Source organism: Hyposmocoma kahamanoa, unplaced genomic scaffold (genome assembly GCF_003589595.1).
Source record: "Hyposmocoma kahamanoa isolate Upper Pololo Valley unplaced genomic scaffold, ASM358959v1 99879, whole genome shotgun sequence".
In the NCBI taxonomy this organism is placed as follows: domain Eukaryota; kingdom Metazoa; phylum Arthropoda; class Insecta; order Lepidoptera; family Cosmopterigidae; genus Hyposmocoma; species Hyposmocoma kahamanoa.
This window is the reverse complement of record NW_020656077.1, coordinates 3,382,051-3,454,139: the sequence shown is the minus strand read 5'-3', so window position 1 is coordinate 3,454,139 and position 72,089 is coordinate 3,382,051. Positions and strand designations below refer to the sequence as shown.

At 37.3% G+C, this 72,089-nt stretch overlaps 5 protein-coding genes across 8 annotated transcripts; 2 read left to right on the top strand and 3 right to left on the bottom strand.

Annotated features, from left to right (window-relative positions):
• The first annotated feature begins 413 nt into the window (after positions 1–413).
• On the top strand, positions 414–17,544 carry LOC113239389 (guanine deaminase-like). The gene is made up of 8 exons (XM_026476375.1): positions 414–673; positions 6,505–6,744; positions 9,429–9,647; positions 10,930–11,037; positions 11,119–11,226; positions 14,726–14,891; positions 15,700–15,846; positions 17,137–17,544. The coding sequence occupies exons 1-8, from the start codon at positions 575–577 to the stop codon at positions 17,415–17,417; spliced, it is 1,368 nt and encodes a 455-aa protein (XP_026332160.1). The 5' UTR covers positions 414–574; the 3' UTR covers positions 17,418–17,544.
• Positions 17,545–22,722: 5,178 nt separating this feature from the next.
• On the bottom strand, positions 22,723–51,223 carry LOC113239400 (SWI/SNF complex subunit SMARCC2). Of its 3 annotated transcripts, none has more exons than XM_026476393.1 (20): positions 50,972–51,223; positions 50,695–50,814; positions 39,848–39,961; positions 38,333–38,501; positions 37,139–37,293; positions 35,910–36,053; positions 34,569–34,696; positions 34,293–34,399; positions 33,594–33,608; positions 31,226–31,353; positions 29,859–30,040; positions 29,327–29,468; positions 28,833–28,953; positions 28,119–28,291; positions 27,731–27,920; positions 26,485–26,639; positions 25,353–25,470; positions 24,546–24,701; positions 24,229–24,438; positions 22,723–23,891 (listed from the first exon to the last, which is right to left on the bottom strand). In XM_026476393.1, exons 1-20 carry the CDS (start codon positions 51,086–51,088, stop codon positions 23,692–23,694), a joined length of 2,844 nt encoding a protein of 947 aa, XP_026332178.1. In that variant the 5' UTR covers positions 51,089–51,223; the 3' UTR covers positions 22,723–23,691. The 3 variants fall into 3 exon arrangements, with proteins under 3 accessions (XP_026332178.1, XP_026332179.1, XP_026332180.1); XM_026476394.1 differs by having other exon boundaries at positions 39,857–39,961; XM_026476395.1 differs by lacking the exon at positions 33,594–33,608.
• Positions 44,200–50,321, top strand: LOC113239401 (regucalcin-like). Its single transcript, XM_026476396.1, has 6 exons — positions 44,200–44,358; positions 45,917–46,052; positions 46,988–47,191; positions 47,460–47,678; positions 48,236–48,348; positions 50,053–50,321. Exons 1-6 carry the CDS (start codon positions 44,269–44,271, stop codon positions 50,299–50,301), a joined length of 1,011 nt encoding a protein of 336 aa, XP_026332181.1. The 5' UTR covers positions 44,200–44,268; the 3' UTR covers positions 50,302–50,321.
• A 2,389-nt stretch (positions 51,224–53,612) lies between the features above and the next one.
• LOC113239545 lies at positions 53,613–55,459 on the bottom strand. Its single transcript, XM_026476605.1, has 2 exons — positions 53,755–55,459; positions 53,613–53,665 (listed from the first exon to the last, which is right to left on the bottom strand). Exons 1-2 carry the CDS (start codon positions 55,457–55,459, stop codon positions 53,613–53,615), a joined length of 1,758 nt encoding a protein of 585 aa, XP_026332390.1.
• A 908-nt stretch (positions 55,460–56,367) lies between these two features.
• Positions 56,368–67,920, bottom strand: LOC113239426 (mitochondrial glutamate carrier 1-like). 2 transcript variants are annotated; one of them, XM_026476431.1, is made up of 8 exons: positions 67,764–67,920; positions 67,287–67,349; positions 64,909–65,043; positions 62,333–62,482; positions 61,628–61,761; positions 60,349–60,541; positions 59,169–59,309; positions 56,368–57,525 (listed from the first exon to the last, which is right to left on the bottom strand). In XM_026476431.1, exons 2-8 carry the CDS (start codon positions 67,319–67,321, stop codon positions 57,384–57,386), a joined length of 930 nt encoding a protein of 309 aa, XP_026332216.1. In that variant the 5' UTR covers positions 67,322–67,349; positions 67,764–67,920; the 3' UTR covers positions 56,368–57,383. The 2 variants fall into 2 exon arrangements, with proteins under 2 accessions (XP_026332216.1, XP_026332217.1); XM_026476432.1 differs by having other exon boundaries at positions 59,169–59,261.
• Between the last annotated feature and the right edge of the window lie 4,169 nt (positions 67,921–72,089).

Sequence of the window (72,089 nt, the reverse complement as noted above, 5' to 3'; positions counted from 1 at the left end):
TGGCAAACAATCAGAATGTGTAAGTATAGTATGTATGACAAAGTATTTGCCCTGTTTGCCTATTCGACATATTTTATGCAGCAAACTCCAAACACGCATTAAAGCGCGCCTGTTGGTTTCCCGACGCACATCAAAGGGATTAAATAGGCAAATTCACTAATAAACCCTAAGGTCATTTATTCATTATTTTAAATTGTTATCTGACTCCATGTGTAGGCGACCATATTTGTCAGTATCTGCATGTTTGTCTTACGACAATTTGTTATTTCTCCAAATAATAACAAACACCCACAACGAACAGCCATATTTAAGAGTAGGGCATTTATATTTTTTTTAATTGGATCTAGCAACACCGAGTCTAAGGCTGAAAAAAAAAGAAGGGTAGTCTGGAACAGTCTGAAAATAGCGGAGCGCGGTGAACTACCTGTTTCAACTATTTTCAATTTTGTTATATCTTCAGTTTCATTATTAAAAAGTGTATGAGTCAATGATTTATGCGTAAAGTATTATATAGTTAGCTCATTGGAAAGCAATTGGGAAGTAATAGTGCCATTTACAAATTACGCCCACAAAAATGGATCGCAAATTCATAATTATCGGAGCTTTAGCAACATCGACCAACTTAAACAAATTTCAAATAACTCGTGGTTTTGTGATTGTGCAGAAAGGCCAGGTAAGAAGCATTATTATACATTGTATTCGTGTTTTTGCATCTTTTTACAAATCCATTTAGCTCATATAATAGGGGTACCTAGGTATCTATAGGTCAGCGGAAAATCAATATTCTAGACTGCATTCGGCGCATGTGCATACATACACATCTATAGCAAAATGTATATACCTCAACAGAGTACCTGTCTGGCTAGCTCGGCCCGGCCAGGCTGTGCTATACTATAGACATAGGTGTAGTGTACCTATTGTTCTTTGTTTTTCGTGACTGTAAATAAAGAAATATAATATGATTTTTATTACTTTAGAAGATTTTAATTTCTTTTTACGCTGATGTGTACGAGTATATTGCTCGTAATATTGGGTAGTCTTGAGCTACACGTATATATCTTTTTAGTATGCAGGGGTGTCAAATCTATTAAATTCTCACTCCTCACTACAGGTGTCTGTGCCCTCACCGAGGGCGTAAGTGGAGTTACGTCAAAAACGTTTATTGCTCCATTAGATACAGAAAAGTATAACTCACATCCTCTCCAATTCTTGTAACTCTAGCAACTAATATTGTAGATAAGAGTTACAAGAGTTGGAGAGGATGTCGGTTATATTTTTTGTATTTATTGGAGCAATGAACATCTTTGACGTAACTTTACTTATGCCATTCTTCCATGAGTGATGCGAAGTGTTCCTTCGCGGTAACTTTAGCTAATACAAATAATAACAGTTTAGAAAAGTAGTCAGTGGTAAATATATTACGGTACTATTTACTAGTTTTTATTGCATGACTCCACTATAATCTCAAAGAAGATAAATAGATTCTATGCTATAGACACTACATAATATCTTGGAATATAGGTACCTACTAGCACTTGCGATAAATTTTTTTCCTGTTAACCTGCCAAATACATAGTCTATGTATAATGAATCACAACTTCATCATATATCGACGCACTTCGAACGGTGTAAATTACTCCGATTTAAAGCGATTGCTCACTGCGACTTTTGGCAGCGGCACAAACGCGCGTCTGTGAACACACTTGCGATTTAGAAGCGGTTGCACATGCAACTGCTTCGATGTAAACGCGCAACTACATTGAAGGAAACGCGCAACAGCATCGATGCAAGCGCGCAATTGTATCGATGCAGTCGGTTATGTTGAATTATTAAAAACTTGCATCGCGTTGGTATCGCTGTTTAAATCGCGCGTGTGTTTAAGTAAGGCTGCAAACTGGACGACAGTGACCGGCGCCTAAAACCGGACGAATCACTTAAAGGTGCCTACAAATTTGCTCGACATCGTCGATCGGGTTTCTACAGATTTGCTCGACATTGTCGATTGGATGCCTACAGATTTGCTCGATACTGTCGATCGATATGATGTGTTTTGAGACAGAAATTTTGCCACATGTTTCTTGTAAAGCTGGAAGTACATGCAGATATTATATTGTGTACAGTACAGTGCAGTGCATGTAATTGCAGCTTTGCAAGTAAAGATGCGGCAATATTACTGTCTCAAAATATTATATCGATCGATAACGTCTATAGGGTGCATTCAGATTAGCTCGATTTTGTCGTTCGATATGATGTTTTGAGACAGAAAGTTTGCCGCATCTTTACTTGTAAACACTATACATACATATATATGTATGTACTTGCATCTTTACAAGTAAACATGCGTGAAAATTTCTGTCCCAAGACACACCATATCGATCGACAGTATCGAGTAAATCAATGGCACCTCATCGACATTTTCGATCGACAATCTCGAGCAAATCTGTAGGCACATTAAAAGACTTCAGTAGACGTTTATGGATAGCATCCGTGTACCATTTGTATAATGAATTTAATTTACCATTACCGTTTTACCAAAATGACAATATAAAGATTTGGATCGCTAGCTTTTTCACTTTGAGTGGGTATTTGGTGTCAATTCCTTTACGAGATCAAAGTAGCATTAATGCCGAATGGTGTACTACCAGATGTGCCAGAAGTATTCACTGCTGTGAGTAACAACCGACCGAACACGGGGCTCCGGGGGCTACTGCTTCACCATATGATAACGAGTTACACCTGTTCAAACTTTGAGTGACCCTCCTTACAGCCTTGATTTGGCACGGTGTAACTTCCTATAGTGTATGTCCTAAAATAAAAAATCAACTCAAAAGGTTAAAGTTCTCATCGCAAAAAAGGTGCACTAGCAACGTTCTATTCTATACCCATAAAACATTTTTAGTGTCGCAAAACTTTTCTCATCGCAAGTGTGTTCACAAACGCGCGTTTGTGAACAAACTTACGATTTGGAAGCGGTTGCACGTGCAACTGCATCGATGCAAGCGCGCAATTGCATCGATGCAGTTGCTTATGTTGAATTATTAAAAACTTGCATCGTTTGTTATCGCTGTTTAAATCGCGCGTGTGTATAAGTAAGACTGCAACTGGACGACAGCGACCAGCGAGTGGCGGCGCGCGGCGCGTGAAACTGCCTTGTTCTCGACACCATCCAGCGCGATTCGATTGCTCGTTTTGCTGAGGTGAAGTAACGTGACAAGAATGTGTGCGCGATGTTGATACTACGACATGATCTTTTTTATAGTTCTTTTATTAAATAAGAGTTATTAAGGGCAAAAGAAGACATAACTCGTACTACAAATAAAGTAAACAAAAAGGAGAGTTTGACCGAAATTACAACGATCAAAGACAAAATTTGGATAAGTTTCATAATTACGCGAGAACTCTGACGACGTTTAACAAAAGTCTTGAAAATATCAAGCCAGAATTAGAATCCGACTTCAATTATGAACGAATATCTCCAGCAGAATAATTATACCTGACCTTGAGATACGTAAAATAACAAAATATATTTAAATATTAGGGAGATATTATATTTGCTGTTCCATAGACCACCAGGTCTTTCTAACCCTTTCTATCCGCGCTGGTGTCGTCGAAAATAGCGCGAACCTAGGCATTTTTATCTAGTCGCTGCCGCCGCGCCGCTGCGCCGCCTGTCACTGTCGTCCAGTTTGCAGCCTAAAGGTAGACGATTAGCGACTGAATTGCTATAGACGTGCAGCAAAAGCCACCGTGTGTAACCGCAACGAAGTCCAAGACTTTGTAAGTGGCTGAAACGCTAACCGCAAACTTTAAAAAAAGATTTTTTTCAGAAAGTACTCATTTAACATCTACCGTCTTGTCAATTTTTGCATCATTCGCTAGATGGCGTGAGTAAAGTCTTACGAAAGATAGTAGAGGTGGTAGTGCGATGAGAGGGGCCCGAATGCTTGAAACCCTTTAAACGAGTATAGTGGGTTAACCGCACCTACTATGTGAGAAAGTACAAGGTTTCGTATTAGATTTTGAACGTTCACTTACTTGAGTTCTTTTGAAAGGAACTTATGTAGTATACTATTTTGTTGATGTTGATATGCTAGTTATATAATGACAACGAACAATGATAAACGGGAAATTGACATAATGTAGAGTTGATTTAAAATTTGTGGGTTTAGGGATGAACGGGGGAAGGGCAATGCCATATAGCGAGACAAATTACTTGGGCCCCTAAAGCATACAACACGGAAGTTGCCATCGATAAGCTGCCTCCTCTGTCAAGAAAAATTTTTTTTTAACAACGCACACACAACATAGTCCCCGCACTAGCGAGACCCTGTGTCGCGGGTACCATAGACACACACATAGAGAACCACAAATTACACCCAAACTCACGAGGGAAATAAATATAGGCCGTACAAATATTTCTCCCGGCCCGGGAATCGAATCTGGGACTTCTGCGTGGCAGACCGGCATTATAACCGGTCGGCCAATGAGGCAGGTAATATACCACCATACAATAAAAATTATCACTATCGAATTCACCGCGTCAAGTGCTCCACGAAATAAGTCGCCATGCGCTTGTAAATAAAACTGTTCCATCCAGTCGGTAGTCAAGGATGGAATTTACACTACATGTATAAGTATGTTTTTTGTATTCATTGCTAGTTTTCTATTTTAGCATATTGTTTTCACGACGATCACATTGATTCAATTTGTCGATTGGATAGAAAATATTTCGAGCCATACGAACGTTTTGCGAATATTGAATTATCGATCTAAAAGGTCGTTAATATAACAATTATTCTTCGCTTAATCATGGACCTTCTTGCGATTCATATTTTAGTTCATAATTAAAAAACCGTGTTGTAATATGATAACCCCTTATGAGACACAGAGAATTAAAGGAATCCCCATGGGACCATATATATGTGCTGTGAAAGTTGTCAATAATGATATCGATAAAATTATTAAGTGGCATTTTTTTACTTGTACTCCTGTTTTTTTTTTGGCTTCTATGCTTTGAGCGTAGGGCAGTTGGAGAATATGTGAAATTATAATAGATTGTAAACATATTTCCGTTAAGGAAAAGTTAAAGGCTTAAAACCATACAGCTAAACCTTGGGGAATTTTTCTTTTCGTAGTTTTAGGCAGATATATTTATAAGTGTTTGTTGTTTAAATTGTTAAGGTTGGTTCATGCAAGAGTTTTGTGTTATTTGTTTTGTAAAAAAAAATACAACACATTAGACAGCTTTGTGTGCTCATTCAACTCAAATACAATATTGCAAAATTTAATTCATTATGTACCTACTTTCAATAACGCAACTATTTATAATGGAACATGAAATAATAAACACTTCAGTTGGACTATCAAACTATATAATGGACCTGAGAGCTTCCAAAGATTTGAGAGAGAGTGTTATTATTGTTTTTTGTTAATTTATCATTACCAATACGTGTGGGACACTCAGAAACTTTTGCGATACTAAAAATGTTTTATGGGTATAACTTTTTTATTAAATCTTTTAAAGAACACTCCAGCAGTTTTATTCATCGTCATAACTAATTTTCGCCAACACTTTTTCTTACCGCCTCGGACACTTTTTTACGGCCTCTTCGAACGCTTCTAGTGCATCTTTCTTGCGATGAGAACTTCATGCCTTTGAGTTGATTTTTTATTTTAGGATATAGAAATTACACGATGTACACATAAAAGTCACACGGTGCCAAATCAGGGGTGTAAGGTCACCCAAAATGTTAACAGATATACTGTCCAGGAAGATTTTGAGTGCCGTGTGCGCGGGCTCGTTTTCATATGGTGAAGCAGTAGCTCCCGGAGCCCCGTGTTCGGTCGCTTATTACTTACAACAGAAAACACTTCTGGCACATCTGGTAGTACACCATTCGGCATTAAAGCTACTTTGATCTCGTAAGGGAATTGACACTACATACCCTCTCAAAGTGAAAAAGCTTGCGATCAAAATCATGTTGGTAAAATGGAATTGGTAAATTAAATTCATTATACCAACGGTACTCGGATGCTATCCATAAACGTCGTCTTTTGAGGGGCTTACAGATTTGCTCAATATTGACTTGTAAATACAAATAAACATGCGGCAAAATTTCTTTCTCAAAACACATCATATCGATCGACAGTATCGAGCAAATCTGTAGGTACCCAATCGACATTAACGATTGATAATGTCGAGCAAATCTGTAAACACATTGTCGATTGACATTAACGATCGACGATGTCGAGCGAATTTGTAGGCACCTTTAAGCGATTCGTCCGATGAAATCATCGAAACTCATCGCGTGAAAACTTAGTGAAAATATTCCCGACGCAGACCATTTTTCAATGAGACAGTGTTAGCTCGTAAAAAAATTTGGGAGGAAATTTGAAACTTGAATATTCGATTCTGTTTTCGCTAAACTTTCTGAGCTTGTGTCCGTAATGTACCTATCTAATATAGTAGTATCATTTAAATAAAATATAATTTTGTAATTATAGATCACGCATAAAGGAGAATCAGATTGTACAATGTTAAAAGAACAGAGCGTTATTGCTGGCATTCGGAGAATAGAATTACTGGATCATCAATTCCTGATGCCAGGCTTTGTCGACTGCCACCCACACGGCTCACAGTACCCTAAACCTCCTTCATACCAAAACAAGAAGGTAAAAACATACCGCCCAAAAAGGCAATATGAGTATCCGTTTTATACCAGCAGCACTTACGCTAAAATGGTGGTAAGTACATTGGAAATTTGTAAGTATACAATCAACGCCTAGACTCAACAGAGTCATCAGTGGCGTCATACCGAAATCATTGATCTTCATCTGCCAAGTCTAGACGTGACGAGGTCATAGTCAATATATGTACCTACACATATAGTATCACTCTGTACTGATATGTGTACATACGGCATAGGTACAGCTTTTTTTTCCTGGGAAAATCCAAGGTCGGTGGCCTGCCCGGACACTCGAAATTAAAGGGATCGGATAATGCGCAACAGCACGTTCCCCTCTTTGCCGTGGCAGATGGTGGAGGGAGAGCCTGAGAGTGGTGAAAAAGGTCGCATCGTCATCCTACCTTTTTATCGCCCTTTTCTCTAGTTCCTGACCATTTATTTTCCAAATTTTGAATCATTCTTTTGCCTCGTCATGCTCACTTTTCTTCTTTCCGTCTCCCCACTGTCAACAAATTCTTGAAGAGTGAGGATGTGCTTATGGATCCATCACGTAAACTCAACCTAACTAACTGTTTTAAAACTTGTATGTATAAAGACCCTTTTGGGGTAAGTGTCTGGACTGTTTGTTAATGCGTAGTAAGAGTGCGCTTTATACTGCTGTAACTATTTTCATATTGTTTATTTTTGTTCCAGCCCTTTTAATTCCCTTTCCTTTCCTCTTGTTTACCTTTTCTTCTGAGTAATCTATTTTATTGCCGTGATACTGGCGACTACACAAGCCTAATATAACCTACCGCATAAATATAATAAATGGGTAAATTACAATAAAGTTTATTTATTTCTCTCACAAGAACTAAAGAGTTCATAATCAAAATTGTGAGAGTCAAAAGCCTAAACCAAGGTGCCCCTGTATCTAGGTCTCTTGAAACAATGGGTCACAATAGTTTAATAATTCAACCAGAAAAAATGCGTCTCTGTCGCCGACATTTTCCCGCTCCTCAGCCTCGGCGAAAAGTCAGCGTGGCGAAAATTGTTTAATTTTAATGAAGTACAATTAGTTTCTTTGTTATTTATTTACAATATTTCAATGCCATATTTCCGTGCACATAAAATGTATATTTTTATTATAAAATTTACAAACATTATGTATTTAAGTTGATTTTAGCAATGGTACCTAAAACCCTGACTATTAATTTACATTTAAACATTAAATAAAATACAAAAGTAATAGTACCATAGCCATTATTACTAATAATTTAACGCTTGTGCTAGAGCATAAAGAAGTAACGAGAAAGGTGAAACTCCGCCCCCCGCCCTAGCTTTACGGTACTACACCGCGCCCCTCATATTGACTGTCACATTGACGGAACGGCACCAAGACTGTCAGCGAGCCATTCGCCGTTTTGTATTTTTGGTTTATGTATTACAAAATTACAAACATACTTTACTGTTTATTCATCTATATAAATGGGATGAAGAGAGTTTCTTTCATTAAAAGAAATTTTTATTAGATGTCCAATTGTCAGTGTAATGCCATTTCTTAACCGATTATTCAAAGATAAGACATTTGAAAGAAAATATTTTATTGTAGATAATTTATAGCTAAATTAGACTTATATAACTTATACGTGAATAACACTATGGTTATTCAATTATTATTATGTTAAGTCTTTTGTTACTTATTTCACTTTATTTAACTTAACTGGTGTAAATTACGGTTATTTTTAGTATTAGTACATAAAATAACTAGTATACCTTATGATCATATTATTTACCTATACAATACATGCGTTTGCTCTTACAAAAAAACAAAATAGGCGCTTTGTCGCCGAGTTGCGGATACCAGCCCGTTGCACCAAGTACCAAGTTGCTCTTACAAAGTCACTTTGCTCGTTAGACCAGAAAATAAATAATAGTTCAAGGAAGTGTTGGGTAACCCTATCACTTGACGCACACATTTGCGGAAACGCTCTTGGCGGAATTATGCACTAAGCCGTGTTTTGTCACCAATCAGCAATTGCTTGGATATTCGCGTTTAATCTAGGTTCGGCAATATGTATTTCAATGGAGGTAGAGAGTAGGTATTTAAACAACGTTTTCCTGTTTTTTTCAACATTTAAAAATTATGCATGCTCCGCTGTACGTACTATGATCAAGTCGCTGCTGCCAGTCGTAAAATCATTAGTCGCCGCGCCACTGATCGAAAAATCATTAAACGCTACCGCGTTGGTTTGAAAAATCATTAGTTGCCGCCGCTACTGGTCGAAAAATCATTAGACGGCGCCGACGCTTGTCGAAAAACAATTAGACGCAACCACCGTTGGTCAAAAATCATTGTACGCCGCCGCCGCGCTAGTTTCAAAAATGATTAGACACCGCCACCGGCTTTAGTCGAAAAATCAATAAACGTCGCCGCCGCTGATAGACAAATCATTAGTCGCCGCAGCCGCTGGTCGCAAAATAATTAATCTTCGCCGCCGATTTTACGATCGGCGCACATGTACGATATTAGGCACACACTGTATTACTTTGTAAACATAAATAAGCATATCCACTAGGCGTCCACTGCTGACAGAGGCCTCCTCCTCCTAGTTAAGCTTTTATACGTTTGCAAAATTAAATTGTGCACAAATATGTTTACATACATACATATATAGTTTTTTTTCTATGACTAAAGTTGTGTGGTATTATCACAGTTGTACCACAAAATACGATTTCGCATCTTTTTACTTATTCTTTCAGCATAAATTGGTGCGCTACGGGACTACGACTGCCATATACTATGGTAGTCTTCATGTCGATAAAACTATGGAGCTAGTCAGGCTACTTGTTCAGTTAAGACAGCGTGCTTTTATTGGAAAAGTGAATGAGAATACAGAAAATCGTCACAATTACTTCAATGACATTCATAAAGAACTGGACGATACTAAAGACTTCATTGAGAAAGTTCTTGCTTTGGGCGTAAGTTATTTTTAAATGTTTAGAGATTAAACATTATATTTTGTTGTCTAATGAGGTTTAGGCTCTTATATATATTTACGTTTGAGTAGAGTTCTTTGTGAAAGAGTTTGTCCCGGAAAGGACTGCCATCCTTACTATTTCAACTACCAAGCATTAATGTGAACGCCACATGGGACTTGTCAACTTTATGTGTGACAGGCGCAATGGCAGTGCTAGTCGGATGTTTGCGATTTACAAAGCTCTGAGTGGCACTGCAACTTTTAATGTCACCTCAAATTGTCCAAAAAGGCGACGCTACGCTGCGATGCATTAAAACCAGCGATATGCATCGTAAACTTTATCTTCTACAATACAAGATTCAAATTTCTTTAAACACAAAAATAATTAGAAGATGCGTAGCACGTCATGGCGCGGCTTCACTCTAATCCATAGTTTCCCAAAGTGGTCCCTACCCCAGTGGGCGCTGAATGGTCCTAGGGGGAAACTTGGGGCCTCGGAAGCAGTTGGGGGTTTTGATATTGTCCAGGATGTACTACCGCATTTGAAAAAAAACCTGATTTTGAAATTATTTAAATAATTGGAAGTTGAACTAACAGGATGAATTTCGTCCAATAAGTTCAACTTTTTGAAAAGTTGTACCTAGTTGAACTTATTGGAATATTTGTGTCCGATTAATTCAACTAATTGAACTTATAGTTGAACGTAGTGGAACAGACCTCTTTTTTCCTTCTGATTTTTTAAGTTAAGTTAACTTATAAACTACGTGTTTTCAACAATTTGTATTGGTGGTGGTGGGTGGTGGGTGAATTTTTTTTTACTTACCTAAGTGGGCAGTAAGCCTAAAAGTTTAGGAACGTACGCTCTAGTCTTTTGTTATTTTGCATTTAAAGAAACGTATAGGTACTTTATTAAGTGAGCTGTCGACCTCATCGTCGCTTTCCTACAGGTGAGATGGAGGTCAATGTGCACTAATTTTCTTATAAAAAAAGGTACAGTAGACGTTCCATAGTTCTCTGATAATAGATTGCATTTTTCAAAAAGGGCGCACGTTGCCGTTTGCGTTTTTTAATTTTTTTGTTTAAAGAACAACATTTTGTCTCGTAGGAGATAAAGTTATATATAAATATAATGTAATATGATGCATTGCTCGTTTTTATGCATCACAGCGTCGCGTTGTCTGGTTACCGCAATTTAAAGCCACCTTTACTGGTAGGCGTGATGTTTACCACCAGGCGCATACGACTTGTTCGTGCCATCACTAGATAATCTAAATATATTTCAGAACGATCTGGTGCAGCCCTTCGTTGCCCCACGATTCGCCGTCAGTAGCGACAGTGAGTTGATGGCTGGCCTTGCAAACATTGCAAGCCAATATAATATCAACTTCCATGTAAGTTTTTGCACATCTACTTTCATATACGAGTCTAGGCTAACTTAATAGTTCCCGCACACTTAAATGAATTTGTTTCAGAGCTACATCTTGCAATATGCGTGCGAAGCTCGTGAAGTGCTTAGGTCACATCCAGACTGCCAGCACTACGCTGCATTTTTCGATAAGTTTGGTATTCTTACCAGTAAGGTATGTATACGTTTAACAAAAATTGTAATACCTATATTTTTCAATGTTATTGTTCTTACAATTGAGTGAGTCCTCTTTAGCGAAGCACCCTAAAATGGATTTTTTTTTTGTAGATTAACGACATTTTACCTTGTACTTTAATTTCTTTTATTTTCTTTTAAAAGTGTAATTATTGTATCCTAGGACAATATGGAGATTCTGACAAGCTGACAACTCCTCGGTCATCAAAGGCCTAGACTTTTAGGCTGGACTTAGGTTTAGGTACACGAAAATTAACTTACTTCCTTGCGGTTGGTTAATAAAAAGGTACAACGTTTGTTTAAAGCATTTTTAAAGTACTCCTTGCCTTGCATAATTTAGAATGACTTAGATATTCCATTTTAGATTATCAATTATTAATCACTGCCTAATCAAGTTTACAGTAACCTTTTAGTTGTTTTAAATAATAATCTATAGTTCATTTAACTAACTGGCTTGTACCATCATGCTATATAAACAGTAAATAGGTGAAAATGTTCCTAAAAACAACAAATTCAGCCGAATGAAAGGTAAGTTATGGAACATTTACACCAAGCCGTTATGCGAGCTTCGCTTGCCTGTCGATGGCGGCCAGCCACCCGGTGAAAATAATGAGTCGTCTGATGACGGTAGTTTGTAGCCGAATTAATCTGTCGAAGACGACCCGGTGTAAATGCGCCATTACATGACTCAACAGTGTACCTACATAGAACCCCGAAACAGTAACACTCATACCCTTTCTCTTTTTTACTAAGCTGGTGATCCTATTCGCAAATTAATCTTACTAACCACAAGCAAAACAACATACTAAAAAAATTAATTTATTCCCGATATAAATAATATTTCCTATTGTCTGCGCACGTTATGTATGCGAAATGCGTACATACCAAACCTTTTTGGCGTAAATACAATTATGGTTTTTTTTGTATCCTTATTACCATGAGTACCTACGTCACCAGCTGAAAATAATCACACGTCTGTTACATGGAACATAGATTTAATTGTGCCTAATAAATAAACAGGCAATGTTTGAACCTCATTTTTTTTTAATCGCTATTGCCTCTGCGTCTAATTACTACATTATATAGTCTACAAGACACGCCTAACTAAATACGATGGCTCGCTTGCTTGTATTGTATAATCTTAAAAATAATGACGTAAGTAAGAGAATTAGTTAATGCTTGGTATGAATTTAATATTTTACTAAACGAAATTGATATTTTAAAATTTAACATCACAGTCACAAAGTTACATACTTACAATTATGTACCTAAGTAGTCAATAATATATATTTTAAAGATTATGTGATGACCTATAATAGGTCAATGGTTATGTCCATCAATTTTGAAACATCAGACTTTTGTAGCAACCAAAAAAATATGCAAAATTTAAAATATAGGATTTTTTCCTTTTTGTGAGACAAACAAAATGTTGAAGATTACTTAGTGGTTGGATAATCGGATGCCTACTGCCAAGATAACCGCAGGTACAGTCAATAGCGCATCATGCTTGACACTTTTGAACTGTTCTTATTGCAAGCGGCATTGAGTTGTATTTATCTTGAAGTTCAAGATTAACGTGCTCTTGACTTCGTACCTTGTGTAATATAATAAGTTTAGTCTCTAGGTTGCATTGAATTTTAAGTTTTGGTACATCTGCCGTGTACAAACATCCGCAGTTGTGTTGCCATTGCACTCCCATTACATTTTACATTTTCCGATGATTGGTCGTGTGCATTTGATTCGCATAGGTGGAACGATAAGGTGAGGCAGGCGAGTCGTGGAAAAAGCAGTATTGGCTATTGTGTATTAGATTATGTTGTTACGAAACTCCTGTTCTGTGTTGAAATCGCGCATTAGAATTTGCTCATAAACGCATGTCTCTCCCACGATATGCACGGGTATTCAAAATAATATGTACTGTAATATCCATAATAATTTATTATGGATAGAACCGAAAACGATTGTCACGAATCCAATTCGCGATTCGATGGAGGTAGGGAGTTTCTTTACATTTATCAACGCGGAATCGGCTTGAGTAATCATGTTTTGTAACACTTGTGGCATTAAGGCTGTCTACACACCGAACCCGGCGATACAGCAACAAGCGCGCCATAACCAGAGTTTGACGTCGTTGGCTCTGTATCGTTCAAAATTCAGAAATCTTTGTTGGCGCCACGGCATTGACGAGTGTAATTCGTTTTACACTGTTATTGACGTTTAACCTTGGAACATCGACTATAACATTCAATTTAATAGGAGCAGGTTGTGGAGTCATTGTCACTGACTGGATCCCTACTGAGAATACAAAACTGTGGGATGTCGGAGGGCGAACGAGAGTACAGGGTCAGTACCGGGAATTCCCTATTCTTTTGCGATAATGAGAGAACCGGGAATTCAAAATTGTTTCCCGGTTATTTCGATATTTTTAGTAATCAGCGTCTAAAGTGTAATTTCGGTTTTAATATCGCGCCTAAGGCACGTTTGAAACTAAACTTTCCCGTGGTGGAAACTAAACGACGGTAGATGCAAGCGATCGATTCAGATTTATTAACGTAAGAGTTTCTTTATTATTCCACTCCATATTGCAAAATAAACTCTATGACGTCACACAGGCAACAAAGCGCGTATGCGCGCAGCCGCCCGCGCCGCGCCGGTGTGTAGAACGCTTAAGGCTCAATTTACATTGCGGCGGAACGGAATGGAATGGAAGGGTCAAATTCCGCCTCACTGCACGAGAAGGTGCGCGCAGTCGCTGGAATGCTCGAGGCTTGAGGCTGTAGTATTTCGTCCACGTTTGACATCACACTGCGCCTGCCTTCGCGCCACTTCACGCGGATTCGCCAACTGTCGCCGACTGCAGCTGCGGAAATCTTGAGCATGCGCGAGAATTCCGCGGAAGACGCGAGACGTAATTTTTAGCTCGTATCTAGTTTGTACGTTGCATAATTGACCTTAAAGTTCATTACTATTCATTGTTAAGTACAACATCGTTACTAAAATTCGCTTCCATTTCGTTCCGCCGCAATATTTCCTCGAACATGCAAGATGTGGATTGATCTTCCTCCTGAAGTATTTCCTTTGCGTTATGACATGGGGTTCTTCAAAAAGCAACTGCTTGCTGGCAACGCTTTGGCAGCTCATCTGATGTTGCAAACGTCCATGGGTGACCACCTCCCATTAAGTGGCTCGTCTGCTCGTTTGCCTCCTTCTTTACATAATATACATAAATTGAGCCTAAGCCTTCATTAACACGTCTGTTCGGGCGTCAGCGTCTCAATTCAGCCGTCTCGTCAGTTGAGTGCAATTGCGATCTGAAATTCGCAGTAAAAAAAACCGCATCGTACGAGCCGATGTCAAACGCTAAACATCTTTATCGTTTGTATTACAATTTTAATGCGATTCCGCGACGACAAGTATAGTGACTTAGCAGGGACTCTCTTAAGTGTACAAGTACCTATATATGTGTTTGTATATTGCAGTGTGTCCTGGCACACGCAGTACATTTGAAGGACCCTGATATTGAACTGCTAAAGCTACGTGAGGTGGGCATTGCCCATTGTCCCGCAGCCAACACTCGCTTGCACGCTGGACTCTGCCCCGTCCGCAAGTTGCTTGACCACAACCTTAAAGTTGGACTTGGCTCAGGTAACTTTGTCGCACACTATTCGCCCATTGTACTTCAAACTTTCATACTTCATTTTATGAACGTAAATCATACGTAAATATTTAAATTTAAGACATAATTTAATTTAATTGATAACTAGTTAATAAAAAAAACAGTAATCGGTTACCGGAAAGTGCGCGAAACCGGTCATCCCCTAGGTGCGGACTAGGTTTCTATGCGTTATTATTCTAAGCTTTCACATTTATTCTTGCCTCGTTTTTTTATTTTTTATTTTATATAATTTTAAGTAAGATGTATAATTACATTTAATGTATTTTATGAATAAAGAATCACTGTAACATAGCATTTCCACTTAAAAAAAATAATTGGGTATTTCACCAGAGAGAGATTTATGATTTTGCACATTTTTTTGTCTCTCAATTACGGGTAGTTAAATAAAAATGTATATGCGTTTAAAAGCGTCGTAATTCCCACTATGTATATCAAAAAATTGAAAGGTGTATCTCGAAAAACAAAAAAGTTACAGATTTTTGATCCGTAACTGACCTAAATTTCCCATAGTGCGGCGGTGAGCGCGGCCGAGGCCTCACTAATCAAAATTATTATTTTTTAACTTAAAATTCGAAAATAAATTCCCGAACCAACTTTTGTAATCGTGAAAATAGAGGAGGTAGCAAATTTAAGGTTGGCCCCGGGTGACAGAAATCGATGCTACGCCACAGTCTAAAAAATGCCTATTCACTCTCGCCTTGAAAAGTCCCAAGTTACAGCGTTAAGGGAATAAGTTGAACATGTGGATAAAGAAGATAATAGCCACTCAAATTTCAGATGGATGCGGGGGTAACAGTGTGTCTATCCTGGATGCCATACGTCGCGCCATGGATGTATCCACGCACTTGGAGTTACAAAATAGCGAGAACCGTGGCATTAGCTGGAAAGAGGCGTTCTATCTTGGCACTCTCGGAGGAGCGAGAGGTAAGGTCCATGAACAAACAGGCGAATGGTCTCTTTTTAATCGCAATAATGTTTAGTTTTTTAATTTTATTCTTTGAATCTCTAAATCGTACGTGAAACCAAATACTGTCGTAACTCAAAATTGTGGAATTCCTTTCCCGGAATTGTGGAAAAAAAACACGATTTGAAATTGTATTAACTTTTTTATTGAAAAAAAAAACCGAACTACATCTATTTCCCAAGTTTTATTGATATCGGTTACCGAAAAGTGTGCGAACCGTTTATTTCCCCATTCATCTCCTAGTTTACCACCCTTAGAGGTGGCATATTTCCTTCAAATGTAAATGGGACCAATGCTGAGGTACCGTCTTCCCAACAAACAAAAAACCATCAAAATCGATTCACAAATTTAATAAAAAAAGAGTTATCGCGTAACATACGAGTATCGAATTGAGAACCTCCTCCTTTTTTTGAAGACGGCTAAAAAAATGTTGAATGAAACCAATAATATATATTCTCGTTTATAAATGAATAACTAAATATTATGTATAAATAAAAATATTGTTATTTTCCACTCAGTTATTGGGTGAAATAGACTTCTCACAGCTACAGCGCAAAAAGTGTCGTTAAAAACATTGACTTACAAATAAAAAAAAAACAAAGATCAGCCAAGCACATAAAAAAATTAGTAATGTCCGCTGGTACGTTCCTTGGCTTAGTTGACATAGTGTCTAGCACGGTTTTCTGGAAGACGTTGGTTCAAATCAGGCCGGATCGAAGGAATTTTTTCTAAGTGTTAGATATTTATATTAATAATTATAACAAAACTAATGGAGTAATTTTACAAAAAAAAATGTAATATGGTGGTGTAACGTCCTGACCTTCAATGAAATTAATTAAAAATAATAACATACAGGTAAGTTAAAAAAGGCAATAAAAGCTTAAATACTAGAAAGTAAAATTAGGATTTTTAAATCATATGAATAAAATTGGGTCCGCGCGGCAAGGTGCCCAAGATGCTGGCAGCGTTCCCCCTTTGTATTGCTGTGCTAATGCGTTGGGCAAGGTAGCTGTCAGACTGTCGATTAATTTTTTAGATAAAATTTTGTGCAGATGAAGGGCACTGGAATCCCACGGGCCTAGGAAGGATTTCCACTCCAAAGGCTAAAAAAATAACATTATTCGCAATAATATCCATTCAGCAATTTTTCTTTGCATTTTCAAATCGTGTTTTCTCAATTCCACAATTTTGAGTTACGACAGTATTTAGTTTCGTTTGCGAAATATTAAGCCAATAAACTATGTTTTCAGTGCTCAATTTGGCCCATAAAGTAGGGAGCCTGGAAGTAGGAAAAGAATTTGACGCACTCGTAATCGATATATATGCGCCAGAAGGTCCAATCGACGTTTACAACAATAGCCTTGACCGAAACGCCGCAAATTATGACGAGAGCTTAGTGCAACGTTTTTTGTATTCTGGAAATGACTGCAACATCACGCAAGTCTACGTAAAAGGCCATCTCGTTAAGGATGATGCAAAAGTAATCATTACTGAATCTACCAGTGATGACAGATGTACACCCCGCCAGTAATAATATAATCTATGACTACAAAGAAAAATTAAATTAAAAAAATGGTTATGTTTAATTAATAATAATGCACTTAGCATTAAGCAATGTTTTGTACTCCCCTATTTATATTTTTAGTGTAAGCAATTGTTGGTGAATTAATAAAAAATAAAAAATAAATGTTTATTTTATTGATATTAATAATGTTAGTTATTAATTGTAAAAGTATTATAATGATAAGTACAGGAAATGAAACTATTTTTCCGGATTTAAATCGCGTATATTTGTTTTTCAAACAAACCGACGTTTCGGGCCCTTTACAGGTCCCATGGTCACGGTTGACTACGTGACTATTTAAATTATAAAAAAGTTTCATTTCCTATGTGTAACAAACGCGAAAACCTAAGAACTCGATATGATAAGTACTTATAATTTAATAACGATTAACCTCGACTTGCATAAAATATTTAGCTACATACCTAGGCATGTAAGTAAATGTTTACTAAATGAAAAAAGCATATAGGTACATTACCTATGGCATAGGTATGTACATTGGGTACATACATATTTGCATATGATTATACGTACATACGCATAATCATAATTTAATCACTTTTTAAATCTTGTATTCGACATTAATTAAGTATATGTTATAATTTTAGTTATAATTAAACATTTTGGATCTAATTGTTGTTTGCTGCGTGAAGCGTTCTATCTACGGTTTAAATCAGGGTTCGAAGTGGTTGATAATTATCGTGAAATTAATCAAATTAATTATATGTGTGTTTGTATCAGAGACGTATCCAATCGGGTCAAATGTCAATTTAAAAAAAGTCTAAAGAACAAATCGATGTCCCAAAGATTTCTCCGTGTTTATTTAATTTTATTACTGTTTGTCATTTTTCGTCAAACAAACATTGAGACAAAGCTGGAGTCGGCGTGGATAATTATCGGAAATATATAATTCTCAGATAATTATCACGATAGTTATCAGTGAAAATAAACATCTTGATAATTTCCATCCCTGTTCGAAACCCTATAATAGCAATAATACTTTGTTATGTACAAGTAAGTAATTTATATTAAATAAATCATTTTTTTGCCAATTTGCTCTTATATTTGTAAGTGCGTTGTGAAGTTGTATAATATAAATTAAATGCATTGCAAAAGCGAAAGTTGTTAATATTATTTTCTTTACACTATGCCACCCTGCAGCTGAACGAAATTCAATTTATATTTGATCTTGCTTGCTTTGATCCAAAGCGAGGTAATTCACGAACAAAAATATGGAACTATTAATTTCAATAATTAATTTCTTAGGTTGTGTGCATTGACCTACTAGGTCAATGGTTTTGTGCATCCAAAACTATGTTAACCCGAACCCGGCAACCCGTGTTACATGTAAATCTATATTTATAATATCAAATTACAGAGTCGAAGCGTCGCGTCGTGTCCTGTTTTTCAACTATAACGTCTGGCGACGTTCGAAGCCGCTCCACTGCAACCAAGCGCGTCTCCGTATTTGCATAACACAACCTTACTAATGGGAAAATAGTGATGACTATGCTATAGGCGAAAACCATTTCGCGTCACTTCGACTGAGTTTAGCCTTAGAAGCATCGCCACTGCTTCCGTCACCCCAAGACATAAGTTGACAAATCTCATATGCCCATCGACTTCAATATTACACAAGAACATTCACAGCAACTACATGTTCCAAATAAAACACTATCAATAGTGATAGTTTTTTGTTTTGTGTTGAATTTTGTCAAAGAGTATCGGAACCGTAGTACTTTGGACAGACGTGACAGTCTATTTATATAGGGAATGAGTGAAGATAATATTGAGTTTTTACCAATGATATTTATCCATAGTTGGGGCATTATCGTAAAGCAACCAAGTCTAGTCTGCATGAAATAAATGAATAAACGCAACAGACTGATCGAGAATCGAGAGCGAAAGGTCTATTTGAATTCCTTATTTTTATTTTCTTAACTTCTTATTTCGGTATGTATGTATGTAGGTTTCTTTCAACTTTGATACTTCTTGTAATACTAAGACGGATAGCCACAAATAACACAGAAACGAAAAATATAATTATTATGATTTCATTTTTAACCGACTTCAAAAAAGGAGGAGGTTATCAATTCGATTTTTTTTGTATGTACGTTACGCGATAACTGTATTTGTGAACCGATTTTCATGTATCTTTTTTCTTGGAAAGGGGGTACTTCCATAGTGGTCCCATGTCATTTTGAAGAAAATCATCCACCTCTAAGGGTGCCGCCTGTTCACGCACGAAGACTCATTTATATAAATTTTAATGGTTGATTTTGCTATTTCTCCGATTCAAGGCGTTTTTCTCTCTATATACTTTGAGTAGCGAGAACCGATTTTTATTACCTCCAGTGTCAAGTCCTGTATAGTGGCGAACTAGGAGATACTCGTATTTCAATAAAACTTAGCAAATAGACGTACTTCCACGTACTTTTCAGGTCGATTTTTTTAGTACTCTGTACTGAGATTATTTGAATTAGAATCGAGATCCTTATGTCCACTTGCACTAAACTTTAGTACGCCTTAAACCAATTCTTAGGAGTCAATACTTAATAAATTGGTTTCATTGCGCGGGTCGAGGGGCAGCGACACTCATTGCTATAGTTTTAGCATAAAAATAATTGTTTTAAATGTTTCTCGAAATTGTTAACAAAAATAATTTTAAGGCAAAATAAAAAAAATATAGACTACCATGACAACTTATTACAAAAGTTGGCGCAACGAATCACCTTCTTCTTCTTCCTGTCCGCTAGGTGGGGTCGACACAACACGTGAATACACGTCGTAAACGGATTTGGCATGGTGTTTTATGACCGGCCGCCTGGCTGACGTCAACCCTCCTTGGGAATATTGTTTAAAGTGCGGCCAGAGCCCCTTTCGCTATGTGCAGGGTGCAGGCTAGGTTGGTAACTGGAATACTTAGAATTTATAGTCTTATTTCACCCTAGATCAAGTTTGCTGGCCTGATCAGTCGCCATTCCAAAGTAGATATGACGTTGTGTTTTAAAGCCAGCTGCGACGCTCTTCAGTGACTGCACGCACCATATATTTTCACTTAAAAGCGATGCGTACAAAAATAATTCATAAAATACATTAAACAGTGCACGTTATTACCAAGATTATATCGTGCGATTTTTTATGAACTGTCACAGGGATCATCCTAGAGAACAATTGTAGTTAGTTCAGAACCAGTAACATTATTAATATTGACGGTGATTGTACTAAACCAATCAGTAGGTCGAATGCCCATACAATGTTGCCCGTAGTCCAACTAGTTGGACCAAGGACAAAGTTTTTTGCTCCTGGTCCAACTTGTTGGTCTACGCAGTTGAACCACGAGCAATAAACGAAGTTTTTTAATTTATTGCTTTCAATCCAGTCCTGGAATTTATCAGGATATCTTCTGAAGTTTTCGTAATCAGTATAAAACATGCCGTTAAATTTTCCTTGTAGATATAAATGGATGGATCCAAATTGTTCTTCTGCTTTTTACGACGACGAAGGAAGTAGCATCACAGCGGTGGCGTTCATTCTGTACTGTGACTGGTAATCAATGATCACGGATTCTATAATCTATGATCACGGCGCATGGGCTGCGGTAGCGCCGCTAGTGCTGCGGTGTGAGGCCGCGACTCCTGTGCGCCACCGGGGCAAAAAACGCCGCCGCCGCGTCACCTCATGTAATCAGCCTTACTATTTCTGTGTAATCGTTTTTGTCAACGCATTATCATACCATACTAACTTTAAAGGTTAAATAAATAAATAAAACAACGCCAGTCTTAATATTTTGCTTTATCTCGTTTTATTTTTAATAAACTGGCATCTACATATGTAGCTACAATTAAAAAGTACTTGTTACAATTCACCACAATCAGATCAGAATGAATGGTCACAACATAACGTACAAATAGTGCGGTACAAAACTATTTCATTATACTTGAATTACATAATTTGGTACTCAATTAGCCTAACTCTTGATTTTACATTCCGAGGGCAAAGTTTATATTAGTTCATACAATATGATCCTATTACCTAAGATAATCCTATTAACTACAGAAAGTAGTGGAATTCGTCAAATAGATAGGTCTGTCAAGAATCTTATGGAATTTCCTCTGGAAATTTCCACGCGATAAACCGCGCTTTGTTGCAAAATTTTGAGTAGAAAATTGTATTTGTCGACGTCGTGTCGATGTCGTACATAATTAGCCCACGTAAATACATTTAACTATAATCATATAAAGTACAAACTTAATTACTAAGAATCATTGACTTACAAATTAATGGACGACGGGTCTAATACAAAAACCACGAAAAAAATGGCCCAAGTCAACCTATTTAAACGTAGTGACATGTAAAGGAATATGAAAAAGCTAAAACGTTGAATTTAAATTGTAATGTCATCGCAGTACTGTCTAATTTTGCTTGCTTCGCTGTCAGTCGAACAAACGAAGACTAAAGCGTGAATGACGCTCTGTATACGATTTTAACGCCCTATAAGTTCGGACGCTTTTTAGCGCGGACCCGACGTCCATATAATTGTAAGTCAATGCTAAGAATAATTATAATAAAACACACGTACAAGCGACACTTCAGTTTAAAGAATTCTGATACTACATACCCAAATTCGTCGGCTACATTTTGAGAAACTCGTATCTCAGTTTTCGGACGAAATCTCTTTTTACTCTTCACGCCTAATATCCGGCAATTTAAGCTTAAAATATAATTTACAGACCTTCTCTTACTTATAAAATAAAGGTATAATCATAGATAGTCATATAATTATTTCTAAGTAACTCTGTTTTTGTGCTTAATCAAAAGTTTGCATTGATGGAGATTACGAGGTTTATGAATTTAGCAGACGAATTCATTTTTACTTAATAATTTAAAAAAATCATATGTCGTCACGAATTAAGAAAAAGCAATCATTTCATTTATTAACGATTTTGTAAAACGACTTAGGATATAATGACATTAATTATATAATTATATAAATTGTATGCTAGAAGTCTGCAGCGAAATTAAAAAAAGTGTTTTTTCACTTCTCATGCTCCTAAAGTTCGTATTTATGCTGGGTGTAGGCTGCATAAAATAGGATTTTATGCTCTAATGCATAAAATAGGATTTTATGCTCTAATGCATAAAATGGGATTTTATGCTCTAGTGCATAAAAAAAAACCATCACATTAAATCTGTCTAATTGGTGTAATTTTACATTCAATTTTAATTAAATAATCGTTTATTGCTGTTTAATTTCCTCGCAATCGAAGTGAAAAGCAGAGTGTATAACTGGTTCATAAAACCCATTTTACCCTCGACTTAAGTATCCAAGTATATACTCGTCTCGGGTAAAATGAAGCGCTTTATGCCCTTGTTGTACAATCTACTATTTTTTCTCCTTGGTATGCACAAGCACAACGGGGAACGCCAGAAAAGAGTTACAACTGTGATGGTGTTCTTTTCGCCTCAATTCCTTCTGCGACGCCTGTATACATTATTGCAGTAGTATTTTGTAATTGTTGGGAGAAAATAAATGATACTATTAATATTAATAGTATGCCTTATGGACAGTTTACCCTTATTGCCATGTAGCATTACACAATAACAGTGAGGGCTAAACGTTCACGACGTTGTGAGGTATATATACCTGTTGTAATACTGTAAATCAGGAATAAAAGAATACCGTAAGTATTCAACAATAGATATAGTATTCTAAAAATTCTGTTTTCTAATTAACAGAAAAATACATTTTAGGCATGACAAGTTCTAACAACGTTGACTGATGTCATTCACATTCACTTTTGCTTTAACGGACGTGTGTCGATTTGATGACGCGGATCTCTTTAATAGTTAATATATTTCTGAGATTTGTAAAATTTATCAATGCCTCTCGTACCGTTTTCAGCGTTTCTCGAAAGAATGTGCGTCAATATTGACAACGACTATGAATAGCCCGACACGCCATTTACAGCTGTGAGTGCTGCTTGTTATATGAAAATAAATTAGAATGATGTAACTACCGTTGATTTTATCTAAGTCTAAATTGTTAGTTACGTTACATAAATAATGTTGTTTTATTAATTCTACTTACATCATGATTGGCAGATATTACCTTAAACGTCGTCAACTAGAATAGAACATAATAGAAACATTTACTGTGTTAAAACTAAACAGTAGTATAAGCGTGTTGACGAATATAGTTCATCCCTAATATTAGCCTAGCTCATTGTCATTAGTTAAAGGTTTATGCGTGCTGCGGCGGCACGGGGGGTGCAGCTTCGGCAGGGGGTTGCTCGTTGGCGCCGACGGGCGGCGGCGGGGGGGCTCCCTCCACCTGCAGCCGCTGATGAGCCTGGTGCCGCGCACGGAACTCTGCCGCTTTTAGTTGCTCCAAGTGGAACTGTTGCCGCTCTTGGATCAATTGCTGCCGCTGATATTCTAAACCTGGTAAACAAAAATGTATAAAGTTTATTCGAGATTGTGGTGTGTCCGGAAATTATATTATACATAAAATTTTATTAGTGCATATTTCGTAATACATGTGGAATTCCTAGTATGACATTGCATAGATTCTAAACAGCAAACAAGTTTGTAACAATACTGGTATTTTTTATTTATATATTTAATTACCGCGTATTGGCTAAACGACTACTTACGTCCACACCTCTCACGCGTACTTATAAGCAATGTGAGCAAAACTATTGCTGTTCATAAGTAATGCTATGACTACGAGATGTTACTACCACTTAACCAGTCATCAAATATGTCCTGCACTTGTTACCTTCTCTCTCGCGTTCCATAGTAGCTTCGAGCTCCTCGAAGTGCCTGAGTTTTATCTCGAGCTTCTTCATCTGCGTCTCGACAAGCAGCGCGACGAGCGACTTGATTTTGCGTTCCTCCACACCAGCCAGATGCTTGGCCTTCACTGCAGCCGCTGCCAGCGCCGCCGCCGCGGCCGCCTGTAGCTTTGAGTCTACCGTCGTTGGCGCTTCTGTATGTCGAAAATTGCAAGTTAAGTAATATTTGTTCAGTTAGTACAGCATTTTCTAGATTCCTGCAGAATAAGTTTAGTTTTGCCCACAAATATTTAATATTTACCAGGTGTTGAAGCAGTCTCCTCCTTAGGAGTTTCTTTGGTGTCAGGTTCCGGCGTGGTCGTCTCCGCCGGCTCTTCTTTCATTTTCTGTGTGCCTTCACTTCCTTCATCCGTTTCCATAGCCTCGGGCTTCACTTCTGGGCCTTCTTTCTTTTCACCTGAGTAACGCATTGTTAAGAAAAACTCATAAGATCACACATTCACTGGATCTGTGTGTAGGTGCTTGAAGATATGACAAATTATTTCAGTCATATCATTGAACTGATAGAATTGTGTTCATAAAAAGTAAATCACATTTATACTTTAAATACTTGAAGGGGTACTAGTAGGAGTTCCAAAAAGGACTTAGATTTAATTACATTACTCTGATAATACAAGACGTTCCTTAGTTTTACCCTAAGGTCATTACTGTAATTGTGTGGTACATTATTTTATTAGAACTTAATTCTTAATGCATTTTAGTAGCAGCCTTGTGAAAGTGTTCGTCCAGGGAAGTACTGCCCTTACCTACTTCTGCCGCCAAGCAGTATTGTGAGCATTAGGACTGCGTTTCAGCTTTGAAGGGTAAAGGTGCTGGAGAAATTAACAGGCACGTGGGACTTATCAACTTATGTCTCATGGTGACGGGCGCAGTGGCAGTGCCCCTCAGATCTTTGCGATATAAAACTCTAAGTGGCATTGCAACTGTTATGGCCAGGCGTACAGCTTACCGTATTACCATCAGGCGCACGACTTGTTCGCCCCGTCACTTGACATTATTAAAAAATAAAGGCCACAACAACTACGAATGTCGAAGAAATGGTACTTACTGGTCGGCGAGGACTCTGGCGCGGTGCCGGCGATGCCGGTCGCGGCGAGTGCAGCCGCGGGACCGTGCGCGCCCGCCGCTTTCACATGCGCTTCCATCATCGCCGCTGGTACTTCGTCCTGCACAAAGCGTACAATTATTTTGTACCATTACCAGCAACGTAGGTTCCTTAATCAAACTATAAAACATAAGATGGTTAAAACGGACAAAACCATCATGCGATGAGTCATCGCCTATCATACACCTGACGATGTCAGCAACGGTCTTTTTTTCGCTTTAGTCTAAAAATATGGCTAATGCAGCGCTCTTTTTTAATTTATCAGAATTTTTTAAGTGTAAACGTTAATTTATTGTATGTACTATCTCTCTCTACTATTAGTTTATAATACAATTTAATAATTTGTTTATAAATTATGAATAAATGATTACGATTATAAACCAATGTTCTGTTCGTGTATGATTAAATAAAATATAGTGCCAGTGATACTGAACAAAAGGGACACATGATACATTTGTTCGTTCGTAACTATAATTTCCAACTTGAAACAATTGCGAAAACCTAAGGTCTCGATATTTATTTCATTCATATACAATTTTTGCAGAGTTGTTAAGCATAAAAATGTAAATGATAGGTGCATTATTAACAGTAGTGTTCGGTAGAGAGTTAATTTAGCTAAACTAAAGAATAATGTGGACATGTCCTTATAAAAGTTCCGGGACTTCTCGGGACAGATTATTTTTGAATATGGTTATTATTTATTGAAATTTCAGTACAATAGCGACAAATTATTATATCCTATTTGTAACAAATTATTGTCTCAAGAAATAATATTGTAGTGGTTTTCGAGAGGTACTTATTATGTACATATTGAGGTACATATTGAAATATTTCATCCATTTAAAAAATAAACTTGAAACAACGTATATTTTGGACGGTTTACAAAATAAACAATAAAAAATTAAATTTTATATGGGGGATTCACACATTAGGTAAATTAACTCCCTGAGAATTTCGATCTCTGATTATTACATATATACAGAGATTCTAAAACCAAGTATACGATATCAACACTGTGCCACCAATAATGAAGCGACACCAAGGGTGCTGTTGATTATACTGCCTTGATAGATACCTTGATCGCAGCGAATTCGTCCATCGCAGCGCGTGTGGCTTTGGATGCGATGCGCGGGTCGACCACAGAGGCGAGGAACGCCACTGTGCTCATCACAGGGTTGCCTGTCTTGCTGAACGGCACCGGTTGGTACGCCAGAGGACCCAGCACACCGCCTAATACAACAATTACAACTACAATCAGATTTGTATTGAATTGATATTCAATTATTTTTTGTAAAATTACTCTACTCGTTTGTTATAATTATTAATACAAAGATCGAACACTCAGAAAAAATTCCTTCGATCCGCCGGATTCGAACCGACTCTTCTAGCAAATCGTGTCAGGCGCTATGCCAACTAAGTTACGAAACCAACCAGCGCGCCTCACGAATTTCGAATTGCATTTGGTTTTCAACTACTTTTTAGCCATAGCATCATCTACGAGAAATCTATGAAAGTATTTCGTCGCCCAGTTAAGTAACTTGACAGCTACCAGCCCTGGCTAGAGATGTCGCCATTAACCGTAATTAAATTTGTATTAAATTGATATTCAATTATTTTTTGTGAAATTACTCCACTAGTTTGTTACAAATGTTAATAAATACAACTACAGTTACCACACCATCTCTATTACTATACTCTAAGGGCGCGTTTCCATTATGTCGTAACGTCTTTTTTATCGTTGGACTGTCGCGTCTAGCCTGTTCCCATTAGATCGTGACAATTTATCGGTTCACGGCAGCCGCCTTGTTGTTTGCACGACAGAATCGTTTGAAGCTGCGATTATCTCTGTTCTGACTTTGTCGTGGAAGTTTTATTTATCGTCTGACGACTGTCGTTCTAGCTCTTCCCATTGTCACGACAGTCAGTCGTCGTAACGTCAAAAGTCGTGAACAACAGTTAATCGTGTTCTATGTGTGAACAACTTCATTTAAATATACAAGTCAGGACACTTTAAACTGCACGACTAGCTGTCGTCACGACATAATGGGAACGCGCCCTTACAAGATACATGATTTGATATTAAATATTATACATAGGTCTTGCAAGGCGAGCTGCGGCGAAGTCACAGGTTTTCGCGTGGTAGTGAATGTATAATGAATCCAAGCCAATCCAATAGGTAGCAATTGGGGAGGAAAAGAAGTAGTGCTTCTGTATTTAAATTGATTATTACTACCGTACATAAAAAAAAAGCGTCGAAAAACTTCACCACTGTAATCTCGTTGCGTGACGTGCTGAAATGTTGCACTGCAGAAATAAATTACCAGACGGAGCGTCGGTGAGATAGGGGTCCTCGATGGGAAGCCGCAGGAAGTGCAGGATGCACTCGTCGTGCGTGCGTGTGCCCACGTGGGCGGCCACGCGGTTCCAGTCGTCGCGATGCAGCTCCAGAGCCTCCAGTAGCAGAAGCGTCTCCTGTTCTGTCCATTCGCGACCGCGAGCGCCTCCACGATACTAATATTCATAAATCAAGAATGTGTGTTTTTAGTATTTGAAACTAGTAGATTAGAAAAAAAAGACTAGAAATATTTAAAATCATGTTTTAAATAAAAAACATCCTTCTTATGTTGAAATCTTTATACATTTGTGAAGAGCAATGGTATCGTTGGTTTTACAAATAGGTAATCTAGGTGGCTTAGGTTTTACAAATACCTGATCCATTTTAAGACCCGGGGCTCCGCCAAGGTCGATAGTGGGCTCCGCCTTGACTTGCGTGGTGGCAGCGGCAACAGCAGCAGCAGCGGCAGCTGTGGCACCCGGTGGGGCACCCACCTCTGACCCGTTCGGAAGCCCAGCTTCGATCTTCGGCACTGCTGCGTTCTCCACTGTTTTACAAATGAATGCGCCTTTATAACGAGCATTTAGTCAGATTTCTGTGACGTACATCAGTTAAGAACTATGAACTAGCAATAGTCGTAGTATACCAAACTTTCTGTGGTATATGTGCATATCGATGACATTTTAGCAATATCAACAATATTTAGCACATTCTGTGCAATAAATAAATATTAAATAAATAAATATTAGACAACAGCATATACGTTGCTCTGATACCGAAATAAGTAACTAAAGCACTCGTGTTATGGAAATCGGAAACAACGACGGTACCACGAACACCTAGATCCGAGACAATCAATATAGAATAGTTAGTTTTATACATTGATCCCATTGGGAATTGAACCCGGGACCTCAGAGATGACGACACCATGAAAACCGGTGTGCAAGCCACTCGACCACCAAAGTCGTCAAAAATATGTAACTAAAAAAATTAACCATATTACTTCGGACCAACATTCTTAATTCTATCTACGCGATATGTGTAGCATAAGATAGATGGTAGGTATAATATTTGCAATATAAGCTCACTAGGTCTGGGCTGTGTGGGGCGCGGTTGTAGTGGCTGCAGACCAGAGGGTGTGTCGGACAGCACGTGGAAGTGCGACGTCGGCGGCGGTCCCATCGCTGTAGGACGTGACTCAGCCTCCAACTAAAAACAATGCTCGTTATAACAAATAGCTAAATATGAAGAAAAATACCATCTCGTGGGGGTTGTTACATTATTGTACTACTCTCTTTTTGGACATAAAGCACATGAAACCAAATAATGTCGTAGGTCCAAATTGTGGAATTGAAAAAACACAATTTGAAAATTAAAAAAATAATAATGGACCTTATTGCACATAATGTGATTATTTTTATTTAAGTGTCCAGTTTACAAAAGTTCGGTTCCCAAATAGGTTCTACCGTTCTAATCTCGTGTCTGGGTTACTGTCATGTAGCGTCTATTGGGCTAACAAGGTAGTTAATTGAGTGTAAGGAGAGGATAGTGGCTACATAATCCACCACGCTGGGTCAAGTACCTGGTAGTTGATAAGTCCCCATTGCTCGAGGAAGCCGTGTACGCGCATGATGGCACACACATCACCAGCAAGGTTACGCCGGCATGCCGTGCTCGTCAGATACTCCGTCGGATTCAGGCGGTACGTGTCGATCATGAAGTTCCTGTGTCGTCGAATAATATCGTATTATTATTATGCACTAGTCACATCCTGGACACTCCGTTTAACGGTCGAAACTTATTTGCCTATTACTACTACGTCCTTAGCGAACGACTCACTGACAACCTTTGTTGCCATCCGTCAATGTCGCAACAATACGCGGGGAGCGGTGTGATATCTAAAGCTACGGAGGGACGGAGAGTAACTTCCCCGTAACTTTTTTATTCTCTGGTATAGTATCATAATAAAGGGTCAAAAGGTTACGAGTACTAATTTAGCAACTTGAGGAACGTTACGATTAATTACTCATATTTATGCCGTGTACGGTGGTTAATACTGGAACCTAATTTGAACCCTATGTAAAAGTTCTTTGAGAAAAATCTCATTATTTTACCTGTATGCGAGGTAGATCTCCGGAGTCTTGGACTTGTTCTTCCCGTTGAAGAACTCAGGCAGCGCGCGCTTCTCGATCGTATGAATAGAGTTGTAATCGAACCATGCCGAGTAAGATGGAACTACGATATGGTGTGTCTGATCTGTTACGTTATCTTCCAATTCTTCCTTTGTTATCATGTCCTGGCAGATTACATGGAGTATTAAAATTATAATAAAGTTAATAGCTTGTTATATACATATAACTTACACTCAAATAATCTTTATTTCATCGGTGAGCAAATTACACTTGAAATAGTTACATTGATTAAACTCTACTGCTCATTCGTAGTAGCTCTAGGGGTTGCTCTTCGTAAATAAACATTTTGTACTAATTTATCAAATACTATATTTATTTCAAACACCGTATATTGAAACAATCTGAAGGAGCCAAACGGGTCAGTATCAGGATATTTGTCATCCATGTATGCGGAAGCTGTACAACTTTCAGTATTTTTTTGTATCACCATAGTTTCTTTTTTGTGATATCAAGTGACGGGACGTATTAGTGCACCTGATATTAAGCTACACGCATGTCCATAACTATTTAAACAAGAAGTTTAACGTAAACTAACGTGTAAATGGCAAATTTTGAATACAAATCGAAATCTTATTATAGAAGCGTATACAATGCCCTCTGAATGAATTGGTGACTTTGTATCTGTTGCTGGACAACGACTTTTAACGAGTAAGTTAAGGCCATAGCAATAGCCAACCCGGCGACCTTTTCACGTCTTCGTAAAAATATATGAACGTTGTTCGACATGCTGGTTGCATATAAGAGGACACAATATTATACAATCATGTTTATTCTTTGTCACTGTTTTATCTACCAGCAGCATTTGTGTTCCCCGAATATGGCGATATTTGAATAAAATATGGGAGTGAATATAATAAACACGAATGGGAGTGAATATAAATGCCAACGGTATTTATTAGACAAAATAGAATCTAGTAACCAAATCAAATCACCAATGTCCCTTGGTTTCACACTGTCTCTTTCACAGAATCTTGCTTAATTATTTTTCCGAAAAGTCCTTAAAAAAATGTAACTTGTGTGTTCCATATTTACCAAAGCTTAATTTAAAGAGTGTTTCAACGAGGCGAACATTTTAAAACCCAGGGACATGTGGCTGAAAATAGTGATAATATAATACGTGTATTTATTTGGATAAATCGATCGATCATCACGATAATTGCATCGATCCGTCGCTAGTCCCCTGGCGTTCAAGTTAATCTTTAACGATATAAACGTACACTATCGATTCGTCGTTTCGAGAAGCCTGAAACGATGGATTGTGAAGACTAATCGACCCTCATGGCCTTTACCTGTGTGTTAGAGTCGCTGTGCTTTCCCTGCGAGTCGTCCTGTGCGTCGGAAGGAGCAGCGGGTGTGCTAGGTGCGTCGGCTGTCTGCGCACCGCTCGATGACGGCTCGGCAGGCGTCGCAGCAGGCGCTGCACACGGAAATATTTATTAGAAAAAGAAAAATAAAATACTAATGTCACTTTGATCTTACTATTCTATAGTCTGTATTTTTTGAAGACGGAGTAAAATGACAGTTCATTACGCTAGTGTTGCCCACTTGCAAGCAGCTAGTGATTGCACTAGATAAATCGATACCTCACACGTAAGTTGTTGTAAGACAAAATATCATTTTTTTGCTTTATAATTTAAATATATGATCTTTTTTTATTTATATTACAGGTTCCATGTTTGAAAAAACCACCAAGTGTTTTCATTACTTTTAAATATGGAACCTACAATATGCTGAAAAAGCCCTTTCACTTTTTAAGTCAAATATATACAGTTCTCATGAAATTTCGAAATTTGTGCTTCCGATATTTATGAAAATTTTTAGGAAGAATTTGTTTTTATTTTTGTCAATTTTATAGTACTTATGTAAATAGTTTTTGATGATATAGTGGTCTCCAAAATAAATGACTTTTAAGAAAATGTACAGCGCAGTCAAAACGTTTGAGGGTGAGGGAATGACGAAATCAAAATAAACCAAGACTTGTCTGAGTGAACAATTAATAAATACAATCAAATACTTAACTCTTTTTATATGATTTGAGGGAATGACTGTCAAAAATGTAAATTGTACAATTTTAAATTAAATCTTTTCGTAGTAGAATTTTTTTACATACACAAGTTGGATTTCGTCATAACGTTCGTAAAAACTTACGAAATGCATTTACCAAAGATTAAAAATGCGTTTACAAATCGAGTGAAGGTAAAAGTGTGAGGGAATGATTTTTTTGGTTGGGACATGAATAATAATACATTTTCCATTGACTTACAAATAAATAGACGACGGGTCTAATACAAAAACCACGAAAAAAATGTCCCAAGTCAACCTATTTAAACGTAGTGACATGTAAAGGAATATGAAAAAGCTAAAACGTTGAATTTAAATTGTAATGTCATCGCAGTACTGTCTAATTTTGCTTGCTTCGCTGTCAGTCGAACAAACGAAGACTAAAGCGTGAATGACGCTCTGTATATGATTTTAACGCCCTATAAGTTCGGACACTTTTTAGCGCGGACCCGACGTCCATTAATTGTAAGTCAATGCTAAGAATAATTATACATTTTCAAATTTTATTCGTCGTGTTTTTACCACGCTATAGCTTTAATTTTGCAAAAACATTTTATTTGTTCATCATGTTTAAAGGTTATTTTAGTTTAAATGTGTTGATTTAAAGCACAGAACGTATTTGATTATGGAACTTGGGACATAGTGAAGGAATGATTATGGGGACATTTTTATATATTTTTTTTTATTTAAATAGACAAATCAATATTTTATGTAGGCATTAGTAGCAATTGTTTATAATTCGATATGAAATATTAATTTTACGGCAAGAATTAAATGCTTTTTTTTATAAATGTAAAGGACAAGAATTTCAAGATTTTGTAAGAATTACCCAAAAAATGGTATTTTGACTTTCAACAACTTACGTGTGAGGTAACGAAATATTCTATCTATTATAGACTATATGTTAGTCACGTTTACTCAACAAATAGTCGAACTTGTTTCATTTCAATCATCATCGGCCATCAGTCGTCCAACTGCTGAACTGAACAGCTGGGCACAGGTTCATATTAATTGTCAATTACGTACATACACTGCATTTAGAACTACGTCTACTAAAAATGCAAAGAATAGACTTATTTTTCAGTTTTTCATCTCACTTCAATATAGAATACGCTTGTTCTTATTAAAATGGATATGAATAAAAATTGGTTTCGAAATTAGTATTTCACCTGTCAAAATAAGAACAAAGAAGTCAATAACGCAATTAGAAATCATTAGAACGCCGTAACATTCACAATTCGGACATTTTTGACAAAAAAAATCTTCCTTTACAATCTATGATAAAACTATCGACGAAAACTACATGACTATTTAAAATTGTATGAAAACTGGCAATCGTGCAAATTTCATTTTACTACGTCTTCAAAAAAGACTATAATATTTGTTATTACTTTTTAACCTCTTAAGACCTAGAAAACTACGATAGGAAAAGCACTAAACGCCCAATGTACTAAATATGCCAATCAATATCAGGCCACTGTGGTAAATAATGGGCATTACATGCTATCTTAGAAACAAACAGCTTGTGTTTGTTATTTATTACTTTGACAGAATGGCGTATAAAATAAAAATAAATAAATCAATTGACTCACTTACCTTCATCACAGTCGACTGATGCAAGGCATTTAAAAGAAATTAAGGCAAAGGATTACATACATGAATAATGTTACATTTTATAATAGTGAATGTTAATTTTGATTTAAGTCATTATAATAAAGGATGGAAGAGTGAAAATTGTATGGACCCAGGCTCTGCATCGTTAGTAATAAATAATAACAGTTTATTGTTAGTAAACTGTTTTTTTTTAGAAAACAAACGCTGTCATTCAACAAGAAGTCTATAAGTAGTATAGTACAATTTCATAATGAATTTTTTTATCCTACTCCACAGTTTGCTGTAATTCCCCGTCCAGTAACACTATTTGCCAGATACTGCGATATTATATATAATCTCTGATGGCGTCGGCCTTGATGTCGACGGCAGTCTTTTGAGACCCGCCCTGTGGCTTATCGAGCCCGTCGTTTTGTCACAATCTATCAAACGACTTTTGGACCGTGATTCTGTGTTAGCTGCTTTGTCTCTTAATTTCAGTCTGTTGCGCTTTTTTGCTTTCTGGCAAAGCTTGAGTTTGAAAGTTCCTGCTTTAATCACAGAGCTATTCTGAGTAGCGAAGGAGAGAACAGGCCCAATTGCAAAGTCGATGAGCTTTTGCTTTAGTGTCAAAAGCTTTTTCAAGAGCTACTAGCTCGTGACAGAAGTTGCAGACGTGGTTCGCAAATACGCATAGGTACTTACTATCGGCGGAGCGCTCGGTGTCAGGCGTAGGCGCGGCGTCAGTGTTGTCACGTGATGCGTTGTCGTCCTCGTCCTCGCCGTCGTTGTCGCGCCGCTTCGTCGTGCGGCTACAACACAAACCACCATCGTCATTGTTTATGGGCAGCACATTCCGGGAATGAATTACAAAACCAATTTAGTATGTGTGTTTTAAATACTAAAATAGTACAGAAGAGTCAGCATCGCAAGTTGACAGTATTGACTATTGTATAAGAAACCAGTGACTCCCTCTCTTACCACTTTCGTTTTCCGTGCTTCTGCGGCGGCGGTGAGGGCGATCGCTTCCTCTTGCTTCCCTTCTTGCCCTTGCTCGATGCCTCCCCGCCGGGAATGAGGTCGTCCACTGACAGACGTAGCTTGTGTACCTAAAATAAACATCAATATGAAAGATTAGTTGTAACGACGAAACTTTGATTGACGTTTTTAAACCGTTATAACACAACAGGAAAACAATACATTAATAACATAAAACTAATGTGCAGAGCCCAAAATCAAATCATTATAATTAATCTTCGTTTGCTTATAGATTTTTTAGTCTGTTCCAATCCATTTTCAAGAAAAAGTAAACAAAACTGTTTGGTTAAAATTCCAAAGCAATCACTCAATAAATCGAATAGGTACACTCATGTATATTTCGAAGATTTCGACTTGATATCTATAGCTTTTTCTAACAATATTTATTTAAATAGCATCGCAAAATTGCATTTGAAAATGGTAGTCCAAAAGTGAGGTAATTTCCATCTATACATCTATGACTTGTCTAATTTAAGTTGTTAACTTGTTTAACTTGTTCAATTAAAATTTTTGTAATTGATTACTAAATCGAATACTTCAATCGCAATCGAACGAGTATCAAGTTTAAGGATTTGAAGGAGGATTTAAAATTAAGATTTCGGAAATTTTAAATATGCATAAACAGGTTACGTAGGGAAAACCGCTAGTATGACTCAACTGAACAAATCAATTCATTCAATTAATTAATCGATTTGTAGTTGGCATTACAATTGGCCATCACTAAACCGTCTATGGTCGGGTCAGTGACTTGTTTGTTTACATTTTTTGAAAATGGTATACGTTGTTCAAAATGGATTGAAACGAAGTTTAGCTCCATAATGATGTTAGTTTTTGGAAACCTAAAGGAATTTTAGAGTTTCTTTTATAATCTCTGTTGACGGGACGAATAAGCCGGTAAGCGACACGCCTGTCCATAAAAGTTGCAGTGCCACTCAAAATTTTAAATCGCAAAGATCTGAAGAGCACTGCCACTGCCCCCATCGCTCTGAGACATAAGTTGACAAGTCCCATGTGCCTGTAATTTCACCAGCACCCTTAACCTTCAAAACCGGAACACAGTAATGCTGACATTACTGCTTGGCGGCAGAAATAAGTAAGGTGGCAGTACTACCCTGGACGAACTCTTTCACAAGGAGCTCTATACTACTTAACAACAGTTATTTATTGGTATATATTATATACGTTCTGTCATATTGTTTTATAACAAATCATTGTTTGTAGTGAAATGTCTACGCTACAGTGCAGGAAATAGAAGAGTAAAGTTTCACATTTATAAAAATGTACCTTCTTCTTGCCAGCGACATCGACTTCGTAATCCTCTTCGTTCATCCACTCGTTGTACTGCGGCAGGTCGAGGGCCCACGTGGCCGACACTCGCCACGGCTCCGAACGAAGGCACTCCCAGCTTACTGTCTCGGGTACATCGACCTGGGATCGCCGGCAATTGGTTTTAAACTGCTATAGAGTGGTTACACACGGCGATCGATGCAATCGCTTATAAATGCAAAGTGCAGCTGCTTACAATCGCGCGTGTGTGTAAAGGTAGGCGATTTGCGACTGCACCGCGTTTGCATGCTACACGCTGCTAAAAGTTAACCGTTTTTCTAATCGAAATTTGAAGTAAAAATATTTACAAAAATTGTTCTAAGTGAAATACGTGGCACGACTATCTGTCGTAGACGTTTATTTTATCGTCGAACGACTATCTTGTCTAGCTGTTCCCACTAAATCGTGTCGACAATTTATCGGTTCACGGCAGCCGCCATGTTGTTTGCACGACAGTATCGTTTGAAAGCTGCGATTATCTGTCGTCACATTTTTATCGTGGCGTTTTGTTTATCATCAGACGACTGTCGTTCTAGCCTTCCCATTGACACGACAGTCTGTCGTCGTAACGTCAAATAAGTCGTGAACGACAGTTAATCGTGTACTATATGTGAACAAGCCACAACACCTTAATGCACGACTACCTGTCGTCACGACATAATGGGAACGCGCCATTATGCCAAAATTTTAATTTCGCTTTCTGGAATAAACAGATATTCTACTGTAATAGACTGACAAATACTGAAGTGGTAACGTTAGGACAACAACCATGACTATTCTTTAAGATCAAAGTGAAATGCCTGTGGCTGGAATGCCCTCAAAACCGGATTAAACAAAGCTGTTGTAGGCCTGACCCTTAGAGCATTCAGCCAACCGGAGGCCATCGATGGGTTAACCTCTCTACGAAGGAAGTGAGACCGGGCACTTATACTGTTTACATAAAACCAGTAGCCACGCGTTACGGGCCACTTGTTGGGAAGTAGTAAGCACTATACAATGTTTCATCAAAATTCCGAACTGTAGTATGTTTTATTGTAAAAAAGATTTGAAACGTATCACTAAGAATTATATATATATATCTATATATATAGAACTGTGCAGAACATTTTGTTAATGACTCTCTGCAATACATCTTTCCATGTCTAGTAATTATTAGATTTAACAAAAATAGCAATGGAACATGTTACCGGTAAGTCGGTCGCAGCCCACGTATCGTGGCTGTCCGGCATGTAGTACCAATGGATAAGCACGTTGTTCCCGCGACGAAAGACCGGCCGCGCGTACTCTTCCTCCAACGGATCAACCGCAGGGTACACGATGTGAGTCGCGTCCTCTTCCTCCTCTGTAAAACACATAACATTCTAATTATAATAATAAAATAATTTTAAATAATAATAGCTAGCTAAACAATACACTAATTACATGACCTGAGAACTAAAAAAATCCCTGTACTATAACCACAAGAGCAAAATTTACTCTGGTGCACTACCCACAACACCTAGATCAGAACCAATTTCGGAAATCCAACGAGGCAATGCTGCCAGTATAATGGGAACTTTTGAGCCGGCCACGATACAGGGCGGGACTTTTTTGTTTAGGAATTGTTGAATTAATCTCTTGCAAATCCCAGTTTTTTTATAGTATTGACGAATCCCAGTGCTGATCTTTAGGTTGTAAATTTGACTATTTCACATGCAATTTGTTTACCTATAAATAAATGAATTGTGACATGTAGAAAAGCTCATTTCCAAAATTGATGCTATCGCGAATCGAACTAGGGACCTCCACATCTAGCGGCGACAGTGCAAAACGTCGATTGACCGAGGTTGTCAAATATATCTTCATATCGTGCAAGATACACAAACTGAGTAGATAAATAATGTAGTCTTATGTATTTATCTAAAGGACCGTTTAAACGGGGTCAATTGACGAGCCATTCCATTAAGCCAAGCCATTACTGGCGTCGTATAAATAGAGACAATTATGGAGTGTCTGCAGACCAGTGATAAACACAATCCACTAAATTAGAACGATTTTAAATTTTTCGGGCCAATACCTACCCCCACCACACGTGCATTGAGTCGGCCCATGTAAATGGCCTTGTGTAAACTTGCGTCCTCAGCCACTCCACTAGTTGCCTTGGCGTTTAATAAAGAATCTTTAAGAAACTTATTGTAATACTGGCTGTAGTATAAAAGGGAGTTGCGAATTTCGCACTTTTCACTAGCCTGGCTTAATGGCTTGACTTTGTGAAATGGCTCGTCAGTTTGCTCCGTGTAAATGGGCCATTATTGTATATTGTATAGAAACGGGCGCTTGCATTACTAATTTATAAACTAAATTTGTATGCTGGGCCTGACAGTGTTTTGGTCTATACTCACCACAAATTTCACCCTGATGGTTGACCACAATGTCCTTGACCTTATTCGCAGTTGACTTGTCGACATCGGGGCGAATGAATACACACGGAGAGCGAATCAACTCCGCACTCACCAGTGCAGACTCGATCTCCATCATCATTTGCACGTTCAAGTCCTTCCGAGATGGATTCTGCAAACGGGGGACCGGGGAAGGAGGAAGAAACAACTATAAGTTAATAATTGCGCAGAGATAATTCAAGAGAATAGTAGTGCAGAGCTGACGCGTGGTGGACGGTGATAAAGGGTTATGTTCAGTGTTGTTCAACGCTTGCAAACGTGCTCTTCAGTGCATTAATCGGACATCATAAGGAACTCCTAATGTCTTCATAAAAAAATAACAAATAATAAAATAACAGCAAATAGTTCTTAATAATAATAATAATAAAGATTTTGTCATTTTTAAGTTACTGAATGTCACGATGTTTGACCACCATGATATTAATTTATTTTTGTGAAATTACTCCACTAGTTTGTTATAATTATTAATACAAAGATCGAACTCTTAGAAAAAATTCCTTCAATCCGGCTGCATTCGAACCAACGTCTGATTTTTGAATTAATAATTAAATAATAATTTGTTAATACGAACACAACAAAAAAAAAAGAAATGAAACGTAAAACATGCACACAAAATAATGTGAGTTTCAAAACCCATTTTGTATTAGTGACAAAACACAAATAGTGGTTACGTTATATCTTTCGAAGTACGGAATATGGAAAACGCACAGTACAATGTATTTACAACAAAATCCACACTTAAGTCCCAAAGGATGGCACTTGCATGAAATGGCATAGAGAGGCATGTGGAAACATCACCAGGCCAGGTTTGGATAGTAGTTATAGGTACCCTGTGTATAGAAGTGTAGTTTGTTGTGAACTGAACATTTGGAAACTTTGTAACAAAAAGATTTTGAACGTATGAGCTTACACAAGCTTATATTATCTCGTAATTGAATTTAATTTAAATACAGTCGTTTATTTTACAACGTATGTCTATATCGATATATATATATATACGTTTCAATGGAACAGTTCCATCGTGTAAACATAATTATATTAAGATGCGTGTGTGATAGGTCGTATTGTCTACAGCCGTGCTTTTGGACAGTATGTGGTGTTACAGAGATTATGACGACTATAGTCGAACGTGTGCAGTGTACCTTTGTTAATGAAGTAGATCCTCACGTGCTAGTGGGCTTACGACACGCGTATGAAGGCTAGGCACTAATTCAAAATTTCTTCTATCTCAACTATTCACTTCTACAATTGGTTAAAAATGAACGTACGTTGTTATAAATCATCCAAATCCCTATATTTCCTCACATTTATTTACTTTGCGGCAAAAGGTCACATCCAAATGTTGCAAAGGTATCCGACATACGCGTGTCATATGGGGTTTGTTACAGAGCCGCATGGTGCGGGATCTGGCGGGCGGCTGCGGGCGGTGAGCGAGGCGGCGTGCGGGGGGGTGCATACCTTACCGACCTGGAAGTCGAACTTGCGCCACCGTTGCTCCGACTTGAAGCGGAACATGGTGGCCAGCACCACGCATAGGCCGCCACTAGGCTTCATGTCCATGAACACTTTCATCTGGAACAATCGAGAATTGTTAACATAATCGCGTATTACTAAATCTAAGATACATAATATTTAAGAACAGCCACTTCATTATTCGTCTATTTTTTTTTTATAATAATAACGCACACACTCAACATAGCCCCGCACCTAGGGAAACCCTGTGTCGCGGGTGTCATGGACACACACGTACACAACTATAAATTACACCCAAACTCACAAGAGAAATAAAGGCAGGCCATACAAATATTTCTCCCGGCCCGGGAATCGCACCTGGGACCTCTGCGTGACAGGCGTAGTGACCGTTCGGCCATGGAGGCAGTTGATATCAAATGACAGGACGAACAAGTCGTGCGCCTGGTGGTAAACGACACCCTTATCCGTAACAGTTGCCACTCAGAGCTTTAAATCGCACAGATCTGAAGGGCACTGCCACAGCTCCCGTCACCTTGATAACCAAGTTCCGTGTGCATTTAATTTCACCAGCACCCTTACCCTTAAAAACCGGTAATGTAATTTGAATGTTATCTGTTTTTTGTCCATATAATAAATAAACAAACTCATCAAGTAGCAGAACCTTCTTTCTTGAGGGCGGTTAAAAATGGCAAAAGAGACGACAGCGCGTTAATTACAGTTCATGGTTCGTGCGAAGTATAAACTCATTGTGATACTTATATGGTTTGCCATGTGATAATTCGCAGTTATTGTCTTGAAGAGATGGCCATGGTTAAGTTATAAAAGGGGACCAGTGTCTAATGCAGACGTGTAGATAACCAAATCACATAGCACTTTACGATTATTATTGCAAACTCTTAGTGCGTTAAAGTTCAAACGGTACCTATTTTTAATATTGAAATTTTTTATTCTAAAGTAATGGGTTGGCTAAAAAGTATTTGCAGCTTATGCCACTAGCTAACTTTAAATAAAAAAATACTTTTTTCTTTTAAAATGTGAAGGCCGAGTCTTTTACATCGTACCGGTTTTTAAATCGTACCACTTCTAAATTTCTTAGAACTGCTAGTGAATCGTAGTATCGTATTTTCATATGGCCTGTGGAATTACCTCACGATAATTCAAACTTACACACATCTTTACAAAGCCGTCAAAATTTCAGTTAGGTTGTGATGTGACACATTATCCACCTTATTCGCCCGGTACAGCCTCTGCAGATTGTCACTTGTTACGGTCCTTATAAAATTTATTGAATGGACACTACTTTGATAACACAGATTATCAAACGCCACTGAAACTTTTGATGCAATTGCAGGCACATAGGACTTGTTGTATCAGGGTGACAGGTGGTGGTGCCCGTCAGATCTTTGCAATTTAAAGCACTGCAACCGTTATGGACAGGCGTGTCGCTGACCATCAAGTGCGCGACTTGTTCGTCCTATTACATGGTATCATAAAAAAATCTAAAGAGTTAAAATACATGGCCAATACATAATTGATTAAATACTTTACAATATTCTAGTATATATTGTCTTAAACTCCGAGATATTATTTTTCCTTCACTACATTGAACCATAATACAAGCTTTCGTTCATAATGTTGACACGGAAGTGAAGATGCTGGCATAAAGCAAGCCAATCAACGAAGTCCATAAAAATATAACTTCCCAAGATTAAGATTCTTCCTGAGATTTATAAAACAAACTTCGACTAAACAAAAATGACGAGTTAAGCAAGTTTTTCGTACACGCAACACGAACATGGCCTAAGTTTAAGCAAGAAGTTACGAAATAAAACTGATTAATTTAATTTTTTGCTTAAACTTAAGTTCGTTTACTAAATACAAAAAACTTTAATAGCTCGCCATATTTGCTCAATCGAAGTCTAAATTCGATTTATAAATCTCAGTCTTTAAATAAATTTTCAATAAACTGTCATTGAGGTTCTTAGTTAAATGCATCTAAATTTTAAATCTGAGCGCAACCGCTACCGTCAAGCTTGATCGTTTTGCTGGAGGGCAATTGTACAAAAAACCAAAGTTAAAAGGTTCAACAACGACCCATTTTGTGGCGGTCACGGATCCATGCAACCGTCACGCGGAAGTCTCGCCGACAAGGCCTCTAATTACGCTTAAGAAGTAATTTTACCATGGACCTCGTTAATTGTGTTATATTTTATGCAAGTTTCTTCGCTTTCTGTGACAATACTCTTGCGACATACTCGTAAGTTGTATTGTATGCAGATCTTCACGGCAACACTGAGAAAACTATCAACATCGCATCATCTTCATAAAAACGTTTACATAATATATTATATAAAAGTGAATGTTCGGGTCTCCTCCAACGAGAGAGCTCCTTGTGAAAGAGTTTGTCCAGGAAAGTACTGCCTGCCACCTTGCACATATTTGCCGTAAAGCAAGAAAGTGAGCATTGTAGCACTCCTGTTTTGAAGGGTAAAGGTGCCTGGTGAAATTACAAGCATTTGGGACTTGAGAACTTATGTCTCAGGTAGACGGGCGAACAGACAGTGCCCCTCAGATCTTCGTGATTTAAAGCTCTAATGGCAATGCAATTGCTATGGACAAGCGTATCGCTAACCACCAAGCGCACGCCTGTTCGTCCCGTTATCTGGTACCATAAAAAAAACTAACACACAAATTTCTTCCAATGGTATTGCAACGCATATTTGGATGTCACATTGGTGATCAGGTATACACGTCATCTTCCCACTTTCCACTTGATGTGTTAGTATTTATTTCGTCTAACTTTAACTTCATAATTTCAGTTTTATCTAACGTCAACATATTGTTTACGTTTTGCTCAATAATGCATTATGTACAAAATCGAAGCGTTACCAACATTGACTTACAAATAAAAGTCAATGGTTACCACCTTAAAAAGGGAACACACGAGGAGAAAGTTTTCGCGCGGCTGCCACGCGGTCGAAGAGCGGATTCCGCGGCGCCCGCCGCGCGGGTTAAGCGCGATGAAATTCGTGTAATATAAACGCGCCCTAAGGGTACTTTTTGCTTTGTTCGGCGACAGTTGTACGTTACATAATGAAAATAAAGTTCATTATGCTACGTTTGCAAGAATCCTCCATTCCGCGGCAATGTAAATTGAGCCATAGTTCAGGAAATACCCAAGTTTGTGGCAAGGCAACTGATATGGTTGTCTGGTAGATACATTAATTATTACAGAAGCGCGAGTGAATTACTCGGCCTTTTCTCCAATCGATACGTATAAAATTTGAAACTAGGCTAAATAATACAGTTCTACAGATCATGACAAAGCTCAAATTTTGAATTACTATTATGACATGAGATAATTGAAGTCAAAAATGAATGGAAAAATACTTTAAAATTATAATTGTAATTCTAACTCTGCCTTTCACCTACCTCTCTTACCATTCAATATTATATTAAACATTGTATACACGCAAAAATAAACGATGTTGCATAAATTCAAGGCAAGCTCAAATGTATTTTTAAAATTTCCATTAAATAATGATTAAGCATCCATTGTTACGACGAATATGACTGTTGTGCACAGATAGTGTCAAGCGAATAACCAATGTCATGGACCTTCTATAAGTAACGTAGCTTAGTTTATGTACACTATTATTTACTTTTATTAATACCTTGTTAAGAAATTAAAAAAAATATTTTCATACAAATAAAGACATTTTTTGTTAGTATAATTCCATAAACAAACTTGTAAAAAAAATCCATTTGTATCGGCAGTAGAGTATAACATTGCTTAATACTTCTAGCAATAGAGTGGCTTGTTGTAACCCATATTTTGTCTTTTGTCTCTATATTTTCGTTGTATGTGCAAGAAATAATAAGTTTATATTCTATCCTCGAAACGAAAAAAGGTACCGCTCATTTTTATCAAAATCGATATATAGTATGGTATAAGTTAAAAAAAACTATAATAATAAAAAAACTATTACAATACAATGAAAGCTTCTCTATAAAAATGTGTTTTATGCATATTTAACGTAAATAAACAACATAATATCAAAAAGATATTTCAACTAGTCTTTTTAGAAGAGAAACTTACAACTCTTTAAAATGATTTATCTCCGAATTTTGAATTTGCTACTTGTGTCTTTCTTGTTTTTCCGATGGTAGCATTGAACAGTCCGTGAAATAAACCTAAAAACATCAACATCATAATGCATTGAACGTGCAAGTAATTCAATATTAGTAATTGATCAATCAATAGAGACTTGTACTGTAGAGCGCGCCCAACCCTGGTTTGGTTACACTTACTTGCTCAAGTATCTCCGACCGGTTATTTTGCGGCTAGACGCCTTTGCGGCCAGTGGTGCAAATAATTTTCAACAAATATATTCGATTAATAAAAAATGTCCTCAGTTACTAAAATACTTGTTTCGGCAATAATATTGGTTAACATCCATGGACATAGATCTGACACCACGCCTATTATAAAAGTGGTGAGTACCGATTTAGTTTTTTAACCGACTTCAAAAAAAGGAAGAGGTTCTCTATTCGTCTGTATGTTTTTTTGTACGTATGTTACGCGATAACTCCGCCATTTGTGAACCAATTTTGATGATTCTTTTTTTGTTGGAAAGAAGGTACCTCAGATGTGGTCACATTTAAATTTCAAGAAAATATTTCACCTCTAAGGGTGGCAAAATAGGGGATGAATGATGAAACTTTTGAGGTCGATTTTTTTAACCGGTGGTTAGGTTATTAAATACTCATGTGCTAAGAGTACGCTACAGTGTCACTAGATTAAAACAATGAAGTTAACTTATACAGCGTAAATGTTTGATTAACTTTCCATGGTCAATTGTTTGGCGGTCACAAGAGCTAAATGATTTCATACACACGTCAAAAGTTTTTGGGGTCAATTGCATATGAATTCTCATTTGCCTTTGATCCACCCCTACAAATTTTTGGGAAGAGTATTTTGAGTTTACAATTTATACTCTAGGAAGAGGTACTGGTCTCAACAGATAACATTTTAATTGTAAATTTGCAATGACCGGTTTTGACCGGATCACAAACATTTTTGCTTTCAATCATGAATGGTAACAATTTAAAATTAGTTAATATAAATGCATTGAAAAGCAGCAGAGCAGAGCAAATGCAGTCAACTCTCCATGGTCACGGTTGATTGTAAAGGGTCCGAAGAGTTGGTTTGTTTGAAAAAACAAATACACGCGATTTAAATCCGGAAAAATAAGTTTCATTTCCTATGCATTGAAACTAATTAATAATAAAATAATAATAAAAATATTTAATTACCAGACAACATACCAAAGTCCACAGTTTGCTTGTAGTAATAACATTAAACTATATTAGTAACCGTTGATTATAGGATATAAACACGTTGGAAATTTAAATCTTCAAAATCAAATGTCAAAACTTAACGTAACTGCCTCCATGGCCGAACGGTTACTATACTACCGGACTGCCAGGCTGAGGTTCCTGGTTCGACCCCCGGGCCGGGAGAAATATTTGTATGGTCTACAATTATTTCTCTCGTGAGATTGGGTGTAATTTGTGGTTATCTTATGAGTGTGTCCATGGCACCCGCGACACAGGGTTTCCCTAGTGCGAGGCTTTGTTGAGTGTGTGCGTTATTATTAATGTAATTAACACAGGTCATTAATCTGTTATTACAACGACTAGTAACATTATGAGCAACGAAAAATAACAGGTATTTAATGTACTAGTTTATTTTTATAGTAATAAGCCAAACGATAATGAACATTGGGATCATGGACCTTGAATGTCTATTCAACTCGATTATTGTGTAAAAAATGTTTAACTTTCACATGGACCGATACCTAATTACAAACATAATATACTCGCATATATGTATACACACATATACCTCAAAGTGGCGAATAATTTTAGATAATCTTATACATAGTTTTTAAGACATATTTTGACTCATATTAGTTGCTAGTAACTTCCGAACGATATGATAAAGTAACTATGTAGTTACTCTTTCACATCGTATTTGACTTTTTAATCCAGGTGGCGAGAGGAGGCGATCACTGCGAAGGGCCACACTGGTCGTCAGCGGAAAATGTGCTGTACTGGGTCGACATAACGTTGCAAAGAGTGCACCGACTTGACCCTGTCACGGGCAATGTCACAACGCGGGAAATAGGTAAACAGTACAACCTTCGGGTCGTTGTAGCTGTCAAACGTACGAAGGCTACTTAACGTTTTCTTTATAACTCTTAGGGTCACCTGTGTTGCAAAAGACCATGCAATCAATAAAGTAACGATTCTTGCACATTAAAAATTACAATGATAACATAGAACTGTAGTGTAAGTTAAGTGTAATATTAGAAGCTAACTTACGACAGGTGACTGTCTTCACAATTTAAAATTTCTTATAGTCAACCTTATGATAGAAAACCAAAAGATACAAATGGGGCGCAGCCAAAATTATCCACTAACAGATTCATCAATACCTATAATAAAATCGTAAAGCTGAATCTTTCCTTTCTATATGTTGAAATAAAAATTACGTAAATGTTTGCGCGTAGAAAATCGCAGGCGCAGCACGTTACAAATTAATATAGTATATATTAAGTCTTAATAATAATGTATACACAATTAATAAGAATAATATTTACTCATATATTTTATAATACAATTTAATAGGTTTCAGATTTACGCAAATAAGGTACATGAATAAAGAATTGTATGCAGAAGAAAAGTGATCTAAACAAATTAATCTAAATAGTACCTACTCGTATATGTGAGCTTGAAACAATATAGTTTCTCACCATTCCGATAAAACCCTATACATCTAACCATATATCAGTAATATTTATAACAATTAGTATTAAGTTAGGGACTTACCACATTTATTCACACGGAATCGCCTTGAGCCAGGCAGAAAACGTTTATGACCATGCAATAAGAGCGAAAAAGACGTTGCGCGTTTCGTTTCCGCTCGGATCGCCGACGCAAAACGCACAACAATATTTTCGCCTTTATTATATGGACATAAAGAACTATTTCTGACCGGCTTAATAATTCCGTGTCAATAAGTGTAGTCTGGTGACACACTCAATTACAATTTTCTCACAGGTTACGGACCAGTGACCCTGGTGGTGTCAGTGAAAGATAATCCCAATTTGGTGCTGATAACAAGTAGAACCGAGTTGTACTTTATGCAATGGGATGCTCCACCAGGCGACAGTGCTCTCCGGTTGCTTACTGCGGTGGATCTGGGGTTGCCTGATAACCGCGCAAATGATGGCAAGGTCGACGCCAGAGGCAGACTTTGGTTTGGTGAGATTTAGCCACTAACGCATGTGTACCATTCATGTACCTAACTTTCCGTTACAAATATTTTGACGACCTCTGTGGCCCAACGGTGAGCACTATGGGTGCTGGACGTGGAGGTACCGGGTTCGATGCCCGGTAGGACCAATTTGGGAAATGAATTTACTAAATTGGTTGCGGTTCGGGTGTTCTGGGTAGTGGCTGGAATGAGTGAATTTTGTTGATCTGGTACTCATAGCATAATATTTCCATTTTGAAAACGCAACCATTGCAGGTACAATGGGGAAGGAGGTGGATAATGAGGTCGACAAAGACCAAGCAACATTATATATGGTTAACGAGCATAACTACTTTCACCCTGCAACCAAACTGAAGCCTGTATCAATATCAAACGGCATCGCGTGGAGTACCGACAACAAATATATGTTCTATATAGACACACCTACGAGGAACATTGATGTATTCGATTTCAAATTGGAGACTGGCACTATACGTAAGAGTTTTGAACAGCTAGGTCACATGTTTTTTACATCTCACAGTTCGTACTAGATTAAGTATAACTTTTACTTAAATTTATACTAAATCTGGTAGGAAAACTTCATACATCATTAAGAACACTCGTTCTTAATGATGAATGAAGAAAACACTTTTATTTAAGACGCTAAATATGACTATGTTTATATTGTAATGGTTTAATTAACACAACTGCAAATCAGATACACAGCTTCACCAAATGCAAATCGCGCAAAAGCAGACAATGAGTTTTAGAAGCAAGCAAAAAGTCATTAATAATAATAACTTTAACCATAATATTTTGCATCAAGTAGGTAATCGCCAGCACTATAATGAGGTCATAAATTAATGTAGCAGCATTGTTGACAAATGTAAGTTTCATTTCATTACTTTGTCACAGAATCAAATTTAATCTCAGGAAAGTTTTTTCGCTGTCGCCAAATTGCATCCAAATTTGTTAGACACGTACACGTAATCAGTCTGAAAAATAGCTTTATATTGTTGTGTTATGACATTGAAAAATACAATATTTTCCAGGTAACAGAAGGACAATTTTCAGTTTCCAGTCAAAAAATGTCACTGGGTACCCTGATGGCATGACAATAGACAATGAAGGAAACCTGTGGGTTGCATGCTACGACGGTGGAAAGGTAATAAAAAAATTTGTGTTGTAACAAATAGTATATTCGACCTCAGGTCGAATATTGAATATTTACCCAGGAGCATTACGAAATATTCGGCAAACTATTCGGCCTGGTTAACGCAAATACCAAAATTGGCACAAAAATTATCACTTATTACTTTGGTTATGAGAAATAATTTAGTGCAATGAAAGAAAAATGTACTTTAATTTTAATGCTCACTATTTTTTTGAATCTAAAACTTAATACAAAAAGTAATCAGTTTGATCAACTTTCAAAAATTTAATTTTATTTCGGTTTACAAATAATGAGTACTTGTTTTTGTTAGTTAATTTTATCATGAGTAGTTTTCATTTCTTATCTATTCTTGATTGCTTAGAAACGTAACTTAGTTATTTAACTAACCTAACCCAACTTCAGTCACCCAAACTTCGAGGATTGTAGAAAACTGCATAACAATACTGAATACTCTTGGGAAAAGGAATAATGTAGTCCTGGCTTGGGTTCCTGGTCACTTTGATATCGAGGGTAATGAAGCAGCGGATGAACTGGCAAAGGCTGGTGCTAGGGAGGCCTTCATTGGCCCTGAGCCCTTTATAGGAATAGCACACAGCCTGGCAAAGCTCACTTTGCTGAAGGAGAGCTCACACATCTCCCGTGTTGTGTGTCTGCTGACTAAGGGTCTTGAGCATTCTAAAGCCCTGATAGCTGCCTTCAGTGCCAAACACTGTAGAGAAGCTCTATCACTGGACTAGAGCCTTAACAAAGCTTTGTGGCTTGAATAAGCACATGTAAATATTGTACAGAGAGAAAACAGAGAATGTAGATTCTACCATGAGGCGGACGAAACTCTTGTGCATCTCCTCACCCAGTGCTGCCCTCTGATGGGCGTAACAAGTTTCATACTGGGTAGGCACAGGCCACACCTAGAGGACATAAAGACTGTTGAAGCCAGGAAAGTCCTTCAGTTCCTTAAGGCTGTTGGTCTTGGTTCTGAGCTGTGATTAGTGGTGATCACAATAGATCATTTATGGTCGCAGTGATGAGGGGCCTCATAGGCCCCAAATGAAGCCACCCTAATAATAATAATAACTTAATTATTTTACATTTCCTTTGATTTTTTAGATATGGAAACATTTACATTAACATGATAATTTACTGTTTTTTCGTATTTCTTCTTCCTACTTTGTAATGTTTGGCATTCAATTGAATAGTATGCAAATATTTGTCAGGTAATAATGTAGTTTTGGCATAGCAATGTACATATATGTGTCACAAGAGTGTAATTATAGTCAAAGTGGCCACATGAGGTTTAAAAATAATCACCTTTTATAATATATGATAACACTTGCACCACATAAATTTACGACAACTAATACTGTTTCCTAAATGCTAAATTGGAAAAAGTATTCATATATTTGCAGGATGATTTTCATTTTAGTATGGGAGATAGTGAAAGTATTAATTATCATTCCATACAGGTGGCCACGCCTCGTATTATGCAATATAGCTTCACTGAGGAATTTCATAAGTTTATTGATTTGGCAACAGTCTATTATTATTAGCATAATAATTGCAAACCTCTCAATTCAAAGTCAATCCAATTGTTAGTAACATTTCTCTCCAAAATATATCAATGTCGCTAGGTTGCAGCAGAGTTCCAATCACATACATGTTAAACAATTCAAAGTTTAATTTATATTGATTGCACAGGTAATTAAAATAGACTCTCGCTCGGGGAAACTTGTGGAACAACACAAGCTACCAGCATCAAAGGTGACATCGGTAATGTGGGGAGGACATGACCTATCTACTCTATATGTGACAACAAGTCGCAGAGATCTTACGCAAGCGGAACTCGAACAACAGCCAGACGCAGGATCTGTCTTTGCCATAGAAGGAACTAGTTGTAAAGGTTTACCACAAAACCAATTTGTTTTTACCAATGCAGCTAATTATTAAGAGTTATACTAAAATAAACAGTGCATAATTGACAATTAATGTTATTTTTTCTTGAACTTCATCTAATAGAAGTGTATTTTATAACACTAGCAAACAAGTATTTCCAGCAACACATCTATCTCAACTTCAACTTCAACTTTCTATTGAATCCAACATTCGCCAACATCAGAGTTGAAAGACATGTAGTGCGGTGGTGAGATAGATTGCCGATTATTAAAAATTAAATGAAATATAACTCTGAATATTATTGCCATATATATTGACAAACCAAATTATTAAAAAGGGCAAACTCATCATATTATAAGTGTAATAAGTAATTCTACACCAGAACATCAGAAACAAAACTAGGCGTTATGGTAATGGAAGGTTATGTGTGGTAAAATGTGTACTCACTGGAAGCCTGAGGAAAGGTGGGTCAGAAGCATTCTTGCCCAGCTTGTTTTCCTGGTACTGGATTAACTGAATGACGAGTTGCGCAAGGCCTTCTTTCGTCGGAGGGTCCGTTTGGACGTGCTGAAATTACAAATATACAAATTTATTGGCACTTTGAGTATACATAATTAATGTGTTATAATACTTATAATCAATAAATTTAAGGTATAAACGAAAGTACATGAACCAGCAATGCGTATCGAGTACTCGGGTCAGATTAAAAACGTTTATATCATACCTTTTTGCAATTTTTCTGCAACCAAAGCCGGATTTGGTCGAACTGAGCAAGGCATTCCGCCGATTGAAAATATTCGATGTTTGGACCTCCATCCTTCTTAGGGCCTATAGTCGCCATCTTGATTACACCACGATATAATAATTTTTCAAATATATTTAAGCAATGCTGTATAACACAGTATTTATAACGATAAGTGAACAACGCTTTCACAAGTTTTGTGTGGGGTGGTATGCAAACTCACAGCCACTTCACGGCGTCGTTAGTTTTGACAATTTGACGTTTAGGTTTCAATGTTGCTATTTCCCAGAAACCAAACGGTACACAGGGTCTAGTCCCGTTTACCGTCCGATATTTGACCGAGCAAATTAAAAAACAATGTCACTTCACTTCACTTTTTATTTTTATGGCTCCATCAATATGAGAACTGATGATTTTGCCAATGTCACAGTTGAAAGAAAAAAAACGAAACAAAAAAATTTTTCGCTAAGCTCTAATAGGACATTAACCGGTGTTGGTAATTGTGAAGCTTCATTCGCATTGTCGAGTGTTACTTTGACAGTAAATTGTTTCGGACGGATGTCCGAACGACGAACGGGATTTCGCTCTGGACCTTTTGGAGGGAAAAGTGTCGTTTTTATTTTGACTTACAATTATTTTGTGAAATCTAGTTTAAAGTGGAATAGGATAGAGCTATTGTGCCTTATTAAAACGCGCAATTATACGAAGCTCGAACTAAAATACCCGTATCGGCCCGTTCTAAGCAATCCAAGCACGCCACCTCAAATTGCCTATCCTCTATGTGGCGGCCCTATTTCCAGAAACATAATTAAACGATGATGTGGCTCTAAGTACTTGTATCCAAGCCAAAATTATTAATAATAAGCGAACGGCGAACGCAGATCACGGGAGTAGACCACTAGACACGGAATGCATTTTAATTTCGAATTTGTTTCGTAATTTGGGATTCGAGTACTTCAGTCGAAATAGTTCAGAGTTCTCTAGAGCCACATAACTAAATCTATGAGAGCCACTAAAGAAAATTAAGACGCTTATTAATTTAGCAAACTATGGCTCACAAACTATGATTATGACTTAGCTGCAATGATTTGAATTGGGGTGGCAGGCCCTAGGCTTTTTTTAATGTTAATGTGAGATTGTTCAAAATAGCTCGGCTTCATATTTGTTGTTACGTTTACATACCTATGTTTCATTATCACCGGGACACGCAGCGGTTGCAATGCCGGTCGTACCACTATAAAACCAATCCAAAAATATGACAGGATGTGTTTCGCATCATCACTCCTCATTGTTGGTGAGGTGGATCTCTATGTATGTGTATCATGCCTGTATGCTTAGAATAAAAACGCATAGAATGATAGTTTCAAATCAAAGGAACTGTCACAAGTGAGGCAAAAATCAAATTCATGTAGGCTAGTTTTAGTAGTAGGTTAATTTTCGGTTTTAGTGAATATTTATATAAAAATACAAGTTGAAACGCGTTACTTCCTTGAGGAATGTGATATTAGTATCTATTTTATGTTTGTCTGACGTATTTTTACACTCATTTACCGCACATTTCGTCATTTTTAGCTAAAATTCTTGTGCTGTTCACGGTGCAAGTTGACCTTGAGCACTGATGGCCCGCCCGCTCGTGTGGAGGCCCATTGGGTGCGCTTCAATTTGCCTCACTTAGTGTGTGCGGGCTAGGTTTCTATGCGTTATTATTCTAAGCCTGTATGTATATGTGTAGTAAGACCACTAGTCAAGAGCAAATCTTATCATGTAGGTAATTTTTGTATATAATAAACCCATAATAAATTGAAAAATACTGAAATGGTGAAAGTAAATTTATTTGTGATGTTTCACTTAATAATATAAAAATAGTACAAAATCAATAAGTAAAAAAAGGAACAAAAAAAATATTTTTTGCACTTATTCGTAATTTAGAAACTCAATTTTTTTTTAAAAAAAAAAAAGCAGGAAGGAAGTTTTTATTGACCTTTCGTTGGACTCCATTTTGCTTTAATAGCAGGATGTTCCTTGCTCTTATTGGTATCCCTCTTAGTGCAAGTTTATATTTTCTCGTGCTCTGTAAGCAGGGGCTCCGTAGCTAGAGTGGGCCTTAGCGAGACTGCCGGATACTACAGATGGTGAACAGCCGAGGAGCAGCGGGATGGCAGATTCTCCTGTGTTAGCGTGAGGGAAGACGCCTATAGCACCGGGGCCACTTGAACTACCTCCAGCCAGACTAGCCGCAGAAGCACCAATCGTCCCAACACCAGCGCCAGCTAAACCATAAGAACCATAAGCTCCTCTTGCAGCAACCACTGGTTCCTGCTTCCAATGAGTATTGTGTTCAAAAGCTGATTTACCAGAAAGTCTATTCATATTCGTTTGAAGAGCTCCTTGAGCAGTGTTATCCATATTAGCAGCTTTTTCTTGGGCCTCTGCATGTGCAACCTTAAAGTGCACTCCATCACCGTGGAAGTTGTGGTAAAAATCATGGGAAGGGTGATGAAACTGATGATGAGCACTAGGAAAGTGAGGTTGGTTATAATGGTGAGGCATTGGCATCATATTATGATGGGATGGGAAACCAAAAGTTACTACCCTTTGCATATCTGTGCTACGTAAATTTTGTTCAGCTGCAGCGTTTTTCGCAGAAGTCATTTGCTGAGCTGGCAAGTGTTTTATCTGTGTAGGAAATACAGATTCCTCATGTAAGTGATGATGACGCTCGGAGTTAAGATCCTCAGCCATTTTCACTGTATCGAAACGATTACGGAGAGCTGAAGAAGAAATCCCTTTCTTCAAATTTGCTGGTTCATTGTTGTGCACTTGATCAGCAGATTTCATCGCGACGTTATCATCGTGTCTTTCGGGCATTTTAGTTAGACTAGTGGCAGAGGATTTCATTTCAATATGAGAATGATTTTGATCATCCTCGATGAATTGTTTTTCAAGATTTTTATGGTGCTCTACAGATTTCATAGCCGTAAAAGCACTAACGTGACCAGCTTTTTCATGTGTTAAATCCGTCTTCATTTCTCTTTCTTTGGTGTCAATTGCTGTAGGAATGTGTTCTGAAGCCTTTGCTAGCATATCATTATCTTTAGATTCCATCCAAGCACTCTTGCTATTCTTCTCATCGAATCCTTTCGATTGAGAATTCATGTCGTTGTGGTGTACAAAATCGGCTTTTGATTCGGTTGACTTCATGCTGGATTTTTGTAGTGTACCAATTGCTGATTCCAAAGCTTTCTCGGCTTTGTTTGATTGTTTGATTTTATCCATCTCCATCTTAATGACCTCTGCTGCCGCCATGGCTCTTGGCTCCTTAGGTTCCGATGGCATTTTGTGATCTTCAGCAACAGGGTGTTTTGAATTGAAGTCTAGTTCGGAGTTTTTGGCTTTCCCGTGCGCTTCGGACTCTATATTCTTATCAAGGTCACTATTAGTTATAAACGATGAGTTTGGTGATACCTCTTCAGTTGCGGTGACGGGCATGTCTACACGTGCAATCAACGTGTTTTTGTGGTCAAATTTGGCCTCCTTTGTCTCAGACAGTTCTGCTTTCATGTCTTGATGTGTTACTTCATGCTCTGTTTTGGCTTCTAATTTATCCATATTTGATTGTTCGTCATGGGAGCTACTTTTTATTGTTATTTCATGGTTATGAACGTTGTCTAGTTCATTGTTACTTTTCCTTTGATCCATGTTATGGTCCTGGTTGTTGGACGCTATAAAGCCGTCTTCTAAATTTCTTGCTATTTCAGAATTTTTTTGAATATTATTTATAGCTTCCATCCATTGTGTTATTCTTTCTTCTTTTGCATCTTGCAAATCCTCCGCATTGGTAGCTTGCATATTCATTGTTTCTAAGTTACCAAAGTTTTGCTGGATATGCTCAAGTGCTAATCTTGCCACTTCGATATTTTTATGTACCTCCGCATCTGATCCAAGAGTATTATGCTTCCAATCATGTTTCATGTGCTGAAGTTTTTCAACTGCTTGTTTCGCGGTCTTTATGCTCTGCATGATATCACTTTTCGAATTATGTAAATCAGTTTTACAGGTAGAATTGGCCTTTAGGTCATTGGATCTGGCTTCGGAGTTCTCTGAATCGCACAACTTTACTTTGACTTCCTTTGTACATTTCTCTTGTGGATCAATCTGGGCTTGCTCTTCCTCAGAGTTGCGATACAAGTGGTATCCCAATTTATTATTCTTGACTATTATTGGTTTCTTCAAGCCAAAAGTTCTTCCTGAAACTTTAGTCACGTGGTTGGTCTCCATGAGTGGCAACTGTTGTACTTCTGATAAATGTCTGGCATTATGGCTTGTCTCTGTGGCAGATTTCTTCTCTCGTCGGAAAGTAGGTGTGATTTGATATGACACTGGACTATACCCGACGTAGCGATTTTCAGATAGTGCCGGTGCTGCAATAGCAATCGCAGTCAAAGCTGACAGCACTACGAGAGTCTTCATCGTAGCTGCTGTTAAGAGTTGTGATGCAGGTGATAGGGAGTACGGACTATTTATACTAAAACGTTGTTTTTTTATTTGTAGTCGAAATGAAAGCTGTACGTGCCTATCGATCGATATGGGACGCGCTGATGATGGTGCACGTGATATTATTGGTTTGGGTGATTGCTGAGCTAGCGCCTTCCGCCTTTAAAATCAATTTATAACTTTTGTCACCAAATAGCGTTAAAAAAGTAGTGCGTAGGTTTTTGATTTTAGTAATATATTTTTGTAAAAGCTGATGGAAAGGTCACACTCTGACCGATCCTTATTATATAATTCACACACGTCAAGAAAATTTAAGATTATGAAGTAAAGTAAGTAGTAGCTATGATATGAGCAAAACCTATTGTACAACTAAATTAAAACCATAATTATGTCTCATAACTCAATTGTAGTACCTTTTTTTAGTGCCACTCAGAGCTTTAAATCGCAAAGATCTTAGGGGCACTGCCACTGCGCCCCTCACCCTGAGACACAAGTTGACAAGTCCTATGTGCCTGTAATTTCACAAGTACCTTTACCCTTTCAAACCGGAACACAGTAATGATCACATTACTGCTTGGCGACAGAAATGGGTAAGGTGGCTGGATAAACTCTTTCACAAAGAGCTCTACAGTTCTTAGAAAACCTATTGTAAACGCAGTGCCTTCTAGTTTAAATTCTAGAGGTTCTTTCATGTAAACGTCTCACAGGGATCACAACTGAAACAACTATTTTTAATCAATATTTTACTGTAAAAAAATATATTTACAAAACTAAGTATATGTTCGAAACTTTTTAATAATGCTAAGTAATTATTTGATTTCGATTACTTAAGTTCATAATTTAAGTGGTATATAATATATAAGATACCAAATTAGCTTGTGTACGGATTTATAGACATTGAAGTCGATTTGGGAAAATAATTTAGGTATTCATTAAGAATTAAGTATACCAAAGAAAGAATATAAATCTATCATAAACTTACAGTGCCTATCTGTAGACTAACAACCGCGTAAAACATTTATGCATTTTTACTTCATCTGACCAATCGAAATAAGGTTTTCTGTTTCATGAATCAGCAGTAGATATGTATGCATGTCCTGACAATAATTTACTGCGTCCTCTCTTGGCTTTATTTTTTTGAAAAAGGGCACTCAAAAGTTGAGTCTGGAGAATATTCTCAATTCTGAGGTACGGTACTATTTGTACCACAGCCAATTTTTCTCGTGTTAACTTTATGTTTCCTTTATAAAAACTTTCTGAATGTCCTTCTTTAATAACACCTACTAACGATCACTAACATTGTGCGTTGTATAAAAACACGATATTTAACAAAATATTCACAATATTTTTTTATCATTCATGAAAACTATTCATATGCTTATTTATTGGTTGTTAAAAGTTGATTAGGTAGACTGAGGATTATTTCGGTTTTATGTTATCTTTATTTGACAATCGTAACATAAACCAATTAATGTACCCCACTTGTACACACATGTACTCGTACATATACTTGTACATGTACACAAAGACTCCTAGAGTAGATTGCTTTGGGCGACGTACAATTTGGATTGGAATACAATTCCAGGTCGCTAGCGAGTATCAACACTGTACAGTCGTGGAGAGACAGATTTAAGAAATGTTGCCTTACTATTGGACTTTTATCTTGTGTCGATGCAAAATGGTTTTTAAACTCAAAATTTGTGTTGTACGTACGAGAGATCGATACTAGAGGTATGTAAATGATTTGAAAAAGTCCAGAGCTAATATATTCGATGTCTCTTTTCATTCCCCCAACATGAAATATGAAGAAAAACTGCAAAATATCAATCAATATCAACCGCCCTAATGCTTCCGAACGACATGCAAGATGCAGTTTTTCACTATGCGGCCTATCCTAGTCTTAGCGTGGATACCCGAGTAACCATTCACCGATACCCATGTAATAAATCGATTGGGCGATTCCGAACAATGGAGCAACCACTATCACACGGCAAGCGCCACCTTTGAAGAAAGCTGTTATTCCTTCGTACTTCAACGTTGTTCTGAAAAGTGAACAATTTGTACTATTATTTAAGGTAATAACCCCAAATTACTTTTATTTAGACGTCTATACTGCTCCCTTATCACAACTAACATAGGCAATCGACATTTTTAGCAAATTGTGTTACCATATCCCTGCTTTTCAACTCTAGTGGCCTAAACCAAAATTGATCCAATTTTGACATATTATTGAAATTTATTGAAAATTTCATGAAAATTTATTAAAATAATCACATGACAACGGGGTGTTATTAATAATTCAGTGTGTAATTTATATGTGATAGTTATTTAGGTCAATTTCAATGACAATACCTAATTGTAAAATGTAACTAGAATTAAAAATTATTAAAAATACTTAAATGGAAAAAAAATGTAAGCGATAATGATGCAAGTACAATAACGTCAAAATAAATATACTACGTTCGAAAACAAGACATTAGAATTGTTATTTAAAAATTCCGCACTGATATACTTAGTATTTTAATTCGTCAACAAGTTATTTAATTGCTTTTAAACTACATATAAACTTTTTCTCAGACCAAACCTAATTACTTTATAAAAAATAAAATAAAGCATGATACCGAAAGAATTTCTGTAAAAATAACATTGTCACATTAATTTAATTCTTAGACTGCCAGGCGTATAGTGAAGTGCGAGAAAAACAATAAAAAGCTAAAAGCTAAGTATAATTTAATGTTCATTTCACTTCGTGTAAACTAAAAGCGCAATTTTTTAGAGCGGTTACACAGGGCAACTTTTAGCAGCGATGCAAACGCGATGCACTCGCTAATCATCTACCTTTACAAACGCAATTTTTTTCCTTGTCATAACTAACGCATTTTCATTTTGATAACTTTAGAGATATTGGCACTTAAAATTTTTATAACAGAAATATGTCAATTACGCTGATTTTGAAACTAAATGAGATATAAAGAAACCGCCTGTAGGGGGTTGTATAAGATATTCTCGTTTTGCGGATTTTAGATATTGCGTTAATAACTCAATTTAACTTTTGTTAATTTCGCTAAAAGTGTCGATTACGTTGGTTATAATAAAGAAGCAGGGCAGATTCAATTCTGCCCTCCTTCTTTATCATAACTAACGTATGAACATACTGTGTAATATAGATATAAGGCTCAATTCACACTGGCGCAGAGTCGAAGCGTCGCGACGAGTTATATTTTTCGCCTATTGCATATTCATCTCTACTTTCCCATTATTAAGGTACAAATTTGTGTTATGCAAATATGGAATCGCGCGTTGGGTTACAGTCGAGCGGTTGCGCGCGTCTCCGGGCGTTACTTGCGCATAGTGAAGCGTCAGACGCCGACCACACTGTGATCCAGTCGCGCTAAAGCGAGTGTCGCGTCTAGACGACGTGCGTCTATATGCGTTGTAGTTAAAAAATAGGACGCGATGCGACGCTTCGACTCTGCGCCAGTGTTAGTTGAGCTTAAGTCAACATAGTTAAAGTAATGAAGTAGTTTTCAATTCCTTAATCGGCTGCCATTGTGTTTGTTTTAGTACTACAAACTCTACTTATATAACTTACGTATCAAATTTGTAGTAGTAAATACATGTTGCCCAACAATGGATATCGTACCTGTATGATGTGTGTATATAAATAATTGTAGGTAGCACATACGTAATACAATCTATAATGCCGGAGTACTGACGTTCCCCTGCGCCCTTTGTTATAGTCTGCAGTCGCGTCTTGATTACATCCAGTGGGGTAACACTGAAAGCGCCCGTACCACCGCTTATTAACCCAGATATTAGTGACCACCTGAGTATAATAATAATTTCACGTAAGTAGTGTGTGTTTGGACCCCGGTTACCACCACCACGTCATATGTAGGTGTAGTAAGAAACTAAGAGATGGGTTAATATAACATGAGGTGTGTATCAATTTGATGGAAGAAACATATAACATCGCCGTATATTAAAAGCATGTATTTATGAATTTCGTGGAAAAATATTGAAATTGTGGTAACTGTAAAACAGTCTAAGGTGAAAACTCTAAAAATCAAGTGTTTTCATTTGCTGACATTGATTCTACATCGAATTTCGCTAGAGTATACTCTTATTTCAAAATCGTTTAAAAAGCCAGCACACATACAGCCATGATGGATTGGTAAAAAACAATTTGCAAAATGTTTAAATTTTTAAATTTTCAATTGTTTAAATGTTGAAAATAATTAAAATCAATTACTCGCATAAAATAAATTCTTAATAGTAAGTAGTACGTGGCTGAATTGCAATTAAATTTCTGTTTAGATAACATTTTAAGCGAATGTTTTAATTTTGAACTTAGGTAACCTCATTGCTTGAACTTGAACCTGACCTAAGTAAAGAAGTATGTCGCGCTAGAAATTAAAAAAAGGAACTCCTTACTTACTTGATCATGGTTGTAATGGAAAGAAAAAAGGTCCGGGGTGTGATGAAAAAAAACATAATGACACATTCAACTACGCGATTTGACGTAGGTACATTATTTATGTAATAGAAATCCGTGAGTAGGTATATTTTATTCTTATTATTGTTGACATTAAATTGATAACGATAACTAATTATGTCTATTAAAACTCGTTTGATATAGTTCTACTGTTTTTGTTTCATCTACCATTTTCCCTACTGTAGTGAGGTGAAAAGTTGTGTGTTTCACTCGGCTGCAAAGTTGTTTTCGTCTCGTGGCTTGAAACCCTCGTAACAACCAGGGTTCAATACAAGCACTCGAGTCAAACAACAACTTTGCAGCCTTGCATAACAAATGACTAATGTATGGTTGATCTAGGATTAAAACAATAACGGTCCGTTGCACTCACCAAAAAGGTGTTTTGTTGCCGTCTTTAGGTCCGGCGTCATTTAGAGTAGCAAACAGAGGAAAGTATACAACGCTGAAGGTTATGTCTCTTACGCCAGTCGCACCCACGCCTTTGTAAAGGCCAAATATGCCCCTCTCAGCCATTAGGGAACGCGTCAATTCCATAGCGCTCATTCGCTTAAATGTTTTGCCCTCTATTTAAAACAAACACGAGTAAGAAGTATTAACTTTTTGATTATGACGAGATAATCTAGTGTTTGGTCTTTCAGGCACTCCCCATACGCGTCCAGATAGACATAGACGCTATGTAATATGTGGTACGGGAAAATCTTTTGGTACAAGTACCATACTTTAAAATGGTAATTACCACCTAATTGTTATATTTACATTATGGTCGACAGTCATCTTAACTCTCACAATCGATATGTAAAAGGTCTGAATTCAAAATACATAGGGAAACAAAATAGTAATGCGAAATGTTTAAGAGCATATCAAAAAACTTAATACAATACAGTATAAAATGTGTGTGTGTGGTGCCATAGCCACACACATAGACAGCCACAAATTAAACCCAAACTCACGAGAGAAATAAATATAGGCCATGCAAGTATTTCTCCCGGTTCGGGTATCGAAACCGGGACCACTGCGTAGCAGATCAAATTATATATAGCGGAATAAATTTGAAATCATACTTTTGTTGTGTACAAATAAGTCTTTATATATTAGATATGCTGATAAAATGGCATTGATTAAAGTTCATGATGCCAAATTAATTATCTTTTGTAGGACAGTCAAAAGCACATCAAGCTTAGAAATTTTTTTGTTTGAATATCGCCTCGGTATGCTGCTATCTGTACATTTATTTTGATGTGCAAGTAGTGTTTTCGTTAGGAAGAGGAATATTTTGATGTAAAAAAGTGAGCGATTTAAATTAAATACCCCCCAATTTTTTTCTTTATAATACCAAGTAACGGTACGCACAAGTCGTGCGCCTAAGCGATAAGCGACACGTCTGTCGATAACAGTTCCAGTGCCACTCAGACCTTTAAATCGCAAAGATGTTAGGGGAACTCCCATTGCGCCTGTCACCCAGAGACAAAAGTGGACAAGTCCCGCGTGCCTGTAATTCCACCAGCACCTTCACCCTCCATATCTCTATTTATACAGAGAAAGAGAGAGCAAAAACTTGTAACCGAAAAGCATCGCGTCTTTCTGGGAAACACTGTGGAGTAAGAAGTCGCATCGTGTTGCCGTTGAACTGTAGATTATCTTTTATGTACCTTTTTTGGCTTGGGCCTCTAGGCGACCGGCGTCCTGCATCTGTATTTTCAATAATTCCATTGGCGTGGTGACAACAATTTGACACGCGCCAGCAGATCCTCCCGCTAGCATTTGCCGAAATATTGGCAACGTTCTGAAAGTGAATAGTTATTCAATTTCACGTTAGGATCGTGCAAAATAAACTATTTCGTGATATATGTAGTAGGTATAAACATAGCAGCACATTCTCGTAATAGGTAAGTATCTATTTGATTACACAATCCTAGGGCGGTATTCCAATCGACAGTTTGGTAAAGGCACCTTAAACATTTTTGTTCTATGGTTTTAATGAAAATAGGCAATATCTATAAATGTACATTCAAAGTAGACGTCTACTCACGATGTTATCTGCAAAATAGGTATGGCCCGATGGAACATTCAAATCAAGAGCCCATTGAACCTGACACTTTAACGCAAACGGCACATATAATAAATGATTATCACTAGTATCAGGTTTCTTACCACGGTATGACTTCTTTTTATTTTCCCGATATTTCGGAACGGAAATATCGGGAAAATAAAAAGAAGTCATACCGTGGTAAGAAACCTGATACTAGTGGTAATCATTTAGTGAATAACCACGAGAAAGTCTTAAAATCTATATGGCATATATAATATTCCACTGGCAGCTACCTAGGAAAGTCATAGAGAAAAACAGTACAAACCCATCAGGGAGCGTCAAGTAGTAGCGGAACATATCATTGGCAGACAGCTTGATGGCCTTCTCAGGTGTAATAAGCAAGATGTTAACAGCGGATCCGCGGTACATGCCGAAGTACCCTTCCGCAGCCATTGTTTGCCGAAAACAATCCAACCTACGTGCAAAAATTTGCTGACATAATACTTGACTTCTCAACGAACAGTACCTATTTAAAACGCTTAAATAACAAAAAAAAAGCCTTATGTCCAATAAATACACTCTTGATGTATAAACGCGTATAATCATAGTTTTTTTAAATATTATGTACGAATAAATAAATAAATAAATAACGCGCACACTCAACATAGCCCCGCACTAGGGAAACCCTGTGTCGCGGGTGCCATAGACACACACATAGACAACCACAAATTACACCCAAACTCACGAGAGAAATAAATGTAAGCCATACAAACATTTCTCCCGGCCCGGGAATCGAACCTGGGACCTCTGCGTGGCAGTCCGGCATGGTAACCGTTCGGCCACGGAGGCAGTTGAACGAACAACCCAGAACGCGGAAACCATAGCCCGTAGGGGAGAGTTGGGTATTACCGAGCCCGTAAGCAATAAATCCTATAGTTCAGCTCAGCCTTGGTTTATAAAAACAAAATTTGCAGTCGTAAGCAGGTAATTTATTTGGCTACACGTATAGTAGGTATAGCATAATCTTCATAAACAAATCCAAAAAGCAGTTGTTGCAAAATTACCAAAAAATGGGAAAACATGGTAATATCAAAATGGTCTGATAATATCGTGCTCAGGTAAAAAAAACCGTGCCCCAATCAATTTATATAACAAATACAAAAATATTTTTTAAGTTGGTTAATATTCGTGTATATTATAGTCTAGAATACTATCTTTTACAACAATATAATAGAATATTAAAATGTTAACAATAAATAAAATTAAACAAATAGATAGATGTAGAACTTTTGCCTTCCGTGTATTTATTTTCTTAACGAACTAGCAAACTTGGTAGCTTTATGAAAGAAAGTCAATATATTCTTTCAATATTTGATAGCTTTCTTTTTCTTTTTGAAATTGTTGCTTATCTTAAGTATCTGTACGCGTTTTCCACAAAGTTATCCTTTTCATTGTTTACGTCGCTGTTCGATAATTTCCTATTGGCAAACCTGCTAAAGCCAGTAACCATCTTTAGCTTCGTTTTCTACTCCCTCTTCAATTCAACATGTTTGCCAAATAAAATTTTCATAGTTTATAATTCCATGCCCTAATCTGATAATAGGTACCATGCTCTAAGAGCGGAATTGTCAAATACAGTCACTTTGCTTTCAAACCACAAAATAATATAATAAAAAGGAGACTGTACGTCCGAAATGATTTTGCAGGTCAATTCTACAATATATTAACCTTTCAAATATGTCAAAACATTACTTAAAATAAAAAAGTAATGTGTCTTATCTCTTACCTAAAAGACCCGTAAAATTACACTGAATTAGTATGAAAACTTACAGGACGCATCGTGTTCGAATGATTGCTCAGAATGAAGTGATAGCGTGTATGCGGCGAGTAATACGGGTTAGCCTATGATACTGGGGCACTGCAAACTCTAAGTAACGCGTGGTTATCGAGATATACAGAATCGCGAAATTATCAGCTCCTACTCCTCTCTCCTACTCTACTTACTTACTTCCTAATGTAATGGCAAAATCATTTGTCGAACATTATAGCTTAACTAATTTAGGTAGATTTTTAAATTATGCGGTTTAAGAAGTGACAGTAGCTTAACCCCTAGGTGGGTAAAGTTAAATTAGGAATAATGGTCAACTTTATGCATCTCGATTAAAACAGTCCCAAGCAGAGACGGGCAAGCTTCCGGGGTTTTACCCGGTGCTGATTTTTAAATCGGGTTAAACTCGTTAATTCTCTAATTTTGGAAATCGAGTTTTGTTGAAATGTAACGATATTATTACAAAATATTTATTGCTTGCCTCCATATTGTCTTTTTATTGAAATGAATCGATACAAAAAATCGTTAGATCGTATATGCTTGAATCGATTTTCATAAAAATCGATTCGTAATGCATCCTTAGCAGTAAGTGAGAGTCCATAGGATTGCAAGGTCGGTGGGAATTACGTAGAGTTCCCTCTTTCTCGTGAAAAAAATATTTTTACATCGAAATTCCTAATAAGTAATGAATTGTACCAACTTCCGTATTATTTTACGCGTATAATGTTTTCCGCTCACGATTTTCGGCAGAAATGGGTAAAAACCGGCACTTAGTGTAAAACCCGGTGGATTGTTTGGGGTTTAACCCACTGTCCATCTCCGGTCCTAATTATAAATTCTAAAGCGTGCTCTTGCAGTTCAAATTTGTTGACACTTAATTCTACTCATAATTATATATTAGCAGGGTATTTTAACATGCATCGCATTTGCATAAGCGCAGATGGGTTAAAGGTTGCTTGCCTCCTATATAGGAGGTTCTGATTTTAATTTCGACTCTCTACTACTCAGAGAAGATTCTTGTGCAGTGGGACGAACATATCAATTTATGTACAATGTAACAAGATACTACTAACATATTTTTATACTGCCTTTCGCCCTTGGGGCCGATGGTTTGATTCTGCAGTCGAGTTTTGACCAGGTCAAGTGGAAATACCACTGTGACGCCGATTATTCCTGCTATGCCTCCATTAACGATCTTCGGCAGCAAGCTGTACAGATGATAGCACCATAAAAACCTCATCATGAACCCATTAAGCCGTCACTCTGGCCAAATTCGGGTCGGAGATTTCATGTTTTCCAAGGGTTGTGACATCAGTTGTTTCACCGAAAACCTCATGGTAAATTTCAAATTAAATTTCGCACATAAATTGCGAGAAACTCAGAGGTACGAGCTCACGACCTCTTCTTAAGAGGCGGAAAGTCAAGCCTTTAGTTACCACGGCTTTTAATACGTCATGACTATAAACGGTAACCTATCACAAAGTCGAAAATTTTTTTTATCCGAAATAACGTTTGTTCAAATTTTCATTACACCGAAAACCGAACTATAACGAAACAGTTGTTCTTTCAGGATATGTTGAATGTTTATCGTTTAATTTACGGTTTAATAGAAAACACATTTTCCTCTCAAAATTCTTTCGAGGATATGAAATTTCGACCAAACGTTATTTCTAGCAAATGTTATTTCGGACTACTGATAGGTAAGCCTATAAACATATTTTACTTAATCCTATTTAACCATGAATGTATAAAATAAGTAGAGCTAATTCAATGGCTTTTAAATCGGTGCGATATAATACTCTGACATGATGACGTTAAAATTAACAACTCTCCCTTCCTTTCATACGCTGCTTCACCCCTTCCACCCTGAAAATTGTCAACAGAATATTTAACTGAAATATTTCAATCAACATAACGTATGAAATTGTTGAAAATTTTTCAAATTTCAACTAACACCGAATATTGTCGACTATCCGAATATTCTCCATTGATTTATAACACAAGTATCAGGAACTTTATGAAGTCATATGGTACTTAAGAAGCAACTATCTTATGTCGCAAATAAGATAGCTGCTACTTAAGGACCTCCCGATTTCTGAATACCTGCTATTGTTTTATTTCAACGAATTTCCGTTTTATTACGATTTTCAGTTAATTCTGCAGGGAAAAACACTATCTATTCTTAGTCTATTTTAGGCATTACAGAGTCAGCTGTGACCATGGTCACATGGTTAGTTTGAAAAGCGATTTAGATTTAGATCCGAAAAAAATAGTTTTATTTCAGTAGCAATCGCGAAAGCCGAAGAACTTCTTAAAATTCTAAAGTTATTTACTTATTACTAGAATTTTATATTATTCAGAAGTTATTAGGTCATTGAAGTTGGAATATTTTAAATTGAGTTTTTATTCATATTTAACTAATGTCAGTATAGGATCGTAACACAGCTTGGGAGAATATAAATAGACTTGCCTAACCCGTAAGGGAGTCACCACACTTATTAACACGGAATCGGTTCGAACCGATCAGAAAAAGCTTTATGTCCATGCAATAAGAGTGAAAAAAGCCGTTACGCGTTTCGCTTATCTCGAGATGCCGCCGAAACGAAACACAGTCTTTTTCGCTCTTATTGCATGGACATAACGTTTTTTCTGACTGCCTTAAGGTGCCTACAGATACGATCGACATTGTCGATCGACAGTGTCGATCGACATTGTCGATCGACAATGTCGATTGTATCTGTAGGCACCTAATCGACATTGTCGATCGACAATGTCGATCGACACTGTCGATCGATGTCGATCGACAATGTCGATCGTATCTGTAGGCACCTTTAGTGCGATTCAGTGTCCATATTTGTGGTGACTCCCTAAGGCGCCGCGCAAACGTGTGTTGGATACAAGTAACCGGTAACTAGAAGCGAATATTCTACATACAATTAATATTTGCGGCAACCGTAATTGTACAAAAATGGAATATTCGCGTTGCCGTTAGCTTGTATCCAGCACAAGACACATTTGCGCGGCGCCTAAGGGTGCGTACAGATCCGGCGAATGGGACGCGAACGCGCTGCGCGCCCACTGCTCGCGTACTGCATGCGTGAAATTAAATACATGTGCGCTAGAACCGCGTGCGAACGGCACGAAACAGATCGCACAACGCAATACACTTGTGCTGCTCGCGAGCCTTTCGCAAACAGGCGCATTCGCCAGATTTGTAAACACCCTAATGGACTACATTCTTTTTATATTCCGTTCACTCTGGCTGAAAAGCGATAACCACTCAAGCTTTCCCTAGGTGGTGCAACTACCTTTATAGAAAATTGTACTATAGGAAATTTGTAGTAGATTAATAGTAGTAGACATAGCGGCGCTAGAATCGTTTTACAGTGATGATCTAACCGATGTCCATATTGGACAATACACCGCATTTAAAAATATACTGAATACTTACGCAAACTGAGGCTGTGGCGGTTGTTGTTGTGACATTGTACGAATGTCACAAAAGTTGAAAGACCTGTTACGAAAAGGGGAATAGAACTTTGTTAAATTAAGCTCAATGTGGATCGGAATAGAAGTGATTTTTTCTCATAATGATCTTTATTTCAATTGCGTGACGTACAAATACGAGCTAAAAAAAACAGAATTTACACAAAGTCTCGGAAGTTCTCGCAGATGTCTTAGTAGCAGTAGAGCTCCTTGTGAAAGAGTTCGTCCAAGGAAGTACTGCCACCTTACCTATTTCTGCCGCCAAGAAGTAATGTGAGCATTAGGCACAATATTTCGGTTTTCAAAGCTAAAGGTGCTGATGGTGAAACGACAGGCACACTTATGTCTCCGGGTGACGGACATTGTGGCAGTGGCAGTCAGATACTAGTGAAATCAAGCTCTGTGTGACACTACAACAGTTATGGACAGGCGTGTTGCTTACCACTAGGCGCACGACTTCTTCGTCCCGTCACTTGGCATATATTTTTTAACTAATTATTCATTCATTTCATGGCAAATGAAATACGAAAATCTATGGAGGAAAAGCAGTATTGCTCGGCGGTCTTCCTTGGTATCCAGCAAGCATTCGATAAGCTATTCTGACTGCTTTTCAAGCTGAAAGAAAAATTTACCTCATACTGACTATGTTATACTCAAATCGTACTTGAAAAATAGGATGTTCTTCGTGCAATACCCAGAAGCAGTATCTTAGATCCACGACATTCAGGCAAGGGTGACTCAGGGCTCAGTATTGGGACCGATTTTATACACATTGTTTACATCGGATATACCAGAAACTAATGGAGTACTCACAGCGACTTACGTGACATAAAACCCCAAGTTGCATCGCGTAAACTACAAGTTCAACTTGATAAACTAGACCTGTAGCTCTCAAAATAGAAGATCAAAGCCAGTGCCTCAATATCTCAACATATAAAACACTTAGAAAAGAAACTGCCCTGATGTTAAAATGAGCAACCAGACCTAACATCAAGTTAATACAGTTAAGTACCTGGGAATGTATCTGGACAGAAGACTAACATGGAAAGATCACATCAAAGCAAAGCGGGATATATTGAAAACCAAATTGAGATCTTTGCTGTGGATAATGAATAGACAGTCAAGGTTTATCAGTTAAGAATAAGCTATTGTTGTATAAGTCGGTATTAAAACCGATATGGACATATGCATTGCAGTTGTGGGGATCTGCCAGCACTTCTAATGTGAGAACTGTTCAGCGCTTCCAAAATGGTGTACTAAAGACTATAGTCCAATCATCTTGGTTTGTAAGAGCCCAGGAAATACATGACTATCTTGAAATGCCAACTATTATACAGGAGATACTGGGACGTAAAGAAAAGTATAAGTCTCGATTATCACTACATACACATGTATTGGCAAGATCTCTTGTTGACGAAAAGCCTCTAGGTGGCTTGAGTCGTTTGAAAAAGTCATGAATACTGGAAAGTTGAATCAGTAGAACACAATCAGCCATTTAATGAATAAGGAAGAAAAGAGTCACAGGACTCTTTATTCGAAACGACATAAAACTAACTAATAGCACGGATCTGTTTATGGTTCCAGGACTGATCGCAGATGGATACGGAAACAGTGAATGAATAATATATTCATTCACTCTTTATGTACATACATCAAGAAAACACTTAATAAAGTCCAGACAGACAAACCAAAATGCTAATTAACAAAAAAATTACCTATATACAAAATCTTCGCGGCACTACTTGTTGACTCCAACAAAAGAAGTTACACAATTGATATACAGTTCATTACGTAACGTAAAATTTTGTAAGAAAAATTCACTTCCATTCATTTCAATATATTTTTTGTTAATGTGCCAAACAGTCACACCAATTACAAGGCAAACTAGGGAATTCCCTGTACAATGAGTACCGATCAGTGCGACCCTCACTGGTACCCCTTTCCAGGTCACAGGTGGCGATTAGTGAAATAGTCCTGTAGATGCTGCGAATAAAGGGAAACCGAAATAAGAACCGGATCGAGGCGGTAGGGTAAACAGGGAGTGTGAGGGCGCGTGTAGGTACAAGCTAAGAAATATGACGTGACTGCTACAGAAAAGATGAGAATGGTCTTGTACACAACAAGAACTTTGTCGGATCTAGCCACGAAAACATGTCCTGTCTGTTGCAAACGAGAAAACTACGAGTAGCAGATATCAGAGGGCGCGGCAGACCACTGTAGCGCTGGATGGACGACATCTGCCGACACGGAGGTTGGGATGACTCGGGCACAAGATCGCCAAGAGTGGAAGAAGAGGGAAGAGGCTACTTTGATCCAAGATTGGACCAAAGAAAGGTCGCCATGATGATGGTGAGGACCAGAGCTACGGAATTCACTTTGGAGCATTACCCAGAACATCCAGACAAGAACCAATTTAGAATATATCAATTCCCAAACTGGTCCAACCGGGAAACGAAACCGGGACCTCCACATCCAACGCCCACAGTATAAACCGTTGGGCCACAGAGGTCGTCAATTTATATTTTATTGTCATTATATAATAAGTTGTAGAACCTTGTACGCATACGGAATTGACACGCACAGTTCATGTTTTTCCTTCAGGTATGCCATTATTGATGAGCATAATGGTTAAGGGTACGTTAATGTTATGAAATAAGAGTGAAATCAGGTTAAGCACTAGCGTTCGTTAGTGTTACAAATCAATTAAATTAGAATTGGTAGTAAATACAACGTACACAATTTTTTCACCCTTTTTACATATTTATCTATAAACAATTCGTGGTAAGCTCATAAATGTAAGAATTAATTTGAATTGAATTTTAAATTAAAGAATAATTTATTACCTGTTAATATGTGTTCTAAAAATGGTTACATTCACATTATCATATCAGAAATAAACAATTAAATAATATATATTATAATGTATACATAATAACTTGGGAAAATAATTCAATGAAAAAACAACGTATTAACCACAAAATATCTTTGAGAAAGTGGTGTTTACATTCTCACTGTCATTGATTTTTTTTTTCTCTATGGTGATGTAGAGAGATCCAGCTCTAAGGAGATTTTGTTCTTAAGTATGTACAATAAACAGAAGGAAATCTAATTGCATTCCGTTCAAACGCAAATCCAGTGATCATCATCGTAACTGGTAGTCTCCTCTGACCGCCACCGCGCGTCATTGTAATAAAATATGTTGTCATATCATACAGTCTTATTTATATAATTTTATTCTCCTGTGCCAACCCTACCAAAATAGGTATACATTTTGCACGCTCTTTAGAAGTTTTGTCTCTGTTCGTTATCTTTACTCATGTGCTATACGAGTAGTGTGTATGTTATTAAAAAAAATGTAATTCCAATGATAGTAAAATGATATAACGACCTTGAGCAGATCCGATGACAGGAATAGCAGACAGATGAGAGGAACACCTCAACTGTATTATATACTGTACAGTACTATATGAGCCCAAATACAAGGTACCTGCTTTACATGCGCTGTATTAAAAATAGAGATAAATTACACAAAAAATTTGTTCAGTTTCCGGATAATGCAATATTTAAAATTACTCATTATAGATATAGAAATTTTTGTAACAATTTATTAAAGAAATTGAAATGTCAATATGAAAAGTTGCAAATAATTAATGCAGGTCATGATAAAAAAAGATTATGGAAAGTCATCAAAAATATCACGAACATGACTAACTCGAAATCGTCCGCTCAACAATTAATTGTAAATGCAGACAATCCAGTGCATACTGTTAACGCAGCAAATGAATTCTTTACTAGTGTAAGAAAACTTTTAGCTGAAAAAGTGGAAATAAACCTTCCGCTTTCAACTACAACCATGACCTCGTCACGCGCCTCACAACTGCACTCGTTTGTCTTAAACAACACTGACGAACTCGAAATTGAAAATATTATTATGACTTTAAGAAATGACTGTGCGACAGGAATTGACAAAATACCTTGTTCTTTCATTAAACAAAATAGATTACATTTGATTTCACCCCTGACTTACATATTTAATCTCTGTCTATCCACAGGAACGTTTCCCAAAGTACTAAAAACAGCCCTTGTAAAACCTATTTACAAAAGCGGTGATAAGAGCAATATTAACAATTACCGACCAATTGCCATATTACCATCTCTCTCTAAACTACTAGAAAAAATAATTTACAAAAGGCTTGTTAACTATTTAAAAACGAAGAAACTTCTCTCGACGTCCCAATTTGGGTTCAGACAAGGACTATCGACAAACGACGCAGTCGATGAGCTGACGGAATACATCGTAAGAAATTTGGACTCGAGGAATAAATGTTTGGCTATATTCCTTGACCTCGCAAAAGCTTTTGACACTGTAAACATACCAATACTTTTAAACAAGTTAGAAGCACTTGTAATTAGAGGAATACAGCTCAAACTTTTACAGGACTATCTTTCTGACAGAAAACAGCGCGTGACTATTGACAAAATAACGAGTGCTGAATTACCGGTTGAATATGGTGTTCCCCAAGGAAGCATCATAAGGACTATCTTATTCCTTGTATATATTAATCAACTATGCGCTCTCCCCCTCTCTGGTGGCAAGATCATATCTTACGCTGATGACACAGTCCTATTATTCAGTGCCCCAAGTTGTAGTGAAATCTTTACACAAGCTCAATTTGGTTTTAACTCGGTAACCGACTGGCTTAGAGCAAATGCCCTGACATAAATACTACCAAAACTAAATACATCACTTTCTAGATTAGATTCTTCT

What these genes read in the sequence shown, in the direction of transcription:
- LOC113239389 (XM_026476375.1), top strand. Translation starts at nt 575, where the DNA reads ATGGATCGCAAATTCATAATTATCGGAGCTTTAGCAACATCGACCAAC. An exon ending in TAAAGTTGGACTTGGCTCAG is followed by an intron (nt 14,892 to 15,699) that starts GTAACTTTGTCG and finishes CTCAAATTTCAG; the next exon opens with ATGGATGCGGGGGTAACAGT. An exon ending in CACTCTCGGAGGAGCGAGAG is followed by an intron (nt 15,847 to 17,136) that starts GTAAGGTCCATG and finishes CTATGTTTTCAG; the next exon opens with TGCTCAATTTGGCCCATAAA.
- LOC113239401 (XM_026476396.1), top strand. Translation starts at nt 44,269, where the DNA reads ATGTCCTCAGTTACTAAAATACTTGTTTCGGCAATAATATTGGTTAAC. An exon ending in TGTCACAACGCGGGAAATAG is followed by an intron (nt 46,053 to 46,987) that starts GTAAACAGTACA and finishes ATTTTCTCACAG; the next exon opens with GTTACGGACCAGTGACCCTG. An exon ending in ATTGGAGACTGGCACTATAC is followed by an intron (nt 47,679 to 48,235) that starts GTAAGAGTTTTG and finishes AATATTTTCCAG; the next exon opens with GTAACAGAAGGACAATTTTC.
- LOC113239400 (XM_026476393.1), bottom strand. Translation starts at nt 51,088, where the DNA reads ATGGCGACTATAGGCCCTAAGAAGGATGGAGGTCCAAACATCGAATAT. An exon ending in CACCTTTCCTCAGGCTTCCA is followed by an intron (nt 39,962 to 50,694) that starts GTGAGTACACAT and finishes CGATTGTTCCAG; the next exon opens with ATGAAAGTGTTCATGGACAT. An exon ending in CCATCAGGGTGAAATTTGTG is followed by an intron (nt 37,294 to 38,332) that starts GTGAGTATAGAC and finishes TGTGTTTTACAG; the next exon opens with AGGAGGAAGAGGACGCGACT.
- LOC113239545 (XM_026476605.1), bottom strand. Translation starts at nt 55,459, where the DNA reads ATGAAGACTCTCGTAGTGCTGTCAGCTTTGACTGCGATTGCTATTGCA. An exon ending in GATTTCTTCTTCAGCTCTCC is followed by an intron (nt 53,666 to 53,754) that starts GTAATCGTTTCG and finishes TTTCCTACACAG; the next exon opens with ATAAAACACTTGCCAGCTCA.
- LOC113239426 (XM_026476431.1), bottom strand. Translation starts at nt 67,321, where the DNA reads ATGTCACAACAACAACCGCCACAGCCTCAGTTTGC. An exon ending in TACTTGACGCTCCCTGATGG is followed by an intron (nt 61,762 to 62,332) that starts GTTTGTACTGTT and finishes ATTCACTTTCAG; the next exon opens with AACGTTGCCAATATTTCGGC. An exon ending in GGCATTATAGATTGTATTAC is followed by an intron (nt 57,526 to 59,168) that starts GTATGTGCTACC and finishes TTCACTTTTCAG; the next exon opens with AACAACGTTGAAGTACGAAG.